The sequence below is a fragment of the Malaclemys terrapin genome, chromosome 14, assembly GCF_027887155.1.
Source record: "Malaclemys terrapin pileata isolate rMalTer1 chromosome 14, rMalTer1.hap1, whole genome shotgun sequence".
Lineage (NCBI taxonomy): Eukaryota > Metazoa > Chordata > Testudines > Emydidae > Malaclemys > Malaclemys terrapin.
Genome location: NC_071518.1, coordinates 7,453,099 through 7,524,557, shown reverse-complemented (window position 1 = coordinate 7,524,557; position 71,459 = coordinate 7,453,099). Strand labels below are relative to the sequence as shown.

At 44.3% G+C, this 71,459-nt stretch overlaps 3 protein-coding genes across 7 annotated transcripts; 1 reads left to right on the top strand and 2 right to left on the bottom strand.

Moving 5' to 3' along the window:
• Positions 1-18,293: 18,293 nt before the first annotated feature.
• On the bottom strand, positions 18,294-20,984 carry FOXL1 (forkhead box L1). Its single transcript, XM_054049007.1, has one exon. It carries the CDS (start codon positions 20,539-20,541, stop codon positions 19,288-19,290), a length of 1,254 nt encoding a protein of 417 aa, XP_053904982.1. The 5' UTR covers positions 20,542-20,984; the 3' UTR covers positions 18,294-19,287.
• An 8,364-nt stretch (positions 20,985-29,348) lies between these two features.
• On the bottom strand, positions 29,349-32,069 carry FOXC2 (forkhead box C2). The gene has a single exon (XM_054048914.1). The coding sequence runs from the start codon at positions 31,533-31,535 to the stop codon at positions 30,129-30,131; it is 1,407 nt and encodes a 468-aa protein (XP_053904889.1). The 5' UTR covers positions 31,536-32,069; the 3' UTR covers positions 29,349-30,128.
• Positions 32,070-40,569: 8,500 nt separating this feature from the next.
• Positions 40,570-62,296, top strand: MTHFSD (methenyltetrahydrofolate synthetase domain containing). 5 transcript variants are annotated; one of them, XM_054049394.1, is made up of 9 exons: positions 40,583-40,660; positions 41,283-41,386; positions 43,094-43,207; positions 44,000-44,113; positions 47,886-47,976; positions 48,686-48,798; positions 49,518-49,643; positions 60,456-60,719; positions 62,148-62,296. In XM_054049394.1, the coding sequence occupies exons 1-9, from the start codon at positions 40,633-40,635 to the stop codon at positions 62,166-62,168; spliced, it is 975 nt and encodes a 324-aa protein (XP_053905369.1). In that variant the 5' UTR covers positions 40,583-40,632; the 3' UTR covers positions 62,169-62,296. The 5 variants fall into 5 exon arrangements, with proteins under 5 accessions (XP_053905365.1, XP_053905369.1, XP_053905367.1 ...); XM_054049392.1 differs by having other exon boundaries at positions 60,456-60,723; XM_054049393.1 differs by having other exon boundaries at positions 60,456-60,746.
• The last annotated feature ends 9,163 nt before the right edge of the window (positions 62,297-71,459 follow it).

Sequence of the window (71,459 nt, the reverse complement as noted above, 5' to 3'; positions counted from 1 at the left end):
ACCTCTTCTCTGCCCCTTCCCACGCCCTGCAGGGGGATGCGTGGAAGATGCAATCCAGAAAGCACAGGGCCTATTGCTGTGCCTACCTGCTGTAGGAAAGGTGCTCCCTGGCCAGAACATCCTGCCCCAATCTGTTAACACAGCGCTTAACGCTGGGGATGTCAATGTGGAGATTTGTTAATAACCCAATTAAACAGTTCATCCAGCTATGAAAAATCAAGTGCAAAAGAATGGCGTGTGTTTCTTTACTGATCAGTGTAGTCTAAGATAGTGTTGCTCCATGTTACTGCATGTAAAATTATGTTCTTGTGGTTTACAGAGGTTAAGCACAATGCAATAAAAATATGATGATCGGAGGCAAATGCAGTATGCGGTAATTAAGGATTAACACCTAGTTGTTTCTTTGCATATTTTTTTTCCTTTTGGATCCGTATAGGGGCTGTCTTCTAGCGAAGGGTTTGATTGGATTTATTAAATTATATATGGCAGGGGATCCTCTGAACTTTTCCTGTGTCTGACCTGCTAGACGGCAGAGAAGAAGGCCTGGGGATCTTTAATAACGAATTCTGCCCTTCACACCAGAAGGGGCAGGGGTGGGCAAACTTTTTGTCCCAAGGGCCACATTGGGGTGGCAAAACTGTATGGAGGGCCAGGTAGGGAAGGCTATGCCTCCCCAAACAGCCTGGTTCCTGCCCCCTATCTGCCCCCTCCCACTTCCAGCCCCCTGACTGCCCCCCTCAGAACTCCTGGCTCACCCAACCTCCCCGGCTCCTTGTCCCCTGACTACCCCGACCCCTATCCACACCCCCACCCCCTGACTGCCCCCCTCAGAACACTCGACCCATCCAACCCCCCCAGCTCCTTGTCCCCTGACTGCTCTGACCCCTATCCACACTCCCGCCCCCTGACAGGCCCCCCGGGACTCCCACGCCTATCCAACCCCACCAGTTCCCCATCCCCTGACCCCAGAACCTCCGCCCCATTCAACCGCTCCCTGTCCCCTGACTATCCTCCGGAACCTCCCGCCCCTTATCCACTCCCCATCTGGCCCCCTTACCATGCCGCTCAAAGCAGCATGTCTGGCAGCCGCACCACCCAGCCGGAGCCAGACACGCTGCCGCTCTGCTTGGCAGGAGCGCGCAACCTCGCTGCCCGTGCCGCGGCGTGGCTGCGGGGAAGAGGGGACAGCGAGGGAGGGGCCGGGGACTAGCCTTCCTGGCTGGGAGCTCAAGGGCCGTGCAGGACGGTCCCGCAGGCCGGATGTGGCCCGCGGGCCATAGTTTGCCCACCTCTGACCTACAGTGAAATTCATCCCTGTGCAAAGGGCAAAATAAACCTGTGCACTATCAAAGTCCTCCATAAGCCCAATTTTGAAGGTTTAAATGGGATGTCAGTGGTACATGGTCTTTGTCATACCCTGTGCACAGAGGTGATTTTCCCCCTAAAGACTGTTTATTCCCAACTGGTTAAAATACTAGTTTACCATAATTAGTGTGTTTGCTCTCTTCACCACAGACTATCCAGAATGTAGAGACCCTGGGAACCTAGACATTTAGCTTCATCCAGTTAGGTGCTCCAAAAAGGGGGTGGGGCTGGCTGGGTCCAGAAAGATTGTTGATTTCCCCCCCACCTCCCTTTTAGGAGAGAGGGATTTTATTTTTCTAAAGCAAAAGTGAGATTCCCTCAATGCACCCTTCATAAAATTAACAAAAATGTTTTTCAAAACTTTTTAAAATATCTAGCACAGGGGTCGGCAACGTTTGGCACGCGGCTCGCCAGGGTAAGCACCCTGGCAGGCCGGGCCAGTTTATTTACCTGCTGACGCAGCAGATTCGGCCGATCGCGGCCCCCACTGGCCGCGGTTCACTGTCCCAGGCCAATGGGGGTGGCAGGAAGCCGCGGCCAGCACATCCCTCGCCCGCGCCGCTTCTCGCCGCCCCCATTGGCCCAGGACAGTGAACCGCGGCCAGTGGGGGCCGCGATTGGCCGAACCTGCCGTGTCAGCAGGTAAATAAATTGGCCCGGCCCACCAGGGTGCTTACCCTGGCGAGCCGCGTGCCAAACGTTGCCGACCCCTGATCTAGCAGATAAAACTTCTCTGTGTTCTAAACTGAAGGTTCTGGGCCAGATGCTCCACTGGTGTAAATCAGCATAGCTCAACTGAATGCAAGGACCTGGAGTTCAAGGATTGGGTTGAGGATCTGGCCGAAGAATTTAATAGCTCTGTATGCTGAAAATAAAGCAGAGGTTTGTTGTCCTGCACTGCTGTGCCAAAGGGAGATATTAAATAGCTATGGTTATGTTACTAATGTGTGAAAGGTCCCATCAAAACTGAACTGTGTGAGAATTAAGAGCTCTTGTTATAAGATTAGGATTAATGGCAAGATCAAAAAAATTAAACAAACAGGGATTTTAGGGCGGCTGCTTCATGTGAAAATCCGTTCCAGCAAGTTCTTGTCAAATACAGAGTACTTATTTTAAAAAAGCTTCTATTTGTTTGTACATATGCTTCAAAGTGGCCTGATTTCTGTATCCCAAGGATCCCTTCACCACGGCCGCAAGTGGAAAGTCTTAACAAACATCTCATCATAAGCTGCTTTGTCAGTGCTGACTCATGTGGTGTGATGACTAACGCACAAGCCTGAGCTCCAGAAGCTTGTGGGGTCAGTTCTGCTCTCTGAGGCTCAGCGTCTCCATTCATAAAACAGAGATGATGGTAATGCTTACCTGCCGCACAGGGTTGCTTGTGAGGCTGACCTTGTTCATGTTTGTAAAGTGAGCTGAGATCCTTTGGTGAGAGGACTTCCCCCCGCCCCTCAGTCTGCAAAGCGAGCTTTCCGTTTCTTCCTGTTGCTGGCAGACAGTATTCTGGTGTTGGCTACCATTGATAGGAAGTGAGTGAGAGCGGGGTGTGTGTAATTTATCATATGTATCTATTTGTATATGTCAGTTTGTGCCACACGTGTTCAAAATGCACTGTCTGAATTTGATTTGGATTGCAAATTCTCTGAGCAGGAACTGCTTCTTCCACTGTGGACCCGCTCCTATGTGATGCTGGGCATCTGCTTCTCAGCTATATGATCAGATGCAATCTCTTCCAAACCAAAGGAATTGAAAGTCAGGTTGTATGGCCCCAATTCAAGAAAGCATCCCTACTTTGGAAAGCATATAAGTATGTGCTTAAGTCCAATTGACTCCAATAAAATTGAAGATTTAAAGTTAATATTAAACAGATGCTTAAGGGCTGTCCTGGATAGGTATTGACTTCGGCACGTCCTTAAGTGATTTCTTGAATTGGGTCTATGGCAATGGAAATAGTTATTTTTCCCTATTTTTGCAAACAGAATTGCATTTTTATATAAATCCATGATAATGGGAGTATTCTTAGATCTTTTCATTGGCTAGATGCATCCACTAATCTTTAATAATTTGGATCAACTGTCTTTGCATGCTTTCATTCCCAAAGACTAGGAAAATATTCTTTTCTTTTTGCGAGGGTATTTGTATTCCCCTAGAAGTTCTTCCAGTGATATATGAACTGTTTTCAAAGAGCTTAGCAAAGGTCTAAAACACAAATGAAAAAAAAAAACAACCTAAGTGAAAACATTGGGATTACCATGTACCAGAGTGTGAATTTTTGTTGAGTTTAATTATTATTTCCATTCAAGTTTCTTATATTCCTGGCCTTACATAAGCTTTCTGAATAAATCCTATTTTTATGTCTAGTATTTGCTTCACTTTATATTAAGACAGAATCTTTGGGATCTGTCAAGATGATGACATGTATTTTATGGTGACCAAATGAAAGATATGAAAGAAAGAATCTAACTTTGGAAGAAAGCAACATGCTTTTCTTCAACATAGGATTTCCTCCATGGAGGCATCATCACAGACTGTCAGAAGCTGGGCAAATCTCCAAAGGTTAGAGGCAAGGCCAAAACATATAATTTCTGCTTTACACAGGGCGATTTCTGTCTCTGAGATCTTAAATACTGTCTCACCGCAGCTGTGAAATTCAGAACTCTGAGTGCAACTGGGAACAGTTCTTGTAAGTTACCACTTCAGTATATTTCTTTATCTAAGGTCTATACAGATTACAGCTATTAGAGTTGTTAAAAATGAGTTTCAAAACACATAACATATTCATGAAAGTCCGTACCCAGAAGTCGTCAAATACGTATCCACAAATAACATCTTTTTTCTTTTCTTGCAGAACAAAGTGAGTGTGGTCCAACCAAGAGGGCACATAGCTAGGAGCTGGGGTTCTGAGTTTTGTATTATTGTTATTAATTATTATTGTTACTATTATTTAAATTGCCATCCAGGGCACTCAAAAGCCTGAATCAGGAACCCATTGGGTCAGGCATTGTACAAACACAAAGAAAGGCCTGCAGTTTGCCCCAGACTGTTTATACTTGAAGCCTTCCTGGCAATGACGCTCAGCCTGTGACAGCGAGCCTCCAAGCCACTGGCTGCATTGGCATACCCTGAGTGACCGTGGGGCAAACCCCCCCAGATTTTTAAACACCATATGCAGATGTGTTTGTGTTGCACATGCAGGAGCTGCAGATGCAAAAGCCCGAATGCATACATTAAAGTCAGAGATCTGCCTGTGCATGTAACTTTACACCTGCATCTTGGACTTGCCCACATGTACCATGAGCCTCATCCAAAGCCCACTGAAGTCAATGGAAAGGCACCCCTTTACTTCAGTGGGTATTGGATCAGGCCCCATGTGTTTTGAGCATGCACTTTAAGCTGTGGAGTTTGTAAACAGTCCAATTTATCCTCGATGCACCTCAGTGGATCTGTGTAATGATGGAGCCATTCGCCCAGCACAGGCCATATTTCTTCCACACTTTCCGCCACAAACTGCCCTGGGGTGACAGGCACACACTGCTCTGGGCACACACACACACACACACACACACACACACACACACAGATGAATCAGCAATTCAACTGCATGCAGGTTCCTTCATGACCTCCAAAGAGGGGGGGTAGAATTTGCCCTTAGTCATTAATGACATGAGAAAGTTTGGTAGGGAAAGCACAGAGCCCCAGCTCTGATCTCATCAGGAAAGGAGAGGACAGGTTGCTTTTTCATCTATTTTTTAAAATACATTTATTTTAAAAATGTCAACCCAATGCATTAACGATTTGAATCTTAAAGCGTTTCCTTTTAGTTTAGGTTCACTTTTAAAAACTTGTCAAATCCCAAACAGTTGAAAGCTACCAATGAACGTTCCCTTGTGTAGCTGAACAGTCCCCAAGATGAATTTTAACTCTTAGCCTTGTACAGATTTTTTTCCTTACATATTTGCTTTCTTACTGGGGAGAAAGATGAGATCGGTTGAAGCAAGCAGCAAGAATATGCAAGGAAGATAAATTATGGAAATAGCATATCTCATTACTAGGCTGGATGCTAATATCCTAGTATAAAAATCTGGAGGAGTGACACTATAGTGAGTTTAGCTGAGCTGTAATGTGATGTGTGCTGGAGTTTTGAACTCTGGTGAACTTGGAAGGTTATAAGGTCGCTGTCATTCATCATTAGGCTCAGAGTGACAAGCAAGTCAAAAATCCTGATGCAGAACTGAGGCCGCTGAGCCACCTGGGTGGAAAAAAAATCTGTTTTCCTATGAAGTACTATTTTCAGTGAGGTTACTGTGTCAAGCGCCCATTCTGAACTGGATTAGGGCTGGGCGGATAGTGTGTGTGTGTTTGTATGAGAAGGAGAAAATAGTGTGATGATAGCTGATTGGGTAAATAGATCACTAGAGAAAGAGAGAGAGCGAGAGAGAGACAAGGTTAAATCATTAGAGGCTGAGAGAGTAAAGCAGGGAAAAGATTAAAGCCAGGAGAGAGGCTTAAATGAGAACTTTTAAATATAGAAATATATCTACGGAAATAGACCAGTGGTTTTCAAACTTTTTTTCTGGCGACCCAGTTAAAGAAAATCGTTGATGACCATGATCCAACGGAGCTGGGGATGCGGGGCTCAGGGCTGGGGCAGAGGGTTGGGGTATGGGGGTGAGGGCTATGGGGTGGGGCCAGGAATGAGGGGTTCAGAGTGTGGGAAGGGGCTCAGAATTGGTGCGGGAGGGGGTCAGAGCTGTGGGCTGGGGGTGCAGGCTCTGGGGTGGGGCTGGGGATGAGGGGTTTGGGGTGCAAGAAGGGGAGGCTCAGGGCTGGGGCAGGGGATTGGGGCACAGGGTTGGGGTGAGGGCTTACCTTGGGCGGCTCCCGGTCAGTGGCACAGAGGGCGTACTAAGGCAGGCTCCCTGCCTGTCCTGGCACCACAAACCGCACTGTGCCCCGGAAGTGGCCAGCAGCAGGTCCGGTTTCTAGGCAGAGGCACGCAAGCGGCTCCGTGTGGCTCTCGCCCGCAGGCATCACCCCCCTCTTTCACTGCACACCTTACAACGTCACGCCTGTGCCGCTGCAGACACACCATTGCAAGGCTTGCAGTGCAGCCGCTCTTTGTCACCAGCAAGATCTCCTGGTGATAAACTAAAACCATCCCTCCCCAACGAGGGATGGGAGAGCGGCTCCCACCGACGAAGCGCTGTCCAGACCGGCACATTTCGTTGTTAAAACTTCTGTCGTTCGGGGGGGAGGGAGGGTGGGTGTTCTTTTCACTCGCCTGAGCAACAAAAGTTTTAATGACGGAAGTGCAGTGTGGACATGGCCTATGGCTAGCACTTTTGTCGGTCACATTTTTGTTGGTCAGGGATGTGAAAAAACCACACCCCTGACTGACATAAGTGTCACCGACAAAAGTGCTGGTGTCGACAGCGCTATCTCATCAGGAGACACTCTCCTGTCCACGTAGCTACCACCGCTCGGTAGGGGTGGTTTAATTATGCCAGCAGGAGAGCTCTCTTCTGCAGGCAAAGAGCGGCTTCATGGGAGACCTTACAAATGTCTCCCACAAATGTCTCCATGCTGCCCTTTGCACAATGGATGTCCTCCTTGAATTAACCACTTCTACTCTCCCTCCCTTCGAACACTTCAGGATGCACCTCTGCTGAAATGCCAATGAATGAGGGCTGGGTTGTGCAGCTGTCCGGACTAGATGCCGGCTTTTCTTTTTTCTTTTAATGATTTATAACCATCTAGTGGGGCACTTAGCTAATCTCTGTATCCACATGCTCTTAAGGCTGCTATCTTCCTCCTCCTCCCTCCTTTTGTTTGTTATGCTTATGGCTCATCTAAACGCAGTTTTTGCACCAATATGACTATACTGGTTTAGAAAATTATCAAGTTACATCAGTGCAACCCCTGGCGTGGAGTCAGTTGTGCCAATATAAAAAAATGTTTCTATCATTACCAATCTAAACACTGTGGATTCACTTATACCAATGACCACCTTTATACTGGCCTCGCTACATCCACACTAGGGATTGCCTTAGTAGTATAACAATATGAGTTCCTAAACCAGTGTAGTCAAATCAGTACAAAAACCACATAAAGAAGCCCTTTCTTGTTGCATCTTGTTTCAAATTGGACCCTAAGCTTTCTGGAACAGGAACTGCATTTGCGCATAGCTTAGTAGCACAATTGGTCCCTGATGGTCTTGTGTCCTTTGGGCACTACCAAATTAATAATAATAGCCTCCAATTCAGCAAGCACATGCCTAATTTTAAGCACTCATTGAAGTTAATGGGACTACTCAGATGTTTAAAGTTAGGTACATGCTTCATTACCTCGTTGAATAAGGGCCAATGAGAGCGACATTTCAAGCAACTTGTCTCAGGAATGCAGTTATCATTACAGAATCTTATTGATTACTTAAGCCCTGATCCTGTAAGGGATTCTCTGTGTAAAGAGAGATCCAGGCACATGGAGCTCTTTGCAGAATCAGAGCCTTAGAAGAAAACAAAAATTCTTTCCCACATGATATGGCGTTTTCTGTTGTTCAGTTAAAATACATTTAAAAATACACTGGAAGTTGCTCAGGTCTAGATCCCCCTTAACTAAATGTCTTCCGGTCTCCTTAGCTTCTTGTATCATTGCTGAACTCTACACTTCAGAGGTAAGACAGAGAGAGAAAGAATCAAACCTGAATCTTGGCTTCCCGTCTATACTTACCTGCTGGTTCGGTGGCAAGCAATCAATCTTCTGGGATCGATTTATCACGTCTTGTCTAGACACGATAAATCGATCCCGGAAGTGCTTGCCGTCGACGCCAGTAATCCTGCTCTGCGAGAGGAGTAGGCGGAGTCGACAGGGGAACCTACCTGCTGCGTAAGTACCTTTACGTTCGAACTAAGATACTTAGACTTCAGCTACGTTATCCACGTAGCTGAAGTTGTGTATCTTAGTTTGAACTGGGGGCTTAGTGTGGACCAGCCCTAAGACACCCAGATGTCACTGTAAGGGACACAATACAAAAACTAACCAGATATTTCTCATGATAGTGATGGTCATTAGGCCACTGGCCTAGAGCCTAACCCTCAGCCTGGATCAGCCTGAAGTGTTTTTCCAAAGTATTTAGGCACCTAACTCTGATTGATTTCAATTTCCATTTGTCTGGGCCTCAGATACCACAGTGATGAATATAGGACAAGAGTCTGAATAGAACAGAATAAATTATAGTTATTAAATACTAGCATTATATTATTATATGTAATTTGGGGGGGGAGATAATCCCTATTGTTTGTCAATTTAGTTCCACTAGCATATTGAGAAATAGAAATAAAGTGTGATGATTAATGTGAGTATTAGAAGCCTAAACAAGCAGAAAGACAATGCTAGCATTTGCTAAAGATGAAAAGTGTTCTTTAGCATTGTAAGATTGCAAATCTATTACATACATGAAGTCTAATGAGAGGGACTGAGCCAAGATAAATACAACTGTTTAACAGTTTATGTTAACCATCCAATGGGAATGGAGATACTTAAATGGATTCACATTGCCAATTACCTTTTTTTGTTGTTGTTGCTTACATGGTATTTGTTAGAAATCAGGATTTTCCTTAACTAAATGTCTTGTGGTCTCCTTAGCTTTGTTTCTTAACTGGGTTGTCTTTATGTTAGTTTTCTTTGGCTTCCCAATAGAAGAGTAACAGATTTCTTTTGAAGTTTTTATTGATGAATGAGCTCCTATAAATAACTCTCTGTGGCAGCAGCCTGCCTGATCTCAGAGTTTACTCTGGAATAATAGTAGCAATGGGAATGAAGGAAATTTATGGCAGCATGACATGAAATAGTTTAATGGGCCTCATACTGTTTAAGTTAATCTTTACAGATGTAAAAACAGAAATACAATTATTGTAACAACTATTATTACATATTGCTTTTCTAATGAAAACAGTGACTTAGTAAGCAGTTTAAGAGATGTAGTCAAGAATTAAGGTGGCCACCTCCCCATGGATTCGGGAATTAGAGTGTTCGTGCAGTGTGTTTTCAAACATTCAGCTGAAGATCTGGACAAAATTCAAATGTAATAGAAAAGGAAACGCCCACACACACAGCACTCTGCACACACAAAGTGAAACCTCTAGCTAGTGGTGAATGTTCAGTGCTTTAGACCAGATTGTGTATTCTGTTGACTGATGCAGCTGTTATAAAGAAGAGCTAACTGGAACTGGCCTTCACAGGATCCTTTGTGTGGATGGGGAATCCCCACATCCAACAGAGCCCACAACATTTCATTCAATGTTCCCTCATTTTGTGTGTTCACTCACTTTGAAAGCCCATTGAAGTCAATGGGTGTCTTTTCATTTACCTCAGCGGGTTTTGGATTAGGCCCTTTACCCTTTCCATGCTGGGAGCAAAACAGGACTTTCTTTTTATATTAATGCTTCTCCTGTCACTGCTGAGCTGCCACCTTTAAGGGGTGAGAAAGAGCGTAAGACAGATAATCAAAGCTGGCTGTTGGGTTCCCAGCCTGCCAAATCAGCCTAAATGTCCTTCCTTAACTAAATATTTTGCAGTCTCCTTAGCTTCTCATGTCATGGCTGAGGAAAGAGACCGAGAGAGGGGGGGACTCAAACCTGAATCTTGGGTTCCCAGCCTTCTAAGACACCCAGATGTCACTGGAGGGGACGCAGTTCCAAAACTAGACTGATCTTTCTCATGGCAATGATGGTGACTAAGCCACTGAGCTAAAGTCTAACCCTTGGCCTGGCTTTGCCTGATGTGTTTTTCCAAAACAGAGCCCATGTTAGACAAATACCTGTAGGGATGGTCTAGATAATACTTAGTCCTACCATGAGTGCAGGGGACTGGACTAGATGACTTCTCAAGGTCCCTTCCAGTCCTACGATTCTATGATACCTCCACCCTCATCCTGAACAACTAACGGATACCTATGGCCTCGATGTCAGTGTTTATCAGAGTGGATAGACCTAAACATCCATTTCAACTTTAAAAACTGAATGTGTTTGGGGGGTCTGGGGGGGAGTGGGACTATGCGGGATGAGGACGGAGGCAATCTTTAGGAGAGCATGGGGGCGCTGTCTGGGAGGAGTAATGGGGGGGGGAGAAGCAGGACTGAGTGGGGGTCTCTTTGACAAAGTTCCTCTTGTCTGATGAACTGTCCAGTTTCCTCAGAGAGCAGCTGACTCTACCCTCTGGCCCAGTTCTCCTCTCCTGAGGCCAGGGAGCGAGTGCAGTCAAGGAGAAGGGTGAGTGGCTGTGTATGCCCTTCCTCCACCTATGCTTCCCCACATCCATGCCCCCTGAGGCTCCCTGGCAGGCCCTGATGCAGAGGATTCAAATCTGGCAGCCTGCTCAGGTCCACCAGAGAGGACTCAGCTCTAGCAAATCACAGAAGGTTCCTGAGAGGAAGACGCTGCCTCCAAAAGCGGGCGAGCACTTGGGTTGTTGTCACAAGTCTGTGATCACTGCATGGCTTTTGAGTGACAAAAGGAAGCAGAACAACTGGTGAGCTGCTAAGTCATCTTCAGCAGGTGAAAATCTAGAGCACCACTCCATGTTCCACCAGCTTGAGTTGGTTGGTTTAGCTGGACATGGGGAAGATCTCAGCTCCTTTCATGAGCAATACTTTTATCTGCTAGCAGAGACCCTTTGCTTGCTCAGAGTGCTATAGCAGCCATAACTAGTAAACAGAATTGGAATTTCAACCTACTGCTGTCAGTGCACAACAGATAATGAATCATAACAACGCATGTTGCTGTTATATTGGGCAGAATTCTGTCCTACCTTGGCCAAGTTTTCCCTGGGAAGGAGTGAACAGGGCCACCCGGGGGGAGGGGGGCAAGTGGGGCAATTTGCCCCAGGCCCTCGGCCCCGCAGGAGCCCCCATGAGAATATAGTATTCTATAGTATTGCAATATATTTTTATGGAAGGGACCCCCGAAATTGCTTTGCCCCAGGCCCCCTGAATCCTTTGGGCGACCCTGGGAGTGAAGGAGACTGCCAGGTAGAGGGCCTAGGAATTACACAGCAGAATGGATGAACTTGGAGGAGGGAGCGGGGCTGAGGGCAACTTCTGAACATGCCTTTAAAAAGGAGCAGCATGTCCCTCCACCTTAGCACCTGCTGCCGATTGCAACATGTACCCAGGGTGCCTGGAGATCTTGGTCATGCCCTCAAGTGGGCTGTTTATGCCCCTTTTAAGGCTATGGATTGGCTTCAGGCATGTTCGCCAGCCCTCTCCCTGCTCAAGATCAGAACAGTGCTAAGAGTTTATCCTACCCACATGGATACAGTGTGATAGATTTGGGGAGGGAGATGAGGTTTCTTATGACTTTTTCCACTTGTACAAACCAGGGCAGGATTTTGCCAATTTATGAACTGTGTTTAAATTTCCTGGCACCTAATTGATAGGTGACATTGGCTTAAATATTCTGTATGTGTGTGTGTGTGAGAGAGAGAGACAGAGAGACAGAGAGCAATTCATGGTACATCACACAGCCACATCTTACATGTCTAAGGCTAGGTCTACACTACCCGCCTGAATCGGCGGGTAGAAATCGACCTCTCGGGGATCGATTTATCGCGTCCCAATGGGACGCGACAATCGATCCCCGAATCGACGCTCTTACTCCAGCAGCGGAGGTGGGAGTAAGCGCCGTCGACAGAAAGCCGCAGAAGTCGATTTTGCCGCCGTCCTCACAGCGGGGTAAGTCGGCTGCAATACGTCGAATTCAGCTACGCTATTCACGTAGCTGAATTTGCGTATCTTAAATCGACTCCCCCCTGTAGTGTAGATGTACCCTTAGTCCTGATATCTTCACCAATGAAGGAGCACTCAAATGCTAGAATCCCAAATTAGTTTTTCTTTCTATAACTCATTTGCTTGTTTCTTCAAGCTATTATACAATGTAGTAAAAGGATGGCTTAGTCACACCACTTATCTCAAAATATACCCAGCAAAACAATGCTGGGGGGTGGGAGCGGAGAAGCGGGACAGCGCATTAAAAACAATTGGTGTCTTTAGTCTACGTGGATTGACTGTTGTAATTTCCAGTTAAGTTACGTTGGTTTGGCACTTTGATCACTGTACAACTGAGTTAGATCACTGTAATGTGATTTAAGTCCTTGTACAGCTGATTGACCTGCATTTCCAGTATTGCGAACAAGAGCTGGCGTGAACTACCATGAGTTTCTGATCCTGTCCCCTTCAGGTGAACTTTGACTGCTACAGAGAAAAATTGCAAAGGGGCAGATTCTCTGATGTAAATCACTGTTGCTCTGTTGACTTCAATGGAGTTATGCTGATTCACAGCAGCTGGGGATCTGGCCCAAGGACTTTATTCGTCCATCAAAATACCAGGGATGCGTGAAAGCATCACTATTACCCTTAAAGGGAATTACACAGGACCTGATCCAAAACCCATTGATGCCAATGGAAAAATTCCCATTGACTACAATTGTCTTTGGATCAGGCCCATAACCATATTTATTTGGGTAATCCATATCCTTTCAAAAGCCATATAATTTACCCCTTGTCTTAGCCCTGCTATAAGTATACACTGTGGGAGTCTGAGACTTGTATAATTTACATCTTTCCAAGCAAAGGAATTTACTTAATTGGGTTTGAAGTATAATACGTGTTGTTATAATGCCCACAACAAGTGAAGCAAACCCAACGTAACCAAAATATCTGATCTAGTATTCCTTCCTCTGGTCTGCCCTGCATTTTCTGCTTCCCTAAGACTGTAAGCTTTGTAGGGCATAGACTTTATATTATATCTTGTAAAGTGTCATGTGCAGTTTCAGTGCTTAACAAATAATAATAATGAAAATTGATGATATGTTATTATTTTGCATAATTTGTTAACAATAGCTGGCTGCTGCTTTAGTGGTTGTTGTTGTTTTGTCCTTGAAATTACATTGTTGGGATGAAATTAGAATGAAAATTATCATTTTGTTCTTGAAATGTGTATTTATTTTTAGTGGGAAACATGCATTATTCATACTGTTGTCCAAGCTGTAGAAGTCACTCATGCAAGAAATAACTTGCAAATCCTGACCTGATTTCAAAAAATGTGGGAAAGTTTATTTATTTCTCTGTGCATTCCTGATTTGCAATGTGCTATCTAAAAATGTCACTAAGATTTAAGCTGACTGAGCTCATGCTAAATTTAGCCACTATATTTTAAATAAACATTCTTTATGCCTTACTGAACTGGCTTTGAAGCTGGCTTAAAACAAATAGCATTTTCATGAGCATTAACAATGTTTTACTCTGGAGCAAGCTGATATCTAAATTAGTAATAATGTCTTATCTTGTGTAATCTGAAAATGTGATTTAAGGCCCAATCCTGAATTCCTTTAAGGAATACAGAATCAGACCCTGCATTTATCTTCTATAGGGCCAGTTCTCTCCTTAATCGAGCAAAACTTCCTGTGTGCCGTCGATTATATAATGGGCCCCATTCTGAAAGCCCTCTAAGCAATAAACTCATATTGAAGTCCACTGGAATTCAGCATGTATAAAGCTTGAAGGGTCTGGCCCATTATAAAGAAAGCACTTCATGGCTTGTCTGGCTAAAGCACTAAAAATAAAGTGCAGGGAGCAATTATGCAATAACCAGACTGATGAATTACATAACCTAATAGTCCTTTTCCATCTGTAACTTCTCTAGTTCTGTGATCTCTTTTTCTCAGTCTTTAGGCTAAGATCAAATGTGCTGTCTTTTTAATATCTGATATGTTGTCTCTCAGGGGACTACGTCCTAAATTTGCAGAGGTATAGATTTGGTAATCTGCTAGCTCCTTCCCACCTCTAACATCTGTGTTCCTGTGCCCTTTATAAACAGCTACCGCGCAATTAGCAGAAAACTTCTGGCCTTCAGTTTCAAAAGAGACATCATCTTATGCAATGAAACCAAGGATCTTGCTTAGGATAGGAAGGAAAGAAGAAGTAACTAATATTTTAAATTGTAAACAAATGAAAGTGTGAGACAATAGCTGTTATTATTACTATTATTTGTTATTTTATGGTCTCACTTTGAAAGCAGCCAGGGTTGGACATCCATTCCCTTTGCTAATTGAAGGTGCCCAAAAACATCTTCTACTTTGTACGTAAATATATAAAATGCCCTGGGACCAATTTTAAGCAAAAACACACACAGTGTGTGTGAGAAACCCCACTTAAAAGGAATGAAATTCCTGGATTGTTGCAATGCACTGCTATGTGCAAATTGTAGTTCCCTATAGGAAACCTGTGCTTGAAATTGTTGTTCTGTGAACCAGATAACTTCACTGTATACTCTGTGTGTTCCTGCAAGTTAGAAGTGGCTGCATAATCCCAGAGAAATGAAACCTTGATAAGTTGGGATATAGGTCATTCCTATCCAGTGGAATGGAAAGGCACATACACTGCCCACATAAGGAGTATTCTCTTCTGTGTCATCGAATATTTTCTACTTTGTTCCCAGTATTTCAGACTTAAATTTATTGCCAGGCCGGAGAGGTTGAGAACTCTGGGCTGAAGATTCCACAGATGTGTCAAATAGTGGGTGGTAGTTTTCAGCATTGGCAGTTGCTCCTTTGCCTATAGAACAGGTGTGAAATGTTTGACAACAAATTCCGGGAGTGCGTCAAGGTGCCCGTCTTTGTATGACATTTTAGGACAACAGTAAAATTTGTAAACATGAATTCTTATTGGAGTAGTAACAGCATGTTCAACTATCTACACGTTGTTTGTGTGTGTGTGTGAGAGAGAGAGAGAGAGAGAGAGAATATGCACATAGGCTCACATTGGAGCCTGCATATATTACATAGTTCTCATTTTATTATTGTTTTTCTTATCTTGTGTACAAATGGATGACATACAAAGGGAGTGTACAAATAAATAATTCTATCGGCCCATCATGCTTTGTTATACAGACTCTTTGTCTGTCACATACATTAGTCAACTGTCAGCGCTAATTCCAAATCGCTGCTCAAAATAATTAGACTCATTCTGATTTCACTCCAATTAGTGTCATACCAGTATGTCTATTGGCATCACCAGAGTAGGTGTGATCAAAATTAAGCTCATTGTAGCTTTCAAAAACAACAGCAGTGCATTGACCACATTCCACCCTTCCAAAAAAAGGGGGGTAGGGGTCACACCCACCAGAAAATATACCTCCACAAAATATAAAAATTAACAATACTCCAAAAATCTGCCTGTGGACAAAAGACACCTACTGTATATGCTGGGCTAAATTCTAGTTTCATTTTCAGCCCTTAAGATGGCCGCCTGACTGTGGCTCAGCCCTGGAGTACTCACTGGCACAGAGAAAGTCACTCAGCCACATGTCTTAATTCTTTCTTGTGATACGAGGGCCAGGGACGGCCAACAGCACGGGACGAAAGATCATTTTAAACAATGGAAGGAAGCAATCTCTTTTACAGAACTCACAGTTCACTTGTGGAACTCCCTTCCAAAACATATCAGTGGGGCCCAGAGCTTGGCTGGATTTGACAAAGGATTTGCCTAGCAGTTTCCAATTTGTGGTCCATGGACAAGTGGTGGGCCACAAAATCTTTCTCTGTTCTCCGCAAAGAGCTGGGTTGCTGGCTTAACAGCCCTGATCCACCTCCAGCCAGGACACCTGTAGAAGGAAGGAAGGTGGTGGATCTACCACTAGAGGCTTCTCTTTTATAAAAGGGGCTGCTGTTTCCTTCTCTCGAAGCCAAAGAGAAGCCACCTGCCCCGTCACTCCCAGATACACCATATGCTGGAGGGAAAGGAACTGGGATAAAAGTGGGTACCGTGGGGCCTAGGCTGGGTGCTGAGGAGCTTCAGAACCAGAGAGCTACCAGGCCAGGGGAGTAGGCTGGGAGACAGGGGCAGGGATAGGACTGAAAACCCAAGAAGTGAGTGAAATTGAATTGATTTTTGGTGGGGATGTTTAGTTTGTGTGAGAATGGGTGGGGAGGGGTATTTCTGCGCGTGGCAATTCTCAGTCCTACACCAAAAACAATCACTCCCCCTGAGAATTACTGTAGCTGCTAGAGGAGGGATGTTGCCTAATCTTGAAGTGCAGCCTGATTTGGAGGAGAGGGTCCATTGGAGGATCTGTCTATTGACAGGGGGCCCACACTACAAAAAAAGATGGGAACCTTTCAGGTTAAGCATTGATGGGGTTAATAAGAACATCGACAGTTAGTTACAGCGGCTAGAGGTTTTTGGTTTGGTTGTTTGGATTTTTTTAGAGATATAAACTCTCATGATTCAGGGAATAAACCAACCACTAAGTGAGGGGACTGGGGGGTGGGTGGGAATTACCATATGGGAAGGTTGTTCCATAATTGTCCACCATAGAATTTCTTGCACCTTCCTCTGAAGCATCTAGTACCGGACACCACTGGAGACAGGATATTGAACTAGATGGGCCACTGATCTGGTCTGGCAATACCTATTTTCCCATGGATCCTATCCCCATCTCAGCCAAAGGCAAAACACCCAATGACTTCCCTGGGTGGAACGGAATGCCTCTTCCGATCATACACATGTAAAATTCCCTTTGACTGCAGTGGGAGCTATGGCTGAGTCAGAACTGTGAGAGGCCTAACTGATACAGGCATCATCCGGGCTCTTTTGTGCCACTGCTTAAGAATGACATCACCACCCTGACCCCTAAAAGACTTCCATGATGTCATCCACCATCCCTGACACTAATGAAGCCTCCTTCACAAGGCGGCCATGCATTTAGTTTGCTGTAATACCTGTATCAAGTTACACATGCCAACAGCAAGTCAGACCAATAAGTGGGAAAGTAAAAATATTAACCCTTTCAGTCTCAAGGGATCAGAGTAAAATACTGCGGGGCTGTCGTGGTTAAAAAGAAGTGGGCAAACTAACCTTAGCTAAATCCAGGCCGAAGTGGTTAAAAAGAAGTGGGTAAACTAAACTAAACTCCATGTTGCTCAAATGAGAAGAGAGTAAACACAGTTTATCCTTGGCTACACTACTGTGTCTGAATTTTACAGAGCTGTTAGGCGGCTGTAACTCCTTCACAGTTGTAATGGCTCCCCTATGAACTACAGGATTAGATAGGGCCATAAATTTTTGGAACAGCTTATCTACAGTTGGCATCATACTCGGTAGGGTTTTTTTTTTAAAAATAAAATAAAATAAACAAGTTGTCATGCTTACCTGAAATCCCTTTTGCAATTCAATGAAAGGCATAAAAAGAAACTTTTCAGTGGTGGTTTTGCTATTTTTAGAGAAAAGGTTTGTACGTGAATTGTATATGTTAGTTTTAAAATGTAGTTAAGCCTCTCTCTAGGTCAGCACTACCTCCCACGGCTCTGTGACTTTTTGTACTTTCCCACATCAGATAAGCTGAGAGTTATTTGCAGATTCTGGATGTTCAGCTCCTGAACTCCACGTCTAAATGCAAATAGCCCCGGCCTAAGGCGCTGCTAGGATATTTCAGAGAAAACCCCAGACCATCCTGTGGGGAAGGGCAAATGATTCTGAACCAGAGCTTTGCCAACAAGCCCAGCTCTTCCTCGGCAGTCGCTGGTCAAGGGGGTTATTTAAAGACAGACTCGGTTGTGTGTGAGAGAGATGTTCTCTCTGTCGTCCGAAAACAATTTTACTGACCCCTTCTTCAGCATCTTGTAATGCACTGGACAGTATTACATTCTCTCTGAGCTACTGCTACACCTCAAGCAGCCTCTGAGAATTAAATACTAATAGTAATATTACTGTAAAAATGCATCTCTTCTAGCGTTTTTACAACGCCTTATTCCCTTTCTTCACTCCCCGCCCCTCCACCCCCCCCCCCAAAAAAAAAACAATTTCTTTCAGCAGCGTGAACTGGGGGTGATTTTTAAATAATCAGCCATATCATTGAACAAAATACTTTATTGAATATAGGTTCGGCTTCATAATGAAAGCTGATAATATAAAAGATTTCCAAAGGGCATTTGCCCACTAATATACAAAGAAAGCCTCAATATTTATTGAAAGAATAAAAAAATGCTCCTGTTATAATGCATCTAGGAGAAAATAAAAACCTATGGGGACGGGGTTAGTTGATTGTTCTTGGTAGACGTCCAGTTTGTAACAAGGTAACTCCAAGATTAACGTTTATTATTTGATCAATGTGCTTTTATGTTTAGAGCATCGGATTCCATCTATACAAATTTGCAGTTTCTCCATTCCAGGTCATTCAAAATCTGGTGTTCTCTGTAAACAGCTTCAGTGACACAAACACTATCAAAATACAATAAAAACGCAAGTCCTATGCAGTAAACCATGCCATGAATTGTATACAGTACTGATTCCGAGCAAGCAGGATTGTTCAGAAGGAAATTCCATTTGTGATTATGTTTAGCTCATCTTATATGTCATTTATCTATCTATTCGAATTATTGAAATGACCAGGTTGGGGTTTATTAGGCAACATCGCAGCAATTGTTTATATGTGTGCGGGAAAATATATGTATTAACTGCAAAATCAGACACACACACACAAGAAAAACACATGATTAATTGGGGTGCATAGGGGGGTTGTTTTTTAACGTGAAAGCAAAGCAGTTGGACAAAAACAGGTCTTAAATGCATGATGGGTGGCAAGAATAAACCATCAGGCTGCTGTACTATTTGTGACAAACATAATGCAAAACCTCTGTAATATTTTTTGTGTACAGCCAACGTAAAAAAAATGATCTTAAAGTACATTTGGAAGAAAAAATATCAGTCAAAAAATCTGCTGAGAAAGAAACGGTTGAAAATGCCCTAAAATCCTAATATTTTTAACCCATATAATTAATTTAACCCATGTAATTAATTCTTGGTTTTATATATATACGATCCAATTCCGTGTGTGTATAATTGGATATCAAATTGCATTGGGTTTTTTGTTACTGAAAATTAAATACCGTCTCAGACAAGTGCAGAGGAAAATAAGAGAGAAAGGGAATCCCGATCTGATAAAATCTACCTTGAACTTGGGAATCGAGCATCAGGGAAGCACTGAAAGCCGGACAGACATTAGCATTCGCTGCCAGCGACCCACTGATGTATCCAGCTGGCAGGCTCTCCGAAGCCAACTTGGAGGCGCTCGGGTCCCAGCCTCCCTCTGCCTGCGCGTCCCCTTTGGCTGGCTTTTGGAGAGTTTTATGAGCTAAGATGCTGTCTATACTGAAGCTTTTGGACTTCTCTGAGCTTTTCGGAGGCATTTGATCTGTCCCGGCTGCAGAGCCCACCTGGCTCTGATTGGCACTTGGGGAGAGCATGCGTGCACCGGAGATGGGTATATGCTGACATGCCCTGGCCTCTGCCCGCACCGTCTCCTGCGCCTCTCCCTCCGAAGAGTTCCCCACCCTTTCCCCCTCGGGAATGCTTCCCTCCTTGGAGGCAGGCGCAGGGACCTGAGGAGCTTCGCACCTGGATGGATGGGGATGGTCCCAAGGGGCAGGGGGCACCTCTGACTGAGGAGGATCTGCTGCTGCCCGATTGCATCTCACAGAGCTCGCTTTGTTCTCGCCTTCCTCTGCTGGAGCTAGTGCATCCCTAGAGGCGCAGGCTGGCTCCAGGTTCTCCTCTCCTGCGGATGCAGCCTGGCTCCCCCGGAATCTCTTCGGTTGCACATCAGCTCGGTTGCCAGCGGGCTGGTCCTTCCCCTCCTCTGCCTCTGCCTTGCTCCTCGTCTCCTGGGACCCTGAGGCTTTGGGCTTCCTTTTCCTCCGCCGGTAGTTCCCGTTTTCAAACATATCCAGGCACCTGGGGTCTAAGGTCCAGTAGCTGCCTTTGCCAGGTCTGCCTTTCTCCCGGGGCACCTTGATGAAGCAGTCGTTGAGGGAGAGATTGTGCCGGATGGAATTCTGCCAGCCCTGCCTGTTGTCGTGGTAGAAAGGGAACCGCTCCATGATGAACTGGTAGATGCCGTTGAGTGTCACCTTCTGGTCTGGAGCCTCCTTGATGGCCATGGCAATGAGGGCAATGTAGCTGTAAGGAGGCTTCTGGGGAGGTTCCTGCCTGGAGATCACGCTGGTGGAGGCGAAGCTTAAAGCCGCAGGCAGCCCAGCCCTATCTGCCCCGTACAGATAGACCATGGAGGAGCCATTGAGCGGGCGGCTCATTGGAGGTAGATGGCTGCTGAAAATGTGGCTCATCGCGGATGTGGTTTTAGCTCCGGATCTTTCCCCTGGCAGTTCAGAGACGGGAAAGGACAAGGAAGAAACCCTCCAAGAGTCCACCGGGGAACTATTGGTGTGAGCTCAGACCCCAACCCTGCCTCGACGAGTTTGTTCTCCCTCTGTCCCGGCTTCATCGCTCTTTTTTAAAAAAAAATGTTAAATAATTGTTGTAAGTTTGCTCTTATATGTTGACTTAGCACTGGAAAATAAATTGTCTCCGATAAACAGTCGTTTGTGTGCTCAGCCCACCCACATTAATTAAAATATCATTGCTACACAACTCCAAGCTCCCTCCACGTGTCTCTCTGGTACCAGCCAATGGTTCGCCGGGTTTGTCCTTCATTTGTTTATAGCATTAGTCTGTTGATAAGTCTGCCCACCCAAGTCGAATCAAGCTGTGTTTATTTGGAAAAATTTCCGGGCACCCAATATATAAACGCACTGATCTGATGTTTGAAATATCACGTCCACCCTTTGACGCTGTAAGCACACAGTCAGCAAAGCAGGATGTACACGGCTGGAGCGCAGAGGGAGAAGGGGCAGAAACTCCTGGGTAAAGGAGAATTTGTTGGTTTTTTTGAAAGTATCAATACCGAGGAAAATAGGCAATGAAATGGAGCTGCAAGGAAGAACCTAGGGGTCTGTCTCTCTCTCTCCAAGTGGAGAACAGGGATGACTCCTCAACTGGTGCAAATCAATGTAGCTCCACTGATTTAGACCCATTGTGGATCTGGCTTTTTGCCTTCAAACCTGCAGTGATCGCCCCTGAGACACAGCACAGACATCCAAGCAAGCAGGGTTGCATGAACGGTCCAGTAGAAAAGACATGGTCTGAAGACAGTTGAAGCAAAAGACTAGGGAAGCGATCCAACCGGTAGTGTCTGGTGCCATTTGACCAGGCTGCTTGTACCGAGTGATGCTAATATAGTCTCTCTAGCCTCAAGGGTGAGGAGAGTCCCCCCGTTGCTAGTGAAATCCAGCAGGAGGGAATTCTGTCTTCGGACCTCAGGCCTCAGGCTAGTGCAGTGTGCATGCAGGGGGACGCGACTTAAACAATCCTTCTTTTTCGAGGAACCAAAATCGAAGGGGAGTTTGATTATTATTTTGGGGGTCACAGTGGGATTGCAAGGAGCAACCGCGCTCCATAAAAGGCGAACTTGGCAGGCATGAGGGGGAGGTTTAGTATTTGTGAATGCAGGCCTGTTGCTTTATATTATGTACTTTCCTGTTTATACCAAGGAGGGGGATTATAACAACTTTACAAGTGCACACAGCTGGCCGGTGATTACATTAGGCATTTGTGATGCTCTTTTTTGTATAAACGTTCAGGTTGGGGTTTTTTTGTTGTTTTTTTTTTTATTATTGACTGATGTAACGATTTGAATCAAAGGTACTAGCTGAGTCGGATTCAGAAAGAGGTGTCAGCTTTTTAATGAGGCCGATGAACAGACCACCACTAAGCGTGGCATCTAATGTTGTGAAATATTAACAATCAGCTCACTAGTCTCTTTGTGGGTGAAAAGGACAGATGCTTAGGGCCCTGGTGTGTCCCCAGTTTTTAAAGCAGTCAGTGGTGGGGCGCGGGGATCTGCTACAAACCGATGGCAAGAGATGACCCCTGGAAACTGACTAACATACGAGCCGGGGCATTTTTAGGAAGCTGTGTAAAGGCAGATCTGAGTCACGAGTTTCTGTTCTGATTAGAGGCTTTTTGCCTGGCTTCTCTTCTGGGAGCAAAATGTGCTCAGAAGGAAACGCGGGCCACGTCTCCTGTAGGGTCTGATCCAAACTCGAGTGACTTCCCTGGGCTTTGCATCGAGCCCATACCGAGGGCCAATCAACTTTTAATGCGAGCCCTCGTTTGAGTGGAGCCAGCAGGATTTGGCCTCCACTGGTAACTTCTAAAAGTAATCGGGAAAATTAAGGGTGCCGTTAGAAAACAGGGTCCCGATTCTGTACACCTTGCCCAGGTAAAACTATTGACTCGAATGGGACTTTTGTCTGAGTGCAGGATCGGGCCCTTATTGCATCATAAACATCACACAACTTTTAAAAAGGCTAGCTGGGATTTCCCTTGGGGTTATCCCCCAGGTGCCCGGCAGGAGATCAGAAGCGGTGAAGAAACCTGATTTGATTTCTGCATTTTCAGATGAATCCAGCAGGGGTTCAGATTAACAGCTGGAGTAAGAAATCGTCTTGCTTTGGATTTGCAAATTATTTTTTTAAAGTGGATTTCAATTCTGATGTTCTCATTTGTTGTTCTAGATTGGGACCTCGCTTCCACGGAGTCTGCTTATTAATAGGATTGTGACTCTTTGATTTCAGGCATTACTTCGTAGCACTAAACCAGAGGGAAATAAATCGAACCTATTAACACGGCACATTTCAGAGAGTCAATAAACTGCAAACACTTTTATTTGATATCAATTATCACATTCCATGGGGCGACCCATATTAGCAAGTGCCTTGCACTCCCAGGGGCTGTTTGATTGTCCACATCCAGCGTGTGCGGAAAAACCCTGGCCCTTGGCTCAGTTTAGAAATCAATTCTCCTAAGCATCTCTTCGTTAAACATTATTTCACATAAAACCTCCTTGTAAAGGGGGCTCTGTGGATCAGTGTTGGAGCCCAGCTGCGTTCACTCATCTGACACCTTATCGACATCCGCAGTGGAGATTTTAAACGGGAGATCAACGTTTAACGTCGCCTTCCCCCCGGAGGCTTTATTTAAATTCTCACAGGCTCTAGTGCGTCTCCTTGAGAAATCCAAGCAAGAAATATTAAAATAATAAATAGTCCCCGTAGATGGCGGTGGGCCCGGGATACAGCCACAGGCTCACATGGCAAAGAGGTTTGTTGCCTCCTTTTTTTGTGCATCGCTGCTAGAAAGTCCCCCGGGAGGCAAAGCAGAGACGTTCGTCTCGGTTTGAAACCCACCAATCGGAGGGTCCTAACAGCTCATTCGCTGCTGGGTGCGTTACCCTCATCTGATGCCCTGACCCCCTGACATGAGCAGCCATCGGTGTGTCTGTAATCCGAGCCGCTCTAATGACTCTGATTGCCACAGTCCGGGGCTGGGAGCGAGTGGTCGAGAAGCTACGTGGGGAACTTTCTTTCTGCAGGCTGGGCACAGGAATCTATACATGTCCCGGGCTCTTTAGAGACTCCTGGATGTACTTTCGCTTCCCTAAAGCCGGGACTCGTGTCCCTTAAAGGCAGCAGGACAGAGGGAGACTGTCATAGCAGAGAGACACACTTGGCAGCATAGAGGGGACGCAGATTAGCAGCTTTCCTGGTCAGGAGAAGGGCGCAGAGACCGGGGTGTGATAGCTGGAGCGTCTCCCCCCAGACAGTACCCCCTGCAAGTTATTAAAAATGGTCCATAGCCAAAATCTTCAGACTTGGGGGCCTAAAGTTAGGGCACCCCAATAAAAGCGATCTGATGTTTAAAGGTGTTTAGCTTTAGGCACCCCGGTTTGCCCACTTTAACCTATATCGCCCCACGTTATTCTTCCCCAGCTCTCTAGGCCTTGACATCGTTATAACTAATGCTTTGCATCTGAGTCCATAGCGCACTGGAGCAGCAGTCAAGTTTGTGCTCGGTGTCAAATTAGAACTAAAAACAGTTTGCCCTTTGCATGATGCAAAACGGATGTTAGCGGCAGCTTTACAGCTGCGAATCTCTCTCACAGAGGCACTTTCTACCAAACGCCTTTTCGTCTCTTTTTCCAGCCCTGCTCCTGGCTTTCAAGTTCTCTAGAATCTATCCCAAGAAGGAAAAAGCTACAAAAATAAAAGACTCATGAGGCTTGCAACAAGATGCTACAAGGGAGGCGATGCTAAATGGGGTGTTGATATATTTGTGCAAACCTGGCAGGTAACTAGAATGTGATCTTAATTGGTCTGGGTAGGTTATATTTTGGGGAGTTCCTAACTGGACTGCATTTGAGTCCTGTAGCACAAAGGGAATTCTCGTTGGTTGCTTTGGATTGGCAGAGCTGGAACAGAAATACACGGTGGTATAAAGAGCTGTTGGTTTTTGAACACATACTTTGCTGATCACAACTCATAGCCAACCTGTGGAACTCTTTGCCAGGGGGTGGTGTGAGGCCAAAACCATAACTGAGTTAAAAAAAAACTAGATAAGTTCATGGAGGATAGGTCCATCAATGGCTATTAGCCAAGGTGGTCAGAGAGTCAACCCCATGCTCTGGGTGTCCCTAAACCGCTGACTGACAGAGTCTGGGGATGGATCACTCGATAAATTGCCTTGTTCTGTTCATTCCCTTTGAAGTATCAGGCACTGGCCACTCTGGGAAGACAGGATACTGGCCTAGCTAGACCATTGGGCTGACCCAGTGTGGCCGTTCTGATGAATTAAAGGTCCTGAGAAGTGAGGGAGGGATCCGTTAACTAGGCAGCAGATTTGAAGTCCCAAGCAATTTTGGCATTACAATGTATTGATAGTGCTAAGTGTCCACCCACCATCCTCATGAGCCAAAATAAACCCCAAACAAGGCTGGGTCCAGCCGAGGTGAACTCTACAGTACAGCGACTTCCCTGAGAGAAACTGATCTTGGCCCGGTTAGTTTGTACTTGAGCACAACTCCCCATTGAAGTATTTGGAGTGTCGTGCCTGAGTAGAGTCTATCATAGGATCGGCTCCTTAATGATGCACTGGGATTTATGTTGGTCCCTCACCTGTAAGCAAGTACACTGTAGGGCCCGATCCTGCCAGGTGCTGAAGCTGTCCCTTAATGAGGCTTACAGGTGAAGGTGGCGTCACACCATAACATGAGTAGGGATGGGGATGTATTTTGGCTGGCAGAATTCTGAGATCAGCAGCAACCTTTGCAATGGACGTGACTACTTTAAATGCTCTAAACACAAACACACAAACAAACACACACCGATTCCGCTTCCATCGAAACCAATGACAAAACTCTCATTGACTTCAGTAGGGCTGGATCCAGCCCCCCTTCCCTCCCCCCCCATAAAGCCAGGGAGTCAATCGTGTTGGAAAGAATGACTGTGTCCCACACTATTGCTGTGAGGACTCTAGGTTGGGATATCTGGGGTATTTGCTGTTCCTTGATTTTACTCTTGCAAAACAAGAGCCCAGACAATGTGACTGGACAGTTTAAAGATTTTAATTGTGTTATTTTTAGCACGGCTCTAATTCCCCTTGCTGGTTTAAACCACTTGGGGGACAATAATCCAGATCGGGTTAAAACCCTTTTTTTTTTTTTTTTTTTTGCAAGAAGCGACCTTTCAAAAAAAAATAAAACAACCATCTCACCAAATCTGAACAAACTAGTGATTAAATTCGCTTTTACAGCAAGTTTTTCAGACAAGATTCGGGAGAACACGCCATTGCTTTTAGAAACGATCAGGGAACGATTTCACATGGAAAGAAACCGAGAAAAACGACTTCCCGGGAAATTCTGGTTCTCTTTCAAAAAAAAGTCTCTGTCTACCGATTTAAATAATAGTTCACGAATGGTTCCCCTAACGTGACTGTGATGGAGAACTCTCCTTGCCGGGAAAAAAATCTACAAGGAGATGTTGGAGTCTGTTTTCTCTTTGAAGATTTTCGACTACAATGCAGAGGGAAAGGCAGAGGTAACAACGCGACAGCTGTTTCCAAAGGGAGATAAGGATGAAAGCTGATCGTTATAAGGGGAAATATAAGTATTTAAACCTAAAATGTTACATGCTTAGCACCAAAAGATGCCCAGGAATAGATTTAACTCTTGGTGTTTTTCGGCATAGCTCAGAGTTACTCTTGTCCGCTCCTATGGAAAATAATACACCGATTTGGAATGTCTTAATCTGGTAAATGGAAAGAATGCTTTGATTGTAAGTGTTTGCTAGGTGTTAGTATTCTGTTGGGTTTTCCCTTTTTAATAAAAAAAACAAATAAGGAATCAAAATTGAGCGTGCCCATATTATGCACGATAAAACAAGGTTTAAAAAGAGAGCACAGCTCGGAGTGCTACCCCTGCCCCAAAGCATGCAATCGGGTGTGAGATCGACGGTCCAATCTCACAAACTTGATACGGGAAACACATTTCTGGGCCCCAAATGCTGCCACCAACTAATAGGAAACTAGCTAGCTGCTGAAACCTGACATTTTTTAGGGCCAGATCATTGCAGCTTGGGGACAAGGAGCAGGGAGCCCTGTGAGAGAGACATTTAAGTGCTTTCTTTTTCCTGGGGATTTTTATTTTATTGTTTAATGTGACAGGGTCTTGCAGGAAGTCAGCCACCCGGAGAAGGGGGAACTTCAAGGGACAGAGGCAAGGATGCATTTGACCTACCTGAGATCATTCACTTTGAGTGGAAATCGAATCAAAATCATTAAAATGCCTTTTTGATGATTATGACTAATTCTCCTTTGGGGGCTTTGTTTGGTTTTATAGTATCGCCGAGATCAGGCGGGCAGGACTCGAAACTGGGTCTGGGAAACAGCTCGAGCCTCAGCGAAAATGAAAACTTGGAAACGCGAACAAGAGGCTGCCCCCGCAGACACGGCTGAACGCCGCCTCTGCACGGTCCAGTGTCCAGTGTCCCTCTGGAACTGTCCAGCAAAAGGGCAACTCTCCGGAGAGCCGCGGCAGGCGTGTGAAATGCCAGCTCAGGGAAAGGACTGACGGCGGCAGCAAGTGGCTGCCCTTTCGGGGAAAAGCACACGCTCTGGCTCTGGCAGCAGCTTCAGGAGGTCGGTATCTGCCACGGGGAACTGCTTTTTCCCAGCAGCTATGACACAAATGCGATCACAATAAGATAATCTGGTGCGGCGAGCTTGGACCGCATGTTGGCACATCATGCGTCTACACTACGCCAGTCTGAGAACCCCCGGAGTGGTACTGGGTTATTCAAACCCCACTCTCGGCTGAACCCCCATCCAGGGCCTAGTGCCCGTTAGACACGCAAGGAAAAGGCTCAAGGCCGAATTATCTGGACAATTTAAGGACAATAGCAGATCACCTGTGCCTGCATCCCCATTCTCCGCCCCGGAGGCCCTACGTTGTAGAGAGAATCTGCCACTGGTAACTCTGGCTCAAGCAAGGAACCTGTTAAGGAGGAGAAGTGGCAAGTTTAATGTTAGTGGCCACGAATATTCCTCTGTCTCCCTATCTCCCACACACACAGCCCACCCTCTCCCCATCAAAAAAAGAAGCATCATCAGCTTGAAAATCCAACCTCAAGCACCTGATTTTCAGCTCCCTGCTGATAAAGGTACAGAACAACGCTATAAGGGGGCTGCTTCACTGTGGGCTGGGGGGGGGGGAATCTATTAAGCGAAAAATCTCCCCGACTTAATTTTAAGAAGGAGGGAGGATTTGGGGAGGTAGGCGGGGAAGGAGAGCGTATTTGCTCCTCTATTTTTCCGCCTTGCTCTTTTATTAATAGACAAAACCCCTCGAGAACTTGGCAAAAGTAGCTCGGGTTTTATAGGAAGGCTGCTGAAATACAGCACAAATTATTCTTATGGGCCATGTTTCATTTAAACCAAGCGTTTCAACGCACGCTGCCAGAATTCGGCAGCATATGGTATGTGCCAGATCAAAATCAATTCAGGTAATATGTCTACCATGACCTACAGCATATCTCCTCCGTCCATCTATTCACCTTTTCGTCCTAATAGGTGTTCCGTGGTTTTGATTTGTTTTTGTTTTTTTTATGGGAGGCGATCTGCAGATTTGCCTCCTCAGCAACGTTTATTGTGCTGCATTTATATTCTGCGATTCCATATGTTAACATCCATATTTATTGACAATCTTTGCAGCTAGCCCCTACATTCGTCGGGGAATTATATTATTCCGATTAAAGTTAACTTGACAGAAACAAGCTGCATTTGAAAACGGCTCCTAAGGCCACGTTTATCTAAAGGCTACTTTATTCTTTACCAATGTGCTAGACAATCCTGTGATGGTATTTTTTTTAATTCTGACTAAGCGACAATGAACCACTGCATTTCTGAAGCATGTTAAAGTTGCTTAGAAGAGATCAGAAGGAAGAGATGGTTGGCAGCTTTAACATATCCGCTGTCAGCCCCAGGCATTTATAATGAGAGCTCAAATTGGGTATAGGAAGCAGAAAATGAAGTCAGATGAAGATAGATCTTTTGTACAAGAAACGAATAAAACCAGAATGCGTTCAGACAGGGCTGTAAAACCATCCTAATATGAACTTGCTGGGATAGTTCTTAGGACTTCGTAATGAGATCCAGATCAAATGATATTTCTTATTATCCTCACAGGATGTTATTAGTTTATTCTTCCTATACACTGTTGTTCTATCGGGGCAACTGCCTGTAGTATATTGCTGCTGAACTGAGAGGTAACTGACTACATTCAAAGCGCCTCATAAGGCCTACATCTCCGTAGGTAAATAAAACTGTCAAGAACAAGATTAAAATAAGAGTGATTAATCAGAACCTATCCCGGTGAGGAGTCTTTCACTCACATCATTTGCGGATTGGAGAATCTCACTCCAGTTTCAAACTGGCCAATTGTCCTGGATTTGCAAAGTGTTCTGGGAACAATCCTGGGAAGCCCCTTTAAACTAACCCAGGAATGCCTACATGTTTTCATTTCAGCTATGCGATTTCGTCATGTGAACTGAGCCTTTGTTAAATAAATAATAATAATAAAAAAAGAGTAATAAACCTTTAGTCTCCAGGAAATCTACGTGGTTTTAACATCAACGTGTTCCACGTTTTCTGCCTGAAAAATGGGATCGGAAAAATGGCAAAAACACAAATACATGCGCCAGACTTTGAGCAGAAGAAAACAACATGGATTTATTTTAAGGTAAGTACAACGATTAAGACCACATAAGACAAACAAGCGTGAAGTAGAATAAAACCAAATAGTTCTCAGGAATGGTCAGGGTGGAGACTATTATACAAAACATCACACTGTTGTAAATTAAAAAAACCGCATCAGATACTTTGTCTTTTTTTCCCCAAAATCCACCAACAAAAATAAATTATTTCCTCGTCTTGTAAAAAGAACAGCTCTAAAGAGGAAGAAATTCTCTTGCATAATTGTACACACACAAAAAAAGGAAGAAGAACTCACTTGTAATTAATTGGGCTGTTAGGAATTGTTGGGCAACATAAAAAAAATAATCCAGTGAACTCAACTTTAAATATTATATTAACGGCTCTGAAAATTAGCCTGATTAGAAATCCACACATTTTATAGCACAATAAGAGAACTTAAAATACCCCGGACATATATTTATATATATATAATATATAATTTTCTTTTTAATCGCATAATGATCGCTGTGATATTGGTCCATAACTTATTTTCGGAGACCTCCTATACTTTAGCATATAAATTTGCCACTTTGTTTAGATAGCTCTCTATATATTTTAAAGACATCCCTTTTCAAGTAGAATTTACTTGTCTGGGATTTAAAGATGATGGAAGAGGATTAAGGGTCTATAAACTCTTTGGTTCCCAGGTCCGCTTAGAGGTTGTAAAAGGATTTCCTTATGCAGTCTTAAGTGTTTGTTTAATTGACCTACCCAGGAGAGTCAATGCTAATCAATACTTAGTGCAGTCATAGGAATAGGGGGTGGCGTGGCGGTATATGGAGGGCGTGGATCTATAGGGGATCTGACAGCTTGTGTTGCCGCTCACCTGATGCTCGTTGAGGGTCGAGCTCTCAATCCCCAGCCGGTGAGAGTTGAACATGTCCCGGACGGTCGGAAAAGTCTGCTGCTGGGAGCCGAACGTGTGCCCGGAGAGGTGGTTGAGCTCGCTGCTGTGGTTGAGGTACCAGGAGGCTGCCGGCTGCCCGGGCCCGCCGCTGGGATGCGGGTGGCTGGGGGTCAGCGCGCTCTCCTGGCTGGAGGCCAGGTTCATGGTGGCCAGAGGCGAAGAGGTGCCGTTGGGATGCTCCGAGATGGCTTCTTCCAGCGTGGTGGGGACGCACATGTGGCCCGCCCTGTCCCCGGTGTACAGGCTCATGGCCCGCATGCTGCATTGGTAGCTTCCGCTCGTGTCCATGCTCTGGCCGCACGCCTGGCTGTAGATGGAGGGCTGCGCCTGGGGGTAGCCCAGCGGCAGCGAACCCACCAGCCCTGCCCCTGTCCGGCCGGAGGCGGCGCTCCCGGGGCTCAGCTCCCCCGGGGGAGAAGTCCGCAGGGTCATGATGTTCTCCACGCTGAAGCCCGACAGCCCGTTGCCGGCCGGGTGGTGCTCCGGGAGGGAGCTCTCGGTGGACACCGACGGGGTGGAGGCCACGCTCCTGGGGCTGCCGCTGCCCGGGCTCAGCGTCTCCACCTTGGTGATGACCGGCAGGTCTGGCGAGGAGGCCTCGCTTTTGATGACCACCTTCTTCTCGGAGGCCTCCTTGGCGATGTCCGGGCTGGAGACGCCCGGCGCCTTGGGCTGCTCCTTGGGCTGCCTCTCCTCCTTCTCCTTGGGCACGTCTTTCTTCTTGAAGCGCCGGCGGCGGCGCAGGAAACTGCCGTTCTCGAACATGTTGTAGGAGTCCGGGTCCAGGGTCCAGTAGCTGCCCTTGCCGGGCTTCTTGTCGTCCCGCGGCACCTTGACGAAGCACTCGTTGAGGGAGAGGTTGTGGCGGATGCTGTTCTGCCAGCCCTGCTTGTTCTCCCTGTAGAAGGGGAACCGGTCCATGATGAACTGGTAAATCCCATTCAGGGTGATCTTCTTGTCCGGGGCGTTCTGGATGGCCATGGTGATGAGAGCGATGTAGCTGTAGGGAGGCTTCACCAGGTCCTTGGGGGCCGCCGGCTGGTGGTGATGGTAAGGCCCATAGGAGCGGCCCATGCCGGCGGCGTACTGGTCAGGGTGGCCCGAATAGACGCTCATGGGGCTGGCCATGTTGCTGTAAGTCCCCGCGGTCCGGTAGTAGTTCTGCTCGCTCAAGTAGGGCACCACTCCCAAGGCGTTGGGGTCGGAGACGGAGTAGCGAGCCTGCATCATGGATGGGGCTCCCCCAAATCGCAAGGCGACGGAATCACCGGGGGAGGGGACACGAAGAGGGTAGGGGTTTTGGGGGAGAAGGGCTCACCCCAACGGGATTCCTCTGCAGAGGAGGAGGGTGAGGGAGGAAGGGGAGAGAGAGAGAGTCTCAAACACAAGCTGCCCAAATCCAAAAGGGTCGTTAGCAGCAGTAAATCAGCAGCATCCTTCAGGGTCGCCAGGAGGAGCGTGCCGTGCGGATATCTAGTGATCTCTCGGGGTGTTTTTTTTTTTCAGAGGTGGCAAACGCTGCTGCTAAAAGGGAGGCAGAAGCAGGGAATAATTCTCGCAGGCAAAGAAAAGTCTTGAGGGGAAAAATATAATTCTTGCAACAACAACAACAACAAAAAATTCTTCTGGGAGGGAAACCACCAAAACGTCTTGTGAACTCAGAATCAAAATAAACGCTAGGGCTGTGGAGGAGCGTGTGAGTCCAGTGTGAGTGTGTGTGTGTGAGTGTGTGTGCGCGCAGAGCCACCGGCGAGCCCCGCAAATGCAAACTCCCCTTATAGGGTTTGGGAAAGTTTCAAAACTTTTCTTGCCGAAGGCGAGTTTTTACTCCTCGCCGGCCACGCCTCTGCCCTCGACTTTGAGCCAATCGCAGTGCACTTGGGGATGGCTTTGTCCAATCAATGGGCAGAGAGAGAGAGGCCGCGGCGGAACAGCGGTGCTAGGACCAAGGTAAACGCAGAGGGGTTGTATTTTTTTTGAAGGCGTTGGAAGGTAACGAGCATCCAACGCGGCTCATTAGTGACTTGTGTTTGCTCGCAGTAGAACTTCCAATGACATGAAATGTAATAAATGAACGGCACGGATTTTAAGCAGTAAACCCTGCCAGTTTTATGACGAGCTGATCGCAATGATCAGCGATCAACTGAACCCGTGTTGCTGAGTGCTGTATTATTCCTCCGGGTTTTTAACGGAGGAAACCTGGAATGCTGTACAAACACAGAGCTTCCCATTTAAAATACATTTTATTTTGAAATCAAATCACCCTCCAGTCCTCGGGTGGATATTCAGAAGGGGCTGCGCGTTTTCTTGGGTTCTTTCTCACACACTACTCGTAACCTCGCTACCTATAAAAGCATTAGCGCTGAAAGCTATGTGATGGCACACATCCCCTTTCATAGCATAGGCTGATAGCAGATCAAATAGCCGCCACTGGGATCTTTGGGCGGTAGCACATTTGCAGATTCCTCCAACACTTTCAAAAGAATTGAGCAAATAAAAATAAAATAAAATCATAAAAGACCCAGGAGAAAAAGACCCATAGCGAGATGAGTTTTCTTGGGTTTGTGAAACCCGCCCCTCCTGCTTTCCCTAATGATTTCATTACAGGCAATCAGATTCGGTTAATTAGGGACGCATGCTAGCGGAGTGTAGATTCCCGTATTTGCAAAGCTGCTGTGAACTGCACTGCATTGATTGTGGATAACGTTTATCTCAAAAGCAGACAGATGAAGAAAGAAACAACCTCTCCTCCCGCCCCCAAGTAAAATAAAAAGCAAAAAAAAAAAAAAAAAAACCACCTCCCTTTTGGATCCAAATTTCTGAAAGGCGAATTTAAATTAAAACGGAATAAAATAGCTACAGAGGCAGTCTGTGTCCGCTGCCTTTTGGAAGAAGGCCCTCCGTCTGTAATTTACTTCGTGTGACTTTTTCAAAGATCATCTAACAATGTGTGCAGAGCAAAATTCAGTCTTCGGGAATCGGTAAAGCTTCAGACAGGGACACGTTTAACAAAAAGTGAATGCTCCCGCCTGAGAACTACTGAGAATCACAAAAGCTATCTGTGAATGTCTTAATACAAAAGGGAAAGTTTTTTTTACCCAATACTTTAAAATCCACCAAAAACCTGTAATGCAAATTGATGGTGGATTTCTTGAAAACGTTCACCTTCGTTTTGATGGCAATACATTCAAATGATGCGCATCGATTTCTTTATGTAGAATAAATGCCCGGGTGATTTTCACACGAGAATAAAAAAGCAAATGAGTTTAGATTTGCTGCTGTTTCATTTAAATGCATTAACGGAGAAACGCGATTTATTTAACAGGTTTTAGAACGACTTCACATTTTTAAACTTCAGCTTTCAGTACAACAACACTTCTGATCAGCCCTAATTGTTTTAAAGCACACAATAAGCACATGGGGACTTTCAAAAAAAATCATATGCAAGTTCAAAAAGTTGTAAACGCCAAACTGAAACACTGGCGGGTTATAGCTCTTTGACCTGCTATTTCCTAAAGGTTTACGTTTTGTCTCAACAAATAGCCTTGTTATTAAACCCTTACCTCCCATCAGTTCACCACTCTCAAAACTTTACCGAGCGTAAGTTTCTAAAGAAATCGAAAAGACGCCCTGTGTCCCGGCATCACGCATTTGGAAAATCTGTGTCGTCTAAATCCAAAGACTCTTAATAGCATAAAGTTCAGCTACAAGAAAAAATAGTTTCAGCCCCAAATGAGGGCGAACTCGAGAGATCCTTTCAACCAAGAGCGCAAAGGTGGACAAGAAATATTCTCTTTTCCTTGGAATGCTCCGGCTTTTTTTGTTTTCCCCTTTAGGACTCCCGGGAGCAATGTTTGTTTGAGTTATTTGAACAACAGTTTCTACGTGCCTAGAGGTTTTGTCTTGACTTTTTTTATTTACCCTTGGTGGACACTATAAAACAGTCCCCTGAACCTTTCCACTACCAGACCCCTCCCCCCCCCCTTTGAAATGTCCTTGCAATCTTGGAGAATTTAGGAGAAACAAGAAAATTGCAAAGACCCGGTTGCAAAGACTGAAATAATCAGACAGGAGATTTGTCCCATTGTTTTTCTACAAAGGCAACAACAGAATCAGTTGCTCTGGAAGCCAAGTGAAGCTCTCCTCAAACATCACCTGAACTCTCCCACAGAGTCTAGTTTGCTCACTTTGTGGGTTTTGGTGCCCTCTAGGGGATACATAGGAGAATTTAAATATTTTTCTGTGCAAATGTTCAGTGCATTTAATGGTAAAAATGTTGGTGCTGACACCTTATGGACTTATCCTGGCAGAACAGTCGTAGTATCAAAAATTGATCAGATGTCAGACACGAGCTTTGTATATTAATTTTGGGAGGTATTGTCCTACGAATGTGTGTCAGTAAGTGCCAGAAATGGGAGGCAAGAGTTTATTCCAAAGAAGAAACAAGCTTTGCACAGGCAATGAAAAACTAAGCTCCGCTGTTCCTGTGACCACATTTTTCCTGCAAAACTATATGCACATAATTGCCTTAACTCTAAGCATACGCATAAGTTTTTGCAGGATCGGGGATTAACCCAACAGAGGTAGCGACATCTGAAAATGGGTATGGGAAAATGACCCAAATGCACACAGAGAGAATCAGTTCATAGCAGCAAGTGAAAATCCAAATGTGTCTGACTCAAAGCAGGTTGGTTAGTTTCAACCCTGACTACCTTGAGGAGCCTCCGTTGTTTTATTGTTTCCTGTGCAAAAGGTTATCCAACCGTACAGAGTTTACTAGCAAATAGAAACTTGTTTCATAACAAGCCAGATCTAACACAATTTCGGCAAAATGAAGCAACATAGCTCTGTATTGATTTTTTGTTTCTTTGCTTTTTGCAATTTAGTTTTTCTCTTAACCAAATGCTATTGAGATTCTAGAGTTGTCTTTACTTGTATTTTGTATAGTACTGCCTATGATAATAATTATTTGATTAATAATTCTTCCAACCAAAACATTACAAGCAATTACCTGACTGTATTCGTTTCATCTCCAGGACAGAAAATAAAGCACAGAAATGCATCTGTGCCTACTTTTCAGCTTTCATTTTCAGGAAATTTGCAAGCTTTCTTTAATTGCTGTCCTTAATGTGTCAATTTCTGAGGTTGGAAAGGATTTGCAATAAAAGGCGCTTGCAAGGATTGTGGAGAGCACCAGAAAAATACAAAGGGGATTTGGAATCCAGGCTTTTAGAAGCATTCCTTGGTTTTCTTCTTCTTCTAAAACCATAAAACACTTCAAGAAAGATTTTCACATTTTCCCTTCTAAATCAAATGCTTGAATATTAATAGTTCTTATAAGACAATGGTTTATCTTTCACTATTTTTGTAAGCAGTGTTGTAGCCTCCTGGATACCAGGAGATTAGAGAGACAAGGTGAGTGAGGATATCTTTTACTGGACCAACTTCTGTTGATGAGAGAGACAAGTTTTTGAGTTTGAAGAGCTCAGTGTAAACTTGAAAGCTTGTAACAGAAGTTAGCCCAGGAAAAGATATTACCTCACCCACCTTGTCTATCTTTCTCTATAATATTTTCAATTTTTAAAGCAAAATTAGTAGGTACTCAGATACCACAGTGAAATGTGCAATGCAGGAATTATAGTAGAATAGACTAGAATACTCACTTCTATTAGGGATATTTAGGGACTGATCCAACTTCTATTGACACCAAGGAGAGACTTTCCATCGACTTTAGTGGGAGCTGGGTTGAGCCATTAGTGCTAAAGCTCGAGCGGGCAATATATGTATGACAGTAAGAAAAGAGATCTTAGAAAAGTGATTTTGAGCAAATGGGATTTCAGTTTTATGGGATCAAACAATAGCTGATGCACGAAACCTGTAAAAGAGGCCTCAATTGTTAGGCAAGTTGCTAATTTAAGAACCCATCCCCAAATATTCCTAAATGTATCAAGTCCAGTTCTGCTTCCCCTGGAAGACCAACTCTTTTAAGCAACTATTTATTTATTTATTTATTTATTTATTTGCTGGTTTCTTAAAATAGATAGATAATGAAATCTATCTATTTTAGATAATTATATGGCCTCCAATCTGAGTGTCCCATAATCTTTAATGTATTTATCTTCACACCACCACTGTGAGATAGGAAAGTACTATCAGCCCCCATTTTATAGGTGGTAAACTGAGGCATTAAGCTGCTAACTAACTTGCCTAAGGTCACACAGGAAGTCTGTGGTGGACCTGAGACACAGACCTCCCAAATCCTAGGCTGGCCCATGGGACCATCCTTCTTCTCTGATATACAGTAGATGATTTCTAAAGGGGAAGGGGATAATTATAGGCACTTCAGTCCACACAGAGTAATTATCCTTCCAAAGATTCTGCTTCATCAGATTGAGGGTATCATAATTACCCTGAATTAAAGAGAGGTTGTAAATAGCTCATCCAGGGCCCAATCCTGAACTCCCTACAAAGACAAATAAATGATCCATCAATGTTGTTGGGAGTTTTGCATGAATCGAAAGTGAAGAAATCCTCAAACATTTGATTCACTTGGATGGCCTGTTATGTCTGGATGGGGAACCATTAACTTCAACGGCACTCGGTTTTGGTGTACGAGTCTTCCTGGATGGATCCCATTGCCCATGGACCTAATTGCTTGTATTGAAATCAGGTTGAATCTCACCATGGACTTCAAGAGAAACAGCATCAGGCTCCAGGGTTATTGGGACTGTTCTGCATTTAACCAAACATGTTCATATTAATCAATGTCCAAAAATGCACGGTGAACTTCGAGCGGAAAAGACAACGAGGAGTCCTTGTGGTACCTTAGAGACCAACACATTTATTTCGGCATAAGCTTTTGTGGGCTAGAACCCAAGGCACTGGATGCATGAAGTGAAAAATACAGAAGCAGGTATAAATACATGAAAGGATGGGGGTTGCTTTACCAAGTGTGAGGTCAGTGTAACGAGATAAATCAATTAACAGCAGGATATCAAGGGAGGAAAAATAACTTTGGAAGTGGTAAGAGAGTGGCCCATTACAGACAGTTGACAAGAAGGTGTGAGTAACAGTAGGGAGAAATTAGTATTGGAGAAATTTAAGTTTAGGTTTTGTAATGACCCAACCACTCCCAGTCTTTATTCAGGCCTAATCTGATGATATCCAGTTTGCAAATTAATTCCAGTTCTGCAGCTTCATGTTGGAGTCTGTTTTTGAAGTTTAATTGATTTATCTCATTACACTGACCTCGCACTCGGTCAAGCAACCCCCATCCTTTCATGTATTTATACCTGCTCCTGTATTTTTCACTTCATGCATCTGATGAAGTGAGTTCTAGCCCACGAAAGCTTATGCCCAAATAAATTTGTTAGTCTCTAAGGTGCCACAAGGACTCCTCGTTGTTTTTGCTGATACAGACTAACACGGCTACCACTCTGAAACCTATCACCGAGCAGAAAAGGTTTCCTAAAGCCCTGAATTCTTTTACGTTTATTTATACAGATTTGTCAGAGAAAACACTTATGCAATCAACTGCCGTAGCAAAGAGAGAACGCATTTGTATCTGCCCAGCAATACATCTGTAACTATTCAGAAGGGAGCATCCTAATTTGTTCTGCTTTCTGGTTGGCACAGTAACAGTCAGTTCTGACTGTGGATGTATAGGAGTAGCATCCAACCCAAGCAGATTAGAACCTAAATTCATAAGCCTTCTCCCACCACCACCTTTTAAAATAAACCTAGGTTTCATTGTTCCCATGACCCTGTATTCCACTTGATACAGGAATGTTCAGATTCTTGAAACTCTGTCTTCCCTGAGTCATTTTTTGAATATTTGAATTCTATAAATAATAATAAATACTGTAATTTAATGTCCCATTAAAGTTAAGAGAGAAAAATTCTGTTTTGAATAGCATAGGGAAGTGAAATTCAGTGTAAAGATTTTACATTGTTCTGTTCATAAACTACTGGATTTAAATGAAACTGCAATTGGTTGTGGGGCTTTTTTTATTAATGTGTTTTTTCCAAATATAGCACGCAATCAAAAGAAAGACCAAGATATTTCTATAAACTTTTTGGACTACACTGTGTTCTCAGTTTTTAAGCACAATTCCCCACTGATTTCCACTTTAAAATTTATGGCACAGCATGTCCCTTTGTATATTTAATTTCAGGAAGAATATCACCATTGTTCATGAATTTGGGCCATGCAATCATTTATATTGTTCTTATTAAAACTGAGCTAAAAGACACCTTGTAATCCCCAGCTGCAGACTGCTGGATTATAACATAACAGTTGCCCACCAATGAGGACATTTAAAAAAAAAGAAAGTGGAGCCAAGAATATCATACCCAGAAACTCACAAGAGGATACTTAATTTAAATCAAACCTTCCACTAAGGCTCCTTATTTGGAATAGGGCAGAATTCTATAACAACACTCCACTGCCCCAAAACTAGAAGGCTCAGTAATCCTGCTGGTTTTGAGAACTGCATATACAGTAGAATTTGGCTGATGGATATATGCATGACAGGGAAGTACCCCAATTAACAAAATGTCCTTTATAGCATAGGATCCCATCCTGCAATCCTTAAGTAGAACAAAATCCCATTGACTGGAAGAACAAACATACTGACTCAGACCAATGATCCATCTAGCCCTGTACCCTGTCTTCCAACAGTGGTCAATGCCAGGTGCTTCCGAAGGAAGGAACAGAATAGGCAACCATCAAGTGATCCATCCCCTGTTGTCCAATCCCAGCATCTGGCAACCAGAGGCTAGGGACACACAGAGCATGGGATGACATTACTTACCATCTTGGCTAATAGCCATTCTCCATTAATGTATCTAGTTCTATTTTGGCCTTCACAACATTCCCTGATAACGAGTTCCACAGGTTGACTGTGCGTTGTGTGAAGAAGTAAACCTGAGTAAAAATCTCAAGATCAGGCTCAGAAATTAGTATTTTTATCAGATGCATAAATAAGTACAATGCTGTGTAAAGAAATCGTGCAGCTAGATACATTTTATCCCCTGTGCACTTTAGTTGCACTGGGGTAATTGCAATTTAATTTTATGGAGTGTAAGAACATGCCTATTCTTCTCCCACCAAGGAGTCGAGCCCAGACCCTTTCCCCACCTGCTATCATTTGCTGCTGTGAAGGTAGTTTTGCAGCTGAATGCTGAATGTGAAATTGCTGTTACTTCACAGGGGCCAGAAATAAGAGAGGAAGGAAAACCTTGTGGTTGAGGTGCTGGGCTCGGAAGCAGGAGAGCTAGATTTGATTCCTGGCTTTGCCACAGATTTCCTGGGTGACATTGGGTAAACCACTTCCCACTCTTGCAAGCATGTACTTAATATTCAGAGGACAACTGCAGTGTCGGGGTTTTAATCTCCCCATTGTTTACTTCCCCATCTGTGAAATGGGGATAATAACGCTTCCTGCCTCAGAGAGCTCATTGCCGGAAGCCGGGTTACAGTCCTAGGCGAACCAAAAGTGAAAGAACTTTTAAAATCCAATTATTTGCTCTCATCTTGGCCAATGGCAATGGGTGATGCCAGCTTCTCTTTTTGTTTCACTATCCCCACCCTGGGTATTGCTGACGCCCAGGTTTCATCCGCCGCAGGGGATGTATAGAGAGTGTCTCTGTTTGTCTTTACCACAACTGCTTGGGAGTGGATTCCTTGCCCGGGTTTAGTGTTGCTAAGAGCTCCGTGTGACGCTCTTGCCACTGGGCATCTCGCAAAAGCCCAGTTTTTGGCAAGGACATTTTGGCCCTCTTGGAGACACCCATAGGCGCTGGCCTGGAACTAGGGTGCTGCAGTGACACACCCCCTGGCTTGAAGTGGTTTCCATCATATACAGGGTTTACAGTTTGGTTCAATGGCTCTCAGCCCCCCCACTATACACATTGTCCCAGCTCCCCTGGAGACACCCTTGGGCCAGTGGCTTGAGCAGAAGTGGGAGTGAGAAGACGAAGGGTCTATTCCCTGCCCTTGTGCAAGTCCCTTCAACGGGGTTCGCCTCCCACCCAGCCTGTGAGCTCTGCAGGGCGCGGGCTGGCTCTCCCGGGGGGTTGTGCAGCGCCGCCCGCTGGGGGGCTTCGGGGCGCCACTGCAACCAGCAGTCGGGTTGGTTATGTGCGGGGCGCTTCGCTGGAGATCCAAGCCAGCCCCACCCCCTGCGTGTCGGTCAGTCGGGCTGGGGGTTCTTGTCCGCTCCCGGCCGCCGTAGTCCCTGCAGACACGTGGCGCCGCCAGCTGATGGGTACAGGAGGGGGGCGGTACCGGGCAGAGACACACGGCGCCTCCCGCTGCTCAGGGGACATGGAGGCGGGGGTGCGGCTGAGCGCTGGTGGGAACTGCCGGGAGTCCCCGGGGAGGGGCTTTGGGGGGGCGATAGCCCCAGGGAGGGGGAGACTAGACAAAGGGGAAATGGGGGCCCCGTATTGAAGGGGAGGGAATTGTGCAGGGGCTCCGTCCCCACATTGATCGCGGAGGTCAGACCAGGGCGTGCAAAGCTTCTCACTACCCTAATGCATAGACAACGAGGAGTCCTTGTGGCACCTTAGAGACGAGCACATTTATTTGGGCATAAGCTTTTGTGGGCTACAGCCCACTTCATCAGATGCACCGGGTTCTAACCCACGAAAGCTTATGTCCAAATAAATTTGGTAGTCTTAGGTGCCACCAGGACTCCTCGTTGTTTTTGCTGAGACAGGCTAACACGGCTACCCCTCTAAAACCTGTCTAATGCATAGAGCACTTCGTGCAATTCAGCAGTCTTCCTTCCCTGTGGAAATAACTGAAGTAGCTGAAATACGCAAGGGCAACTTTAACGGTGGCTGTCCAATGTGTCCCCAACACTGTTAGGGTGAAACACTCACCTTTATCTCACTGGCCTGGCACTCTGCTGTATATTATATTAATTCATCCTTGCCTTGATTCTGCTCCTGCTCCTTATTGCCTTTTGTAAGGTGTCTCCAAATGGGATATCCGGACGAAGATCTGGGACTACATGGAAGCAAATAACCTGGCTGATTTCCCAAGACCAGTGCATCACCGGATCCCCAATTTCAAGGTATTGTGGTTTTTCAGAAATGAACAATATATATTCCTGTCATATGCAAAACAAAACATTCTCTTGGCTGGAAACCCTTAAAAATGAAGTGAGTATGTTGCATTTATGAAATACAAATGGGTTATTCTGGTGTATATCAGAAATTGTTTGTCCATCATGCATCCCAACAGTCTGCACAATTAGTGAATAACCATAGCACCTGGGATGGATTGGGGGGGAAAACAATCAGATTGGCAAATATAACTGAAAAACTTGAGGGGTTTTGTACAGTTCTTATTCCTAAATGCTGAATGGGATAATAATATCTTGCTCTTATATAATGCTTTTTATCAGTAGATTTCAAAACACTTTACAAAGGAGGTCAGTATCATGACCCCATTTTACAGCTGGGGAAACTGAGGCACCGAGATGCCCTGCCCCAGGTCCTCCAGCAAGCCAGCGGTGGGGACAAGAATAGAATCCCAGTCCCCTGAATCCTAGTCCTGTGCTCTCTCCCCTAGGCCACACGGTCTATAATGTGGTGCTGAAATAGGGTTGTGTAAATGATGGCAGCCAGAGGTACGTAGAGGTAACTGGGCAGTGGTGGCTGAGCCATATTTTCTGCATAGGAAAGCTGCAGCCGTAATGCCGCCAGGTCACTGGGCAGGGAGAAATGGGAGTGTGGTCAGAAGTGGCACTTAATGTACCTATAAAATCTAGCATGTCCAGCACTAGCGTCAAAATGCACAAGGGCGTGGGGCCATGGGGCCATGGCCGTTCTATCAGCCTGCCCAGTGACTTGTTGTTTTGATGTGAAGTCATTCTCAGGAAGCAGTGGCTGTAGCATTGCGTCTGCTTCCAGTGTTGGTATACTGAATGAGAGGAAGGTCTTTCCATTCTCTAGTGCACCTGCACAGTGGATTTGGCCACTAAACATTAAGAGCTGTGTTACAACTCTGGCTACAGTTTTGCTCAGGGGAATAAGTAGGTGTAATGAGCCCCCAGGCTTCCTCGCATGGGCTATCAGTATCATGGGTAGCAGTACAAGGGGGAAAATGGCTGCCAGCAAGCCACTGCTTCCCCTCCCATGCAGGTGGATGGAGAATGAGTGGGCAGGGAATGAACCCAAGGCACCAGCCTGTGCAGTTGAGTTGGTGCAGGGGGGAAGCAACTCCCCCAAGAAGAGGGCTGGTGTGGCTTTACGTCATCCTGAAACAAGGGGACTGAGGCACAATTCAGTCCCTGCTCTGCTTCTGGGGTAGCATCGCTGGTGCTAGCCCTTACTTGGGGTGGACTACAAGGTGCCAGTTGAGTACCCGCTAGTGATTATCAATGGGAGCAAGAGTTGCAGGTACCCAACAAGTCCCATGAGGCACTTGGATTTTAGTCTGGGTGATTATGAGTATTTGAGACATCACCAATTTAGCAAGAAATTCTTGGTCCAGCGGGTCAGCGTTAGAAGTAGGGAATTAAATTGCATTGCTTGATTGAAGGTGGGAGTTGCCTCTCTTGGATTTGGAAAGTTGTGAACAGTTTGATGACATGCTGCTGTCTATGAAAACAGGGTGCTTCGCATGCTGCAAGTAGGCTCCCAGGTTTACAGGAATTCAAAACTGCCAAGACCATTAAAATAAACCCTGATGCTCCCCAGAAGACTGCTCGCTTTCTAACCCTGGAAGTAAGTGCCAGTATTCCTTTTCCTGTTTAATGGCTGTTCCATTGATGCAGGGGTCTCACCAGGTTTGCCATGCTGTCCGAGAGCTTGACGTGTTCAAAAGAACAAGTGAGATTAAAGTGGACCCTGACAAACCACTAGAAGGAGTTCGGCTAGTGACCTTACAGGTAATTGAACCTCCCCTGAGTGAGGGTGATGCAACCCCAAGTGCTTGAGCAGACCACGTTGTCCAAGGTTCTTGACATTTATATGGCACCAGCCACATGAAAGCTTTACAAATAAGTGTTACAAATGGAGAAACTGAGGCACCCGGCAAGTCGGTGGGAGAGTTTGGAATAGAACTCAGGAAAACCAGCCCTCTGCTCTCACCATTAGATACTTTCCCTCTTGTATACATTAGCTGGTACATGACACTTTTCACAGCAGAATGAAAGTATTCTCTGCATAGCTGTAAGTCTTCAGGATACAGCTACTACAATAGCTGTGGGATAAAAATGCCTCTCATAAAGCCCCCATGGCTTTGGGTCATGTCGTGATACAGACTTGCAAACGCTTAAATAAATCCAGGTTGAATTGCATCCATAACATTAATGTAACATCTCTCAATATGCCCCATTTCACATTGACTGTCTGGATCAGCACGTGACGGAAACTAGATTCTTCCACTGTCGTTGTTGAGAATGATCTTACATTTAAATTAGTTCATCCAATGTCTTGTTCATCTTTGAAATAAATAATCTCTGATTTCATTGTCTTGCTTATTAGAAAGGTTTCATTTGCAAGCATTAAGAATTATTTATTTGTACAAATGGTAATTCTGTATTTTTTGCCCAGAGGAGCATTGGTCTTTGTGCTCAAACACATGGCAGTAAAGGATTTTTTTTTTCTATATATTTAAAGAAAAATAAGCCTGTCCCCTAATTCTGGCGTGTAACTGTTGATGGTTTCTGTTATCACAGGCAAGGAAAACTTTGTTGGTTCCAACACCGCGACTGAGAACTGGGCTGTTTAATAAGATTGTCCCACCAGCAGGAGCAACTAAAGAGATCCTGAGAATATGTGCAACCTCTCAAGTAGGTACCAGAAGTGGGGGAAACTATGTCAAAAGAGCAGAGCAGTGGCCTTATAGTTATGATTCTGGACTGAGGCTAGGGAGATCTTCACTGTGTAGCTTTGGACAAACCATTTCATCTTTGCGTGCCTCTGCTCCCGCTCTGTAAGAACAGAGATGATAGTATTTCATTTCTGTCTTGTGTCTTTAGATTGTAAATTGCTCAGCGATGGGCTAGCTCTTGCTAGATGAATGTGTAATGAGCGCAGTTGGGGCCCCAACCTCTAGACACAACCATAGCACAAATAAGAGAAAAGGCGAATCAAAATGTATTGTTGAGATTCAGAAAAGTATAGTGAATGTTTTTATCCTTGTTATTTTTCACTTTCATGCACTCCTCCACTCCCTGTTGGGGCCTGGGACTAACACACAGAAGACTATACTCGCGCTAATGCCAGCCTAGCCGGAAGCCGGACGTTTCAGGCCTGTTACCAGATAGCTGGTGCTCACAGGATTTCGGCCCTTGCTTTGCCTCCCCAAAAAGTGTGGATAAGCTTGAAATAAGCATCAACTTTTTGCATATTCATCTGAACCATACAACTATTTAGAGATGCACCATCGCTTTGCTCTTTGTTGTTTTGGATTTTCAGTGCAGAAATATTCATTCTCAATGGCTTTATTTACCTGAATCACCGCAAGAAAGTTTCAGAGGCTGTATTTACACACTTAAAAACCTCAGTCTGACATACATTGTTTCTGCCATCTCTTGCACAGTTGAACTTTTGTGCTTAGAAAACCTAGAGGGGAGAGTATTTAATGTTTAAAACTGGTTGCTTAATCTGGGTAATAAAATGTTTATGGTGGTTCATACTTTTGGGGGAGGAGGGGAGGGAGGGCGAGGTTAAGGGCAGATCTTTTACCCTTTTGACTCTTAAGGAAATGAACAAAAAGCATCCAAATTAACTAATTTCTGTCACTCGGTTGATTGGGGGGGAACAATTCTGAGTAGATCTTTTTTTGTTGTAAAGTGGTGCTTTGCTGCCCCCTAGTGTACAAATGTCATATTCCATAGCTGAGTGAGTATGCCACAGAATCCTGTATTATTTTACCTATTTCTAGAATTTAAAACAAAAATATAGCATTTTTCAATTAATTGGACAATAATTTTAAATTTTTTAAATTTTAAGACATCAATCCAAACACAGACTCCTACATATAATTGGGGGATTGAAAATGTGTGAAACTCTAAAGTGAGCGTCTCTGTTAACAGTTCTCTTAAGATTGTTATTTTATTAAAACTGATAAGAGTTGGAAGTTGTACTATATGTCATTCAAAAGATAACTTTCTCTTGACCCGCTGCCCAGTCTCATATCTGACCTATGACCTTTCTATCACGTCAGTGCTATTTTTCAGGCAGACAGGTGCTAGTGAATAAAGTCGTAATGTGTCTCATGCACCTTGCATTCACAGAATACAATACAAACAATCCTCAGCAAACCTCTGGGAGATAGGCAAGTAAATATTATTCTCTCCATTTACAGATGGAGAAACTCACCCAAGAGTTATTCTTCACTGGCCTTATTTTATGCTAGGCTTTAAACATTTGTTTTTCATTGTGGGTGTCAACCTAACATAAAGAACAAAGGTTTCTCACCTGGATCAGATGTGTGACAAGTGTCTGCCTTATCCTTTACAAACATGTGAATTACCTTGAGTTAATCTCGAAGTAAAAATATCTAACAAAGACAAAACTAAAGAAGTGAAACCCTCCCATTTTGAGTGCCTCCCATTTTTGGGTGTCCAGGTTGAGACACGTTGGATCTGATTTTCAGAGGTGCTGAGTATCTACAGCTCCAGAAATCTGTCTTGAACAAATGCTGTAGAGAGAGGAGAGGAGAGGGGGGGAAAAAAACTGTTCATGACATTTAGCAGTGACATGTACCTCCGTACCCTAGGCTCTGAAGTAGAAGGGCTTGCTTCAGGTATCTCAGCTTGACATCATTACATCAGAGATCATAGAATATCAGGGTTGGAAGGGACCCCAGGAGGTCATCTAATCCAACCCCCTGCTCAAAGCAGGACCAATCCCCAACTAAATCATCCCAGCCAGAGCTTTGTCAAGCCTGACCTTAAAAACCTCTAAGGAAGGAGATTCCACCACCTCCCTAGGTAACCCATTCCAGTGCTTCACCACCCTCCTAGTGAAAAAGTTTTTCCTAATATCCACCCTAAATCTCTGACACTGCAACTTGAGACCATTACTCCTTGTTCTGTCATCTGGTAACACTGAGAACAGTCTAGATCCATCCTCTTTGGAACCCCCTTTCAGGTAGTTGAAAGCAGATATCGAATCCCTCCTCATTCTTTTCTCCTGCAGGCTAAACAATCCCAGTTCCCTCAGCCTCTCCTCATAAGTCATGTGCTCCAGACCATTAATCATTTTTGTTGCCCTCCGCTGGATTCTTTCCAAATTTTCCACATTATTCTTGTAGTGTGGGGCCCAAAACTGGACACAGTACTCCAGATGAGGCCTCACCAATGTCGAATAGAAGGGAATGATCACATCCCTTGATCTGCTGGCAATGCCCCTACTTATACAGCCCAAAATGCCGTTAGCCTTCTTGGCAACAAGGGCACACTGTTGACTCATAGACATCAAAATGTGACAAGGAAGGAAAGTTCAGGAGAATATGTGGGTCATACTGGAGCATGCATTGAGGGATAACTAGTGTGTAGAGACAGTCTGTCTAGTGGCTAATGCATAAGACAGGTAGCCAAGTGATCCAGATTCTATCCTTGGCTCTGTTACAGACAGGCTTCTTGTATGACCTGGGGAAAATAGTTTAGAGTTTGTCTACACATAAAAGTTAATCCAGAATAAGGTAATGTGTGAATTGATAGCGAATTATCTATTCCTGATTAACTCTGGCCTACTCTACACTTAAAAATTAGATTGACCTGGCTTTGTCATTCAGGGCTGTGAACAGTTTCAATCCTGAGAGCTGTAGTTATGTGGACCTAATCCCCAACTGCGGAAGAATTGTTCTGTTGACCTAGCTACTGATGGATTAACTACGTTGACTGAAAACTTTCTTCTGTCCACAGAGGAAGTGTCCATGCTATGGTGCCAGAGCATAGCTGCAGCACCATAATTGTGCCGCTGTAGTGTAGACATGCCCTATGTGTGTGGACATCCTTATTCCAAATAAGACGGCATTATTCCACCTTAGTTAAAGCCACTTCTACATCTGCACACACAGTTAATCAGGAATAAATCCCCATGTAGACAAGCCTGTAATGTCTCTAAACTTCAGCTGTCCCATTTGTAAGCCGAAGTTAACACTTCCCTATTTCACAGATGTATTGTGAGGATTAATTTGTTAACAATTTTTAACACGCTTTGTGATCCTTCTGTGACTGGCGCGATGCATTACTCTTCCGTGCCATCCGCCAAGATTTTCAAAAATAGGAGCCTGATGTTAGGTTTCAAATACAAATTTCAGCTGCTCAGTAACTAGCTTGGTTTTCAGAAGGGCTGGGAAGCCACAGCGTCTATTGAAATATGCCAAAAGTGTCAACGTTTTAGCCGAAAATATAGTGCAGAATTCTAACTCGCTGGATGCTTGGAGAATAACTTCCCAGACTTCTGATAATCGGCTGTGTATGGGAAGGGACATTTCAGAGCTTGGTTATTTATTTGGTTTGAGCAAAAGAGGCTTGATTATTTTTAATAATGATGATGTTTTACTGAATTGGAAGCGAAACATCCTTAAAATCATGTTTTTCTTCTTAGGGGGTAAAGGATTACAGTGTGCCTATAGGTCTGGATGCAAAAGTCCAAGTGGACCTGGTTGTTGTAGGATCGGTGGCTGTTTCTGAAAAAGGTAGGGGTAAAGGTTGTTAGACATGTTAGAGTTGGGGAGGTTTTGGGGGATAGCAGGATATCAATTTCTCTGTTTTATATTTAAGGGTAATCCCTTTCCATGTGAAGCGTTAGTGGTCTCACTCCAGTTTCTGAAGGCTGGTGTCTACATTACAAAGATGCCATCACTATTTGTTCCCTCTGCTGGGAGTTTAATAGTGGAGTTACACCAGCCAATGTGTTGTATGTGCACAGTGCATCTTCAACAGGGTTCTTCTGGGTGCATTGTGTTTTCAGTTGAACAGTCACGAGGGCGGATCTTCTCTCCCTGTAGAGATGGTTCCTCCAGGACAAAGCAGAGGCTTGTTGGGTGAGGGGGGCAGCATAAAGATCTTGCACTGCAGCTGCCCATTCTCTACCTATTTGTGGGGTGACCTCGGTATGGCAGCTGTCCGTGCAAGACCTTTCATTAGCATTACATTCACTTGCAAACAAAAAAAAACAAAAAAAACAGTCCTCTCTTTCTTAAGCCTAAGCTGTCTTCTTCAGACTTAGGTTAACCGGTACCAACTCCTGAATCCAGCCTGGTGCAGATGGGCTCTCAGAATCGGTTCATGTGCCAGACATCTGTTGCCTTTTTTACAAGCATTCTACTTAATTATTGCCATCTCTTGCACTCTGTTGCCCTCCAGTGTTAATTAACTAGCTTGCTTTTTATTGGTACATTTTAGGTTGGAGAATTGGGAAAGGGGAAGGTTTTGCAGATATGGAATATGCAATGATGATGTCAATGGGAGCCATCAGAGAGGACACCCCGGTAGTTACTATCGTGCATGACTGCCAGGTGAGCTGAAGAACCTCTGAAGGCGCATCTGCAACCATTCAGTACCTTGCATTATAGGCGTGTATTGAGCAGCTGAGATTAGAACTGGATGGAATTTTTGGGACAAATTATTTGCCCCAAAATGCTGTTTCAGGATGAGTGAAACTATTTGGAAATTGAGGTCAAATTCGTCTGAATAAAAAATGAAGCAGTGGGTGGGGGAGGGAGGAGTCAAAGTCAAAACGCTTCGTTTCGACCTTTTCAGAAGGAGACATTTCAACTTTTCATTTCAAACCAACATTTTGTTTCAGAAATCTAGCTTGATGCCTTTAGAAAATTAAAATAAGGTAAAAGGCACCCCAAAACAAAGCAATAAACAAAAACAAAAATACTATTTCAGTTTGAATGAAACAATATTTTTTCAGTTTCTTATTTCGGCGAGGAAATCCCCAAAAATGTAAGCTTTGGAACAACCCCAAACAAATTTTTCAGTTCAGCCCCTGAACTGAAAAAAAATCAAGTAGTCACTCAGTTCCAGTTGTAACAGTTAAGTAGTTGCAGAGCAGGACTGACTTATGTCTAGATCTGGGGTTGTTTCAGTGTAATCTGCTTATCTTGTCATCTTAAGTGAGAGATTTTGGGTATCTGGGAAGCTGTCTGGAATGAAACTTTCCATGCGAAGTCAGTTCTGGTGGGGTTGTTTTAATTACTTACCAAATTTCTCTTCCCTCCGGTTGTAGGTGGTTGACATTGCAGAAGAGCTGCTTGATGACCATGATTTAACTGTGGATTACATCCTCACTCCAACAAGAACCATTAAAACAGGCTGCAAACGACCAAAACCACAAGGAATAATATGGCATAAGGTAGGCTACTTCCGCTAACGATGATTTATTGGTACCAAATGCTTGCTTCTGAAACTAATGATGTACCTTCTCCGTCTGTACATCATTAATCCTTCTGGAATGTGTATCCTCTGAATATCTATGAAAACTGCATCTCCAACTAACAAACTCTGTATATAGCCAGTGTGAACATTCCCGTGGCCTCCCGATAGTGTGATGAAATAAAAACAAGTAAAGAAAGTGGAATCAGGTTGCCGTCTGTTGTATTAGAAACACTAGGAAGGTGAGGGACATGTTTGGAAAATGGAAATAAGCAAAGACGCATTGTTTTCAGGTGTCTGTGTGGTTGTTGTAAATGATAGTGGCAAAAACGAGACATGTGTTTGCAGGTGAGGTGTCCTATCGTGTAGATTTCAGGTTGCGTCATATGGGGACAGATTCTCAGATGGCTTAAGTTGTCATAGAGCTGCTGAAGTCAGTAAAGCTAGGACAACTGACAGCATCCGAGGATCTGCCCCACAGAGTACGTCTTGCCTCATGAATACTTGTTGAAGTGGATTCTGTTCCTTTTCATGAGACAGTGCAGCAGGGAGAGCTTCATGCCATAAATCCAGAGTGGCGTGTCTGCCAGGCCATCTTCGCAGGAAAAGTAAGTGTATGTTTTATGAATTAGTGGTAGGGACGTTGGTTTTTGCATTGCTGCTAGTGGTTAAGTGTGGGATTTATTTTAAAATAATATATAGATCGAGCTGGTTGAATAGTGCAGGAAGGGATTTCTAAATACTTTCATGCATCAACATGATGCATCCGCGCTGCTGGAGTTATTTTGGTTGATTGTTAATTTGGATGATCACCACTTTTTTCACAGAGACGTTCACAAATCCAAACAGTTTCACAAATGTTCACACGAATGATTTTGTCTGAAAGTTCATATTGGAAAGGGCTTTATTTATAATCTGATTTTTATTGTTTTCCTCTTTAAAAGTCTTAAGTCATCTGAGCTGGAGAAGAGGTCTGTATCACCTTGAAAGCTTGCTTCTCTCACCACCAGAAGTTGGTCCAATAAAAGCGATTACCTCACCCATCTTGTCTTTCTCAAGTCAGCAGAAACAACACCATATGCCTTAAGTGACAATTTGCACACTACAGATAATGAATAGCAAATTGTTGTTTGCATAAACTATCCAGGAAATACTTGTAAGAAATTAGTACTTTTGTAGAAGCCAGGATCAGTTGGCAAACACTTTGCAAACCGAAAAAAGGGCTAAACTTGTAACTTATCTGCAATAAATAACTCTACCCACTCTATTTATTTTTCTATCACTGAGGAGTATTCTAACCTGGTTGTGGGTGAGTAAATGAGAGCTCCTTTTGTGTTAGTGCATTTCATAATTGAAATATTTCACATGGAGATTTTCTTATACTCAAGCTCATTTAACGGAATTGTTTGAAGTCCCAGCTCTTGTGCCCCATCCATCTTGCCAGCATGGCTTTGATCACGTTCTCCCTTCATGTCGGAATTCAGCCTCAATAAATTACCTTGCTAACATTTCTCTCCACTTCCCTTCGCCAGCTAAATCTGCAAAGGTCTGGAGAAGACAAAATCTCTTGAAAAGTCCTTTAATCTTTGTGCTGCTTTTGACACTCTCACAGACGAGGTTAGTCTCTAACTAACCAGTGTATCAAAATGGATGTGGTCTTTTCATTTCTTCTCTTATCAGAGAGAGATTAAAGACCAGCCATATAACAGCGCTTGGGACAAAGGCTTACCAGCACTTAAGGCACTTCCATCTGTTCACATTTGTAACTTGCTCAGACATATTTTCCCAAACCGTACTATTCCTATGCTGTGTCAGAAACCATTTTATTTTCAATGGTGGTGTTCACACGTGGGTGTGCTTATCTGTTTTCCCATCATTGATTTAGCTGGGGATTGGTCCTGCTTTGAGCAGAGGGTTGGACTAGATGACCTCCTGAGGTCCTTCCAAACCTGATATTCTATGATCATTGCTTGATTTGACTGTATTATTACTGTTTGTATCTCTTCTCTCATGTGTTAAGCATGGACGGTATAGTTTTCACCACATATTAACATACATCTATTAGGAATGTTTTCAGTAGAACGGCATTAGTGCCTGATGCAAAAGAATTGCATTAGTGCCTGATGCAAAGCCCAAGGAAGTCAGTGGAAGGACTCTCATTGACGTCAGTTGGCTTTGGATTAGGCCCTAATTCTACCAATTTTTTTTCCTGTTTATTCATAACCGAAGAGCTAGAAGAAGGGGTGGGGGGGGCGCGGAGTTTTAGTGTCTCACAGACTCCTACCTGTTATGTATGCTGTGTCATAGAGGTTTGTTGTTTTTGAGGCAAAACAGAAAAGTCGTGGGCTGAAATTTTCTAAGCTGGTGCTTGAATGTAGGCTTCTTGCCCATATTTGGGCACCTAAATAAAGGTGACCTGATTTTCAAAGGTGTTGAGCTCCCACAGCTCACATGGATTTCAGAGAGATTTTGGAGTGCTCATTTTCTCTGAAAATCAGGCCAGTTTTAAGGCTCACTTTCTCAGGATACTGAATATCCTTCTCCCATTGACTCCCCACCTCCCAGGAGCGCTCAGCATCTTGCAGCAGCCAGCCCTTGTTTAGGAACCTAAATTTTAATAAGGACCCAACCTTGATAGCTTTGACCAGAGTCCCTGTCCTGAAGCGCCAACAACTGAGGTCAGATGGACTTGAAATGACACAGGAAAAGATTGCATTGGACATGGGGATGGTGGGACAAGAAGGGACTTGTGAAGATATTGAAGACACACTGTACTGAAATGCTACTGCTTGTATAGTTGTACCACCTACAATTCAGTGGTGGTAATATTACCCTTCCCTAACACATCATCAGTACTTGTGCTACTAAGACATGAATGAGATCCCGGGAGGGGAGAGGAATATTTAGATTTCTGTTCCTCAGCGTGGTACCAATCATTCATGTTTCTGGTACAGCTAAAGAACTAAAAGGACAACAGATTTCCAGGTTTTAATTCACTGGGAACAAAGTAACATGCGTACGTGTTTTTGTTATCTTGTCATTATGGGCGTTTCCCTGTGAATAACTGCTACACGCAGTGTCTCAGAGCTGGGAGGTCTAGTTAATCTGCAGATCTTAAAACTACAGGATTTTGTTGTGGTTATTTAAGAGTTTGTCCATAAGCTCATGACTCCCAATCCTACATCCTTTTCTCCTCCTTCAAATCCTGGCTTTGCCATTGCATTCCTGTATCTCTGAGCAAAAATAAATTAGCCAAGAGGTAGTGGATAAAAGACTCATCTTCTAAACAGGATGTTTTGTCAATGGAATGTAGTTTAAGGCCTAGTCTTCACTTACCGGCTGGTCCGGCGGCACGCCATCGATGTTCTGGGATTGATTTATCGCGTCTGGTTAAGACGCGATAAATCGATCCCGGATCGATCCCGGAAGTGCTCACAATCGACACCGGTACTCCAGCTCGCCGAGAGGAGTACGCGGCGTCGACGGGGGGAGACTTCCGGCCGCGTCTGGACCGCGGTAAGTCCGGAGTAAGGTACTTCGAATTCAGCTACGTTATTAACGTAGCTGAATTTGCGTACCTTAGTCCGAAGTCCGGACTAAGTGTAGACCAGCCCTAAGTGTATTTAGTAAGGGATGCCTGTGAGATGTGTAAATTGCCTTGTAACAAAAGTTCACCCTTCAGAAACGTGGCTTGCTCAAGCAAAGACAACAATGGCTTAAGGGTTTATATAAAGTAGGGTATTCCTGCTTGCAAACACTAGGCTATGGCTAAGCATTGTCCTGGGAGATGTCCTTAATTTGGTGAGAAGCTGTTAGGCGAGTAGCTGTTAGCAAACACCTCTGTTTTCAGCATTTGTACACTGTGCATGCTCTTAAACTTGAGAGGCAAGATGTGAAACGTGTGTGTCAAACAATGCACACCACAAAACTTAAAGTTAAATGCAATGCTCAAACAGGTTTCAGGGTTTCTTACCACTTTGATTATTGGAAAAGTGGAGGAAAAAGTAATGATTCAGAGCCTCACCTGGTGTAAATTGGCACTGCTCCATAGAATCTCAGGGTTGGAAGGGACCTCAGGAGGTCCAACCCCCTGCTCAAAGCAGGACCAATCCCCAGACAGATTTTTGCCCCAGATCCCTAAGTGGCCCCCTGAAGGATTGAACTCACAACCCTGGGTTTAGCAGGCCAATGCTCAAACCACTGAGCTATCCCTCCCCCCAAGTGATACCAATTTATACCAGCTGAATACCTGGCCCAACAGATTTTCACCACAGCCTGCGTTCTGCAACACGGTTTGTGGCCAAGATATTTGTTGTAATGAAAAGAAATGTGTTGCATACAAGGAAAACCTAACGAAATGCTGGGATTGGTATCCCAGAAATGATCATTCAATGGCTTTGAAAGACTTTTGGCTCCTTTAGTAGTGCCTGATGGTATACAGTAGGTACAATATGGCTCAATTCTCCTCCACTCACACCAGTTTAACACGACCGTAGCATTATTCACTTCAGAGAAGCCACTTCTGACTTACACCAATGTAAGTGTAAACAGAATCAGCTCTACACTGTCCTGTCTATAGTGCTAGGTGCACTAGGAATGCTTAGTCAGCAGTAACTTCTTGTCTAGCTCTCTCTTTATACACAGCCCCTTTGGAAAACAAGGGAAGCTGCTAGGAGCTGAGAAGTTTAGCCCTGTGATTCAGGTGCTGACATGGGAGCTGATCCCTCTTGAAAACCTGGCAACTTATTTAAATGCCACAATGGGAGCTGTTAGCTCTTTTGAAAATCTAGCCCCATGTCTGAGGAGAACCCTAAACGCACGAGGTAACACTTTTCCTGGTGGCAGCTGGGATCTGTGACTAGGTATTTGTCAGTCTGTCACAGTTCTTTGCATTTTTTTTTTTTTAAAAGCACAAAATAACCAGAGTAATTAATATAATTATATATATTTGGGGTAGTGGAGGGGGAGATGAGAATAGTTAGTGCAAAATAACAGCAATTTCATCTGGCTTTTTTAAAAACAAAAGATTTAGAACGTATTTATGCTTCTGTTGTTGAGAGTTTGAGAGAGAATCTGTGTCTACGCTACACACTTTTTAGCAACACAGCTGTGCTGCTAAAAGGCACACAGTGTAGCCACTCTCCCACCTTCAACAAGCGGTGGCAGCTTTGCCAGCAGGAGAGCGCTTCTGCCAACAAAGTGCTTTTCGTCAGTAAAACTTTTGTCCTTTGGGGGGGTGGTTTTTTTTAACACTCCTGAAGACAAAAGTTTTGCCAACGAAGTTCCAGTGTAGACAAAGCCTGACAGAAACAGCAAAAGGGTTCCTGCTAAATAAACAAATTGTGGGATTGGGGAGGGGGAACTTGGTATAAGGTTGGGGGCGAGAGGGAATGTAACTGAGGGCAGTAATAGCCCTACGATATGGGACAGCCTGCTTCTGAATCAGAAACAAACAGTAATGTCAAATGGGCACATTGTACAAAGTCATCTTCCCACCACCCTCCTATCACTGGGAAGCTATGCTATAAAGTATGTGGGCCAGATTCTGATCCCAGTGTGCACTGGTGTAACTCCCTCAGCACCAATGTAAAGGTCCGATCCTGCACCATTAAAGTCAATGAGCGTTTTGCCATTTGCTACAGTGGTGTAGGATGGAACCTAAATGAGATCAGACTCTAGTTGAAGTACTTAATGCATAAGGCTTTGGACAACACTTAGGTACCTTGTTGAGCCAATGAAATGGCTAGAAATTGCTACTTGCCCTGCTACAATTGCTGTGTGGTTCACTGATCTCCTTTACTGAGTGTATTTTGGAATAACATTCACAGCTATCAGTTGTATGGGTTTCTATGCATCAGCCACCTTTGCTTCCTTTTCTCCACTGCTAGATGTTAGCAGGTTTTGCGACCTCCCAAAGGGGAAGGGGCGGGGCAGTGCTTGGTGCAATGTTATTCTTTTCATTTTCTAGTACCTTCAGAGGAATCTGTTTGGGCAGTTAGGGCCAGATCTACAAAGGTATTTAGGTGCCTAAAATTCCAGATAGGAATCTAATCATATTAGGTGCTTCTGAAAATTCCATTAAACACTTAACTCCCACTGGAGTTCACTGGGAGTTTGGCACTAACACATTTAATAGGCATTTAGCTGCATCCTTAGGCACCTAATTACTTTGTAAATCTGTCCCTTAGCAAAATTTACTGCTGGGGGAATTCTGTGCCAAAAAATTAAATTCTGCGCACAATAGTTTAAAATTCTGCATATTTTATTTGTCAAAATAACACAATGTAATTATGCCAGTTTCAGTTATTTTCGTAATTAATTTCAAAATATCAGTCCACAAGAATGTTTGTAAAATACAGACAACAGAAAAGATTGAGGAAATGTTTTTTGACAAATAGATTCCTTATGAGGCATATTTATACAGAACTTTAAGTAAGAAATCATTTAAGCTACAATATAAAAATGTATTTCCTGCACCCCTCGGAAGCAGTGCAAAGGCTTGGGGGAGTCAAAGGTAACGGAAGAGCTGAGGGAGAGGGAAGTAATTGCTGGAAAGTGAAAGTGGAGGGTTGTTGGGTGACAGTGGAAGAAGTATGGAACAGGTTTTTGGGGATGGAGGGTGGGGAAGGATTGTTAGGGGATGGGGAGCCTCCCTCATGCAGACCCTGGGAGAGGCTAGGGGTTAGTCAGGCACATCTGCTCCTGTCCCCATGTGGCCCTGCACCCCCACTCAGCCGTCCCAATTCCTATGTGGTCCTGCTTCCCCTGTTCCCATATGGCCCTGCACTCATTACCCCCCATCCCCATGTCTCTGCACCCTCACACCCATTCAGCCCCCGTTCCAGTCTGTCCCCTCACTAATCCTTCTGAACACCACAGCCCCAGGGTCGGAGGAGCTGGTTCCCCTTCTTCCCCCTCCCCCTGCAGCTGGTGGCGCTCACTTTCCCCCAGCAGCTGGAAGAGCTGAATCCGCCCCCGCAGGCCCAGGGCCAGAGGAGCTGGCATCCCCCGCCCTGGCCCGAGGAGTTCGCTCTCCTTGCCCCGGAGCAGTTCTGTGCCCCCCCTGACTGGAGGGGGTGACTGGGACCCTGCTTGCCCCCTTTTTTGCATGCCCATGATGCAGAGAGATCTCAGGTGAATAAATTATCACCATTTTACAGAGGGAGATTCAGTGACTTACCCAGACCACCTACCGAGCCAGTGGCCATCCAAGTAGAACCCAAGTCTCAGTTCTGTGCTTTAACCACTAGATGAGGCTGGTAAGTTCCTGAACGTGTCAAACCAGGAAATGGACAGCATGGAGGAGGAGACTGTACTTGGATTCCCTCCACTTCCAGACAAATCACTGCAGCCCTTGAAACAAAAGTAGCTTTTGCATGATTATAATTAGCAACACATTGTCCTACTGCAGAAGAGTTCTTTGGTATTTTACAACAGAGCAAACAGCTTATTTCCCTTCTCCTCCCTAGCCACCCAGCCGCTCCACAAATGGGTTTGTTGGATGCATACACTGAAACCCCAAACTGCCTCTTTTTCTTTTCTTTTCTTTTTTTTTTTGGTGGAGGAGTTAGAAATTTTGGTTGCACTCTCCCTGAAGTGACCAGCAAGACTCCCATAGGATTAGGACTACATCCGTTGGGCAGATCGTGTTGCCCTGCTCCCGTCATGGGCATGAAATGGGCAGCGGAACGAGGGTGGTTCTTTGGCATGGGCAGGGGTGGAGGGATAGTAGGATATGGGGAGCCGTTGTTAGGTATGCATCACATGTAGGAAGGGTGGTTTGGGGGGCAGGACAGGGTGGATTTTCAGCTATGAGCACTTGTCTCACTTACACTGGTGATAAGCTCATCTAGGAGATCTCAGTGTGAGATCTACTGGTGCAAGGGGGAAGCTGTAGGGAATACTCTATAGTGTCCATTGTACTAAGGCATGGGTACTACAGCCCAGTCACTTGATGAATTCAGAATCCCAGGGTTCATTGAAAAAGAAAGTTTCTCTCATGGAAACAAAGAGAAGCTTGAAAACCTCACCCGAGTATAACTGGTGCCTCCCGGAGTTTGCAGTCAGCCAAAAGATATGAACTGCCCCATTTAATTTTAACTCTGAAACCTGTTGCGCCCCCCCCCCACCCCCCCAAGGAGAGCTCGGGCCACGTCAGAGCTGGGGGTTGGTCCTGGCAACCGGCGGGGATGTCCCCTTTGGGGGGGTATCCCCATGGCTCTGGATTGCTTTAATTTGGTCTTGTTCACAGAGTGTCCTGAAGGGCCTGGGAATTCTTTGCCCATCCCAGTGCCCATCCCATGTACGCAGGTTGTGTGAAGAGGTGAAGGTTTGCCCTTGGTAGTGTTGATCTTTCTAAATAAAGCTTCTGGATGTATGTTTTGAGCTAAGTTTGACTTTAGGGTGAAAAACTGTACAGTTGGTTCGTAATTGGCTGGGCTTGTTTCTGAGTACAGGAGCAATTAGTTACATGAGTGTAGAAAAATGTTTTTCCTGTTTGGTTTAACTAGCATAGAGCTTGCATTTCACATGGAAACTTGACAGAGGACAACAAATGTTCCTAATTGTTGGCCAGGAAAAACATAGTAAGATGGCTTCAGCCATTTGTCTAATGTCATATTGCCCGGCTCAGGGGAAGCGACTGTCCGTTTCAGCAATCTGAAAGTATTTGGTGGAGAAAAATGCATCTCTCCCAGGATCAGCAGTCATAACTCATCAAAATATGAAAATGGCATGTACCTTTCAGAGTGCTAAGGCTCCCATGGAAACATGTACATCTCTGAACTGCCAGCTTGTGTTAGCTTCTAGAAGAATTACGGTAGAGTAAAAAAAAAAAAAAAAAGTTTACTTGTTAAGGGCCAGTAGCAAGGTCGAGACTCACCGGCACGGCGCCTCCTACTGGTCATCTGGGAATTAGCTCTTTTCCAGCCTCAGAGCACCCTCTACTGGCCGGTGTCTCGCCTGCCTCAAGCCCTCATATCCCCCTCAGACCCCACTGCTCTTTACCTTGGGGTTCTGCCCCAGCAGTACCCCCTCACTCTGGGTCTCCCCTCCCAGGGGAACCCCCATCCCCTAAGCCCACCTTGCCTCAGTGTCTACTGCCAATTGTCATCTAGCCCCCACTCTCATTGGGGCTAACTGCAATCCATAATGGCCACTCATCATCAGCAAGGGGGTTGGACCAGCTTCCTCTGCCCATCCCCACGTTACACCTCTTTAGCCCCAGTACCTGCCTTGGGCCTTTAACAAGACCTGCAGCCTGGGGAGTTGCCAGGCTGGAGCTCCTCTTGCCTTTCCCCAGCCCTGCTCCGCTTCCGGTACCGGTACCGGTACCCTTTCCTCCCAGGCAGCTAGATCCTTCTCCCTCCAAGGCTGGAGAGAGACTGTCAGCTCCTGGCTCACAGCCCCTTTATAGGGCCAGCTGTGGACTGATTGGGCGTGGCCCCAGCTGTGGCTGCTTCCCCAATCAGCCTAGCCTTGTCCACCAGAGCAGGGTAACTGCCCTGCTACAGGGCACAATTCCAGCACCTTTTACTCCCGACCCATGTGGGGCCAGAATGGAGGCAGCCTCTGTTTTAAACTAATTGTTCTCATTCTATCACTGGGTCATATATGAACTATTAGGCCGAAACAAGAGGAAACCAGGCCTGACTTTTGGCCTGAGCCTGAAAGTAAAACTCTTTGAGGTTCACAAACCTGAAACCCTGCAGAGGCATGTGCAAACACTGGAGAGACCTCTGCTGAATTGCTTCCGCTATACCCTAGATGGGCCTTGGTGCCCCACCTGCTCTCATCTACCACCAGCAACTTCTTGGCAGCTGGCTGGCCCTTTTTCCCTTGAAGTTCACTGAGGTGGAGTCAACCAGGTGCCCTGGCACCCCTCTAATTTCGGGGGGGCAGATCTCCTGGAAGGTAAACTTCTTGCTTGTCCACAACCTCATCAACAGCCATGCAAGCAATGCCTCTTTTCCTTCCAGCTACTGCAATGGCTTTGCTACAATTCAGAGGCTGAGAGCCCAGCCAGGTTATAGGGAGTTCTTGGGAGTTCTTGAGTTTCCTATAAGTTGTGAGCTGCAGCCTAGGCCCTTTCATGGCCCAGACTAGTAGCATTCAGCAGTGAGAATAAGAGTCTTTCCTGGATCTCTGCTGATGAGGCTTATGATAACTGGGGCATGATGGAGAGAGAGCAGGCCTCTTTCTAAAGCCCAGCTGCCCCTAAAGATCCTGGCAGGGAAGGAGAAGACCATCCCCACCCCACTGACTTTGAGAGGGATGGGGAGAGGAAAACACACGAGACCACTCAGAGTGCCTGTGATGGGGAGAAATGATGGAAGGGAAATTTTGGGGGCAGGGCCAGGCGACTTGTCAGAGAAAAACGTTAACACAGTTTTGGCCAATTTCCATGAGGGAAGCATGGGGGATGCAGTCCGTGTTAGATTTTTAACACACATAATATATGTCATATGCAGAATCTTGTATTGATGCAACATTAAGGTTGCAAATCCGAACATGCACAAGTCAGCAAATTCCAAAGTCCAGTAGCTCTGGGTGGGTTGGTTATTTTCTGCTGGATCTGCATTGTGTAGCCTGCATAGTGACTAGTGTTTTTGTTGCCCTGACACGTATGTTTATGGAGTAACTTCAGAAGTCAGCCACACAGTTAGTAAAGTTTGTTGAATGCTCTGGGCACTTTGAAGGATGATGACAAAACGAGATCAGAGTCTAATCTGACCTTATATGTTGGGTTAATTTAAAAAAAACACCCTCAAACTTGTTTCTATTAATTTTTTAGATCAGCTACGAGATGCTGGAAAGAATCCCAATCCTAAAGAATCTTCGCTATAGAGAGAAGCAGGCAGGCAAAGATGTTATCCTGAAAGACGAACATCCAGACTTTCCAAACGCCAGGAAACCAGCAGACTCCGATGAAAATGCCAAGACTGGAAATACAAAACTGCAAACTGAGTCCACCTCGGCCCAAATTGGACAGCATCATGTTGGAAATGATTCTTTAAGTACCAAATCAGAGACACATGGTGCACTCACCACTGTCTATGTAGGTAATATACCTCCAGGCACAAGAGTGAGTGAGTTAAAAAGTGCTTTACGAGAATTCCATGCATCCCCGTTGCGGCTCAGTTGGCAAGGAGCACAGGGCCGGGCTTTTCTTGATTACACGGATAAAATGACTGCTGAGAGTGTTGTAGCCTCTTTGAAAGGCTTAAGCCTCAGGGGTCAGACTTTGCGAGTTGAGATGGCCAAGAACCAGAGAAACAAAGGGCAAGTAGAAATCAATGGACAGAGAAACAAGTATGAATAGAAAAAATTAGGTATATCTTCATTGCTCATCAAGAATCCAACCTAGTTTTTCAAGGATCTCAGCACAGTCTCTAACTTTGTGGACTAAACAGGATCCAACAATAGAATTTAAAAGCCAGCTTTTCTAGCAGATTGGGCATGCAGTTGCACGGCTGATTTGCTGACTGTTTCTACAAATGTTCATGCAAATCAAGTATTTGCCTATGCAGATGACAAATTGGCCCTTTCGGCATACAGTTACTCAGTTTATGTCTTCAGGTGCCAGTAGTTGTGCACTAGATAGGTGTGTCATTGTACACACATCCACATTCGTTTGCACACAAACCCTGTTTGGAAAACTGCCCCAAGGAATCTGTGTACCCACAATTCTAGCCAGATGCCTATATTCTGTCATCGGTGCTGGCCAGGGAAATGTACCTGCACAGCTGTGCAGGTACATTTAGAGGTGAGCTTTTGAAAATCTAGTCTGTGAGATGCAACACTTGCCAGACAGGACCCGATCCTGTGAGGTACAAAGGACAGCTGGCTAGGAAAACTGCCCCTACACCCCCTACTCCCCCCACACACACTCTCTTGAGGTTTGCAACAACATTTTGTGAGAAATGGAAAAAAATTCACAGAAATGTTTTGTTGAAAAGCAATGTTTCAATGCCATTGGATGGATTGTGATTCGTGGGGGAGGGGGAGGTGTTTGTTTTGTTTTGTTTGTGTGGTGGTGTTTTTTTTGTTTTTTTTTTTTACCATCTCTGGTACTGAGCATCGTCAGCACCTGTCGACTTCATCTGAAACTAACAGCACTGAGCACCCCACAGGGGTCACTCTCTTAACTCTCTCTCAATTTTGTACATTTTATTCTGGTCTGGGAAATCAGATGAATATCGCTTTTCTTTCCGGCTATTTTAGGTGCCTTTTTCATGGGTAGATTGGTATGTAGTATGTGATTATTTTCAAGACCAGTGGGCCTGATTCTTCTCTCACTGCTGCTGATGTAAATTAAGCACAACTCTGACGTGAATGGAGTTATATTAGTGTAAAACTGATGTAAGGGAGAGAAGATTCAGGGCCTCTACTGCAAATACTGGTGGAAACTGATTAGGCATAAAGTTATTTGAAAAGTTACCAAGGTATCAGCACAGCGTATTCATTCTGTGCCTTCTTATTACAGCATTGCGATCTTCCTTTGTAACCATGATGCCAGATATGGATTTGACTACGGAGTGCTACAGGAAAATTTTCCTGACGGGGAGGTGCTAGCTTGTACATGCATACACACACATGCTTTTACGGAATAAAGCAGAATTATGATTTATTTAATATGGCTTTTATTTTTTGTAAGTTCCTTAGTCCTGAAAAACAAGTTGAATTTTGGCTGAACTATCCTTTCTAAACAGAAGCACTTTGCAATTGATCCTGGGCAAAAAGTCAAAATAAGCTTCTAAATGGATATTTTCTTTTTTTAAGTATAGGAGTTGGAAACATTTTTCTTAGCCAGAGGGTATTACTAAGTATATTTTAAGCACATTATTATGCTTCAAGTGGGGAAGACCTTTCATGCAGTATTAAAGAAAACGTTCTCAAAGCTGTCTGCATAAGAGCTCAAAGAAAGCATTGCTTTAACTTTTTGCAGGACAAACAAAGGAGAGACTTCTGAAGAAATAAAATTATGCTCTCGAGTGATGACTGTTCCTCAAACTCAGAATTATTGTCAATGCTCCTCAGGGTGAATTAAAGCTAAAATGCTGCAAAGCACTTATCTTTGCCCAACTGGCCATGCAAGCAAAACATTTAAAAGATATGGGTAGGGGGGCTGTGTAACAAATTGCAAACATGTTCATTGCACAATCAGTTAAAAGAAGATCTGAAAAGCAAACTAAAAATAATCCAGTATCACTTTTTTCCAAAATCACTGGCAGTTATGTGATGGTCTATCTAATTATGCTCTTTTTAGACTCGTATAACCCCATTGGCATCAGTGAAGATGTACAGGTGGAAACAAAGGTAATGAGATGACCTGGGTAATTACAGGCCCGTCGGTCTGATATTATTCCCATGCAAAATAATGGAGTGGCTGATACGAGACTCAATTAATAAAGAATTAAAGGAGGATAATGTAATTAAAGCAAATCAAGGAGGGTTTATGGAAAATAGACCCAGTCAAAGTAACTTGATGGCTTTTTTTAAAACGAGTTGGATTGTTTGTTAAACTGGGTGCAAGCAAATAATATATTTTGATATGGCTAACTATAAATATATACAGCTAGGACCAAAGAATGTAGAGGGACTGTATCTTGGGAAACAGTGATTCTGAAAAAAATTTGGGGGTTGTGGTGGATAATCATATGAATTTGAGTTCCAAGTGTCACATGGGCCAGAAGTGCTTATTCCATCCTGAGATGCAGAAACAGGGGCAATCTCAAGTAGGAATCAAGAGATTATTTCACCTTTGTATTTGGCACTGGTGCAACCGCTGATGTCCAGTTCTGGTGCCCACAGTTCAAGAAGGATGTGGATACAGTGGAGAGGTTTCAGAGAAAATCCACAAGAACGATTGAAGGATTAGAAAAAATGCCCTACTAAATTCGTGGCCATGAAAAATGCTGTGAAATCTGGTCTTTAGGCTTTTGTCTGCTTTTACCCTATTCTATACAGATTTCACAGGGGAGACTGGAGTTTCTCAAATTCGGCGTCCTGACCAAAAAGAGAGTTGCAGGGGGGTTGCAAGGTTATTTTAGGGGGTCGCAGTACTGCAACTCTTACTTCACTGCCTTCAGAGCTAGGCAGCCAGAGAGCAGCGACTGTTGGCTGGGCACCTAGCTCTGAAAGTAGCACCCCACCAGCAGCAGCAGCACAGAAGTAAGGGTGGTGATACCATACCATGCCTCGCTTACTTTGTGCTGGTGCCTTCAGAACTGGGTGTCCGGAAAGTGGTGGTTGCTGACTGAGGGCCCAGCTCTGCCCTCATGTGTAGTTTTCACATGAGTTAGCAGGTCCCTACTCTTTAACTTGACCTGCTAACTCATGTGAAAATTACAAACCGCCTTGTCTTCACCACTTGTCAGCTCACTTGAGTTAAATACACACCTTTGTTTCATACTGAAGACAAGCCCCCACAGTGTATGAGGTCAGGCATCTCTCATGGATTGTTGCTGTAAGATCACGCAAATAAGGAGTGGTTTGGCCAGAAATAAGAGATTTCCTCAAAATACCACCACTTTATCCACTCAGGACCACATTTTACAAGTGCAGAGTATCTCATACTCTTGCTGAAATACATGTCACACAGAAGCCTCTTCAATTAAATATTCAACAGGAGCTTGATTCTGCATTCTTGAAGTCAGTGGGAGTTTTGCCATTGAGATCCAGGGGGTCAGGGTCTAGGATGCAGTCTGTGGTTTTGCACATCTTTCAGATAAAGCAGAAATCCAAATGCAAGACGTAGTAACTACTGTTTATTTAAATAACCCAAAGAACAGGGTTGAATTAAGGCAACCCAGGTCCATATGCTCATCTGTAAGTCGTCCCCCATTTCTCATCCCTCCTGGTGTAGTCCTCCCCTTCATAACAGCCACCCCCTACTTGGGGAGACAGCAGGTTTTAGACAGTATTTCCCTACCTCACATAGGTGTTGTGAGGATAAAGGCATCAAAGATGGTGAGGTGTTCAACTACTACAATAATGGAGGACCACTTATGTACCTGAGATAGATATAATATGGATGATCTCCATACGTGATCAGTGCATGTCATTAACATGCAATTTTCATGTCTGTTTCACTCACAACCGAACAACAGAATACTTTGTTGTTGAACTTTTCCCCTCATTGCGTAACAGACTGAGACGGACCAGAGCTGAAGCCAGCATTGTTTAGCAGCAATTTAAAATGAGGTCTTTCTGCAGCCTGATGTCTCCATTGTGTCCTTGATGGTCATGTAGTTGGTGCATTCTTTCCAGCTACTTTCATGGCACAAACAAATCAGAGCCTTACTATTGCATGCTGTCATTGAGGGCTCAATCCTGCAAGATGCTGAGCAATTCCTGGAGCTGCTTAGTGCTATCAAATCACCTTGACCTTAATGACAGCTGAAGGTGCATAGAGCAAAGCAGGGTCAAGCTCTGAATATGCAAGCAACCACCCTAGGTGTTATAATAAATTAATCATTTTCAAGAATGACCCCCCCCCCCCCCCAGATTTATCCATATTGGTGGGAGAGATGCTGAGGGTTGTCTCCATGGGGAATTATTCCAGAATAGCTATTCCTGATGGATTAATTCAGAATAAGGAACTCTTATTCAACAATAAAAACATCCACACAGGGAGTTAATCAACTTTAGAAGTGAATTTAATACAGAATAAAGCACTCTTATACCAGAATCCGGCTGTCCACACAAGGAGTTAATAGGAAATAGCTATTTGGCTTTAAATTCACACCCTCCCTTAATCTGAATTAACTTCTCAGTGTAGACAAGCCATGATGGAAGCATAGTAACAAAAGAACTGAGATGCTACCAGGGACACGAGGCATTAGAACGCTGGCACTCTGGAGTTGATTTTCTTTTGTTAAATGATATTAGTCAGAGCACAATGTGTGGCACTATAATACGAGGCAGTGTTGTAATCTGCTAACAGTCAAAGTGAGGTGGCTAGCTGCCATTCAGTGCCGAAACGATATGATCATGAACGTTTTCCTAGAGCCGTCTCTGGCCACACAGTTTCAATCAAAAAGCAACAGTGAGTCAACATGATCTATTGCTGTGAAGACTTCAGTAACTGAATGACAGATGCAAGGATTAGAGATTGTTTCCAGAGACCACACACCCAAAAAAAAAAACCAGCCAGAAACAAAACAGCCTCCCCCTAAATTGGGAAGCCATGTAAGCCCTGATCCTTTTCCATACAGGCAGACCTCCAGGCAGCACCCCTCTGGCTTCATTGAGGTTACTCCTGGATCTGGCCCTGAAAAGCAGCTTGCAGGCTCTGGTTACCACAGCTTGTCAAAAAAGGGGCAACCATTTATCATAAGAAATGTTTGGCGAAAAATTTGTCAGCAAAAATTAAATTCTTGAAAACCATTGAACAGGTTTATATTGCTGGTAGGGAAAAACAGCAAATGTTGTTTGCCTGTTAATTTTTGTAATCAAAATCTCCAGAGTTTTGAACTGAAAACCACAGCAGGGAGCGAGCTCTTTTGTGAGGGTTTTGTTTTTCTCTGTGATTTCTCTAATTCAAGTTCTTGACCAAGACCAGTCTCAGATCAGTTTCAGTGGAGGAAACATCTGTGTCTCTGGCCATCTGAAATCGCTGCTAGTTAGTAAAGCATATACAGCCCTCTGCAACACTTATGCTCTGAAAGATTTTATTTCCTCATTGCCACCTGCAGAAGATAATTGTCTCAACAGAAAAATGAGCTGCTTCCCATCTTTTCATCTATATTGTTCTTGCTGTCTATTATAAATAACACAAGTCCCTATTTCTTTCCCATCCTTACATAGGTAAAAAAATCAGTCCTTCTAATTTTTCAATCTTCAAAGCACTTCAAAAATGTTTAGAGTGATGTATCCTGTCATTGTTCTATGCATGGACATCCCACTGAAGTAAATAGGAGAAATGATTGCAGGATATGGTCCTACCTAATTAATCTTCACAGAGCTCCATGAAGATGGGAGATGGGACAGTAGATGGGGAGAGCTCTGAGTTAGTACAGAGAATTCTTGCCCACGTGCTCAGGGTCTAACTGATTGTCGTATTTGGGATCAGGAATGAATCTTCCTCCAGGTCAGATTGGCAAAGGTGCGAGGGGATTTTCACCTTCCTCTTGCCACATGGGCCACAGGTCACTTTCTGGTTTGAAGTAGAATAAATTATTTAAAGACTTCAGTTTACAGAGAATCCAAGTGTTGAAGACTTCAGTAACTCAGCCAGAAGTTATGGGCCTATTACACAAGTGAGTGAGTGAGTTTCTGTGGCCTAAAATGTGCAAGAGGTCTAACTAGATGAGCATAATGGTCGCTTCTGGCCTTAAAGCCTGTGCATATTATCTGCATTTTACAGACAGGGGAACTGAAGCACTAAGGCCTAGATCCTCAAGGTTATTTAGGAGCCTGAGAGCTTAAGTGACTTAGCCAATGCTTTGGAAGAGCAGTGAATCCACAAGTTCTTCGTTCTCAGCCCGGTGTTAACATGTCTTTTTCTCTCAATTATTTATCGGTTCTCATCAGTACCTGTTCAGGAGGCTGTTTCAGTTATTTGTCAAACTGTATTTGGAATATTTTTAGCACTTAAAATCATAAAATGCCCTACAATCCTTCCTTTAAAAAGCTATCTGATCTGATTTGGTTGATGCCTGCCACAATGAAGAAAAATGTTCTGTTGCTTCTCTTTGTGAAGCGCTTTGAGATCTACTGATGACAAATGCTATATAAGAGTTAGTTATTATTTTGTTTGATGTTCCAGGTATCTTCGGTCAAAAAAATCAAGCTCCTGGCTCACTTTATAAGGGTAAGAGCTTATCTCCAGGCTTCTAACCAGATTTCCATTTGGGTGATATTACATATGCTTTGCATACAGTATTCTTCTCATCCTCTGATTATGTAATGCTATTAACCAGTCACCCCCTTCTGCCTTGCAGATGGCAGTGTCTCAAGGCTGGGCAAAGAAATTTGCTGGTGCAATTGGTAACCTACACAATGTACTTTGTAATCTAGCAGGTATGAAAGTGGCTTTATCAAAGTAAGAGCGTCATCATTTCAGTGAACCTCTCACTAAAAAAATGTAGCACCATGGTCTTTGCGCTTTTGCGCTTTGATCCTAACTGCTCAGTCCTGAGCTAATGGCTTTCCTACTCAAACTTTAGTCTTGGTTATACGACTAAGGAATATTAGGAGAGCTTTAAGGACACAGGGGTGATAAGTTCACTTCAATATGATGGCAGCAGTAGCTAGGTTTCTTCACTCCATTTTGTATATTGAGCTGTTTTATTTCCTGTTCCTAAGTGCAGGGTTTTTCACTGAACAGATTCAAACCTAACCTCACTGTCTGCAACCCCATAGCTCTGATGTTGCCAGGTCATTTGGTAGCTTGGCTCTACCCTTCTTTGTGTTTGTGCCCCCTTCCAATTCTTGTGTCAACAGCAAATTTGAGTGCAGTTGAATTTTCCCCAAAGAAACATGCAACAAAGCCAGACTAAGAGTAGCTGCATAGGATACAGAGTTCAGATGGTCCAAATGGCTTCTAGAAACCCTAAATAGTCCTGAACTGGGCTACTTTTAGCTGCAAGGATCCCTATTTACCAGTTGTTTGACCACATGGAAGACCATCATCCTCCATGGCTGGAGAACCGCAGTTATTGATACTATGGCCTCCCTTACCTGTACAGCAAAGACTAGCCTTCTCTAAGAATGTGGCATGAGAAAGCCCAAGAGGAAAGATGCAGTCACTAAACAAACTTGCAAAAACATCTGTATTGCTGTTCATTAATGTTCAAAAATCCTTTGCTGTCACTTCACAGTGATTTTGAACAGTCTGCTAGGATGATTAGCTTAATCTTTTAAAGGAGATTAACTCTCACATTTTAAATTGAGGATCACATTTTCAGAGGGCTTCCAGTAATTTGTGCTGTTTAGGCTCCAGAAAGTAATGTTTTCATCTGCTGCAGGAAGTGATTACTCAGGCAGTTGATATATGGGGTCATTTCTTTACAAGCATACACAAATACAATTGTAGGCGCAATTCTTATTATGCATGAACTCCTGGCACTACAGGTTCCTTCCAAACTTCCCAGGCTCCTTGACATCTTGCTTTCCCAGGTATGTTTGCTTATTTTTTCAGTAATTAGCATGAAGCCATGCGGTGCAGTGAAATTTCAGCTTCTGCTAAAGTATGGTTGTATCTATTTCTACATTCTCTGGGCCTAATTCGGATCTCATTAACAAAGGTATAAATAAGGAAATAACACCATAGATGTCCATGACATCACACCAATGTAAAAGTGGTTTACGAAAGATTGGGCTCAGCGCAGTGGTATTTTGGTGAAATGTAATGACCTGTGATAGACAGGTGGTCAGAGTAGCTATTCTAATGGTCCCTTCTGGATTAAAATCTCTATGGGTGTGTCTACATTGCAATGTAGCCCAACTCAGGCTCAAGCCTAAACCCCCTTGTGTCTACACACAAATCTTGCTAACCCAGGACTTGGACCAAGGGTCCTGGGACCTCCTAGGTGGAGGGGCTGAGCCTCAGACAAGCCAGGACCCAGGGTTCCAGCCCTTTTGCTCTGCAGTGTAGATGCAGCCCCACTGGACTTGTGCTCTGGGAGTCTGCCAAAAGTATCCCACAATCCCATGGGCCAATTTTCTTTGTCCCCTGTATAGTCAAGTTCGGTGAACAATCAAGGTTTCCCACACCGCACTTCAAACAAAGGATTTAGGGCAGCCATATTTTGGGATGGCGCTAGGAAGTATGGCATATGGGTGGTTGGACTCAGGCCCTCAGAATGTAGTATAGACACTGGAGCCCCAGGGTTGAACAATTCCTAACCTGGGATTACAAATGAGTATAGTGGATGCTCAAGCCCTAGTTTAACAAACTCAGGATCTGCTAACTTGAGTTCTACTAACCCTGGGCTTACATTGCAGTGTACACATACCCTATGAAACTATGAGATCAGAATCAGGCCATTGGTGTCTAGTTCTTTCAGGCCCATGCTTTATTGTTCCAAGATCAAGTTAAAACTAACTTGGGGCTGGGATTGTCATTTGCTGTGTGTTGGTACAATGTCTAGCCCAATGGGGTCTTGAACCTGATTGGGATCACTACATGAGACAACAATACAAATAATGATAATAGTCTTTATTATTAGCTGCCACCCTAACGGAGAATATTCTGACCCTTATAGTTTCTTATAGACCTGGGTGAACTATTTGGAGTGGCCAGTAAATTTTAAAATAATCAACCAATAAATAAAGGCCTCCTCTTCTGATCACAAATAGTGAAGAGCATTTGAATTTCATTCATTTATTCATTCCTCAAGTCTATCCAGTGAATGGTTTATGTGAACAAATTATTAACCATAACTAATATTATTATATATAAATTTCATGAATTATTAACCATCACTAATACTCTGAGCATTTGCTACTTGTAAATCATTATCCATGCTCTATGAATGGTCACCTAATGCCCATATTATTGTTTCTGGTCCCTGATGATGACTCCCTAATTCACAGAGTTTTTACCACGACTGTGCAAACATTTCTGCTGTTCAAATACATATTTGCCTGAGCATTGTAGCACATTCTATTTCTGCAATTATTTTTGCCAACAAAAATATGCATGGAAGAAAGACACTTCAGGCAACATTTTTCAAAAGCACCTATCATCCAACACCTCAAAGGTATTCAGGTGCCCAACTCTCATTGATTTCATTGGTACCCCTGTGCAACTGGGCCTATGTGACTTAGGAGCCTACATGCCATTTTCAAAAGTAACAAGAGCCTAACTCATGGATGGTCAATGAAATGTTGGCTTCTAAGCACCTAAATCACTTCTGAAAATGGAACTTAGGCTTGTCTCTTAGAGGCTTTTTAAAATTTAATCTCGTGTCTAAAATTTCCCACTATGGATAACCCCATTGTAGCTCCACTAGTAGTGACAATGGCAGGTTCTAGACAACATACTAGGGCCAGTGAAAAAGAACCAATTGTATTTCTGTAAAACATTTCAAATGAACCGGTTTCATTTGAGATTTTTTTTTCCACACAAATTTTAAGGGCTTTTTTTTAATGACAAAACTGAAATGCACACACACAGACATATTTTGATTATTGGACACCAAACTGAGACAAATGTTTCAAGCCAAAAACTAAACTGAGCAACATGAATTGCATTTCTGGTTTGTTTGGGATTTTTGTGGGGGGTGGGATGGAAAAATTGAAAGTGTCATCAAAATTGAACTGATTTTTGCAGAACAATTTGCTTTTGATGCAAATGCATTTTTGATGGAGAAAATAGCGGAAAAAAATAAAAATTCCTGACAAGGAGATGACTTACCTGCCGAGTCTGAGACGAGACGAGGTGGATGAGGGAATACCTTTTACTGGACCAACTTTCTTAGAATATCAGGGTTGGAAGGGACCTCGGGAGGTCATCTAGTCCAACCCCCTGCTCAAAGCAGGACCAACGCCAACTAAATCATCCCAGCCAACTTTCTCTCTCACCAACAGAAGTTGGTCCAATAAAAGATAGTCCCTTTGCCCACCTTGTGTCGCTAATATCCTGGGACCAGCAGCAGGGCTACAGCAACGCTGCATAGACGTCTGAACACGGGTTTAACACCCCCAGGAACTGCCCTGTGATATTGCCACGTCTGCTGAAACTGGCTGTAGACACAGCCTGAAAGACTAACAGCCGCCACTGACACAAAGCCACCGCTGTATCTGAATGGACCTTCCCGGAGGCTTTATTTTGCACTATTCCGCCTAC

Bases quoted from the DNA above. Each gene is read 5' to 3' on its own strand.
- FOXL1 (XM_054049007.1), bottom strand. From the start codon at position 20,541: ATGAGCCACATTTTCAGCAGCCATCTACCTCCAATGAGCCGCCCGCTC.
- FOXC2 (XM_054048914.1), bottom strand. From the start codon at position 31,535: ATGATGCAGGCTCGCTACTCCGTCTCCGACCCCAACGCCTTGGGAGTG.
- MTHFSD (XM_054049390.1), top strand. From the start codon at position 40,570: ATGGGTACAGGAGGGGGGCGGTACCGGGCAGAGACACACGGCGCCTCC. The intron at 40,661-41,282 runs GTGGGAACTGCC...GCCTTTTGTAAG, and splicing joins GGGGGTGCGGCTGAGCGCTG to GTGTCTCCAAATGGGATATC. The intron at 48,799-49,517 runs GTGAGCTGAAGA...CTCCGGTTGTAG, and splicing joins CTATCGTGCATGACTGCCAG to GTGGTTGACATTGCAGAAGA.